The 72,089-nt window shown below is 39.3% G+C and overlaps 1 protein-coding gene across 1 annotated transcript; it reads left to right on the top strand.

Annotated features, from left to right (window-relative positions):
* The first annotated feature begins 7,387 nt into the window (after positions 1-7,387).
* On the top strand, positions 7,388-55,992 carry LOC129781602 (uncharacterized). Its single transcript, XM_055789255.1, has 2 exons — positions 7,388-7,751; positions 55,922-55,992. Exons 1-2 carry the CDS (start codon positions 7,388-7,390, stop codon positions 55,990-55,992), a joined length of 435 nt encoding a protein of 144 aa, XP_055645230.1.
* Positions 55,993-72,089: the final 16,097 nt, after the last annotated feature.

Genomic DNA, 72,089 nt, shown 5'->3' on the forward strand with positions numbered 1-72,089 from the left:
TTGTATCCGTGACACGACCGCTTAGGACGTAGGACTACGCAATGTTTTTTTATTTTTTTAAATTTTAAATTGTTGTTTAAATTGTGGGTAATAATATTCGCGAATACATCGAAATTTCATAAATAATTCTTCAATAAAAAGTTCCGGGGACCCTGAAAAGGTTCAATGGCTTTCGTGGTTTTGTAGAATCATTTCGAGAAGCAAGATTCTTTCTTGCCTTTGCGAGAACAAAACGCCAATTGGTCATATGTCGCAATTTGTTTCTTTATATCAATGTACGCATTGTACTGAGTATTTAACGAGAGGAATCTTCCGTGCATCGCCATTTAACAAGCACCAAATACGCGTCTAACAGAGGTACACAGTTGCAGCGATAAAAATGAAACATCTCGAGAATGACCGTTTATGAAAAATCGTTTCTCAACTCTCGGTCAAAACCGTCAACAAAGCTAGGAGCTTGTTGCATCAGAACAGAGCCGATGCGCACGAGAGCAAATACGAATGGTAACTAAAAGTATTGAAGGTGTGTTATTTACACGTACAGGAAAAGAGCAAGTTCTAATTTTCACGCAACGAAAACAAGCAACACACTCAAAGCCGAGCACTGATGGCTAGATGCGACCTATAATCATTCGCACTCTCTTTTCTTTTTTCGCCTGCTTTGCCATGGGTCGGATGATTGTGTTAATTGCAATGCCAGATGCACCAGATGCAGTAAAATATTCGCTAGCGTTCACAGCTCGAGGGGAAACATAAAACACAAAACGAACAGAATAAGCGAATTTTGTTGTTTTGGACACAGAAAGATTCTGAGGAGGATTCCTCAGAGGAGATGCAATACTTATACGCTAGCGACAGCTTACTTACTATGCAAGGGCGAAGTTTACTTCGCAAACTCCACCCCTCTTCTTTTCTAGTGGTTGCATAAGTTGTCCGTTTCAGACAGCTCTATTTGGCAAAGCACACAAATGGACAGAACAAATGTATGGGGAAATAGGAATGCTTCCAATTTTCATCAATTTAAACCATATACAGACTATGGAATTGTAATGTATAGCATATAAAACAAATCTTAGAAAATTTCCGATTGAAATCGTATGCAAATATATGCATACGTATGCAAATCGTTAAAATCCGTTCGCAGCGAAAATAGCTATTACCGTTAACTTTATTTCATAAAAACGTGACCTGTTTTCTGATTTGGCACCCTTAATGTAAGACGTAGTCCTGCGCCAAAAATAGAAGGTACACTGAAAAATTGGACAAAAACCGCGGATATTTTTTCAATGACCCATTCTATTGCAATTCATCGCTGTGAATCCATAATGCGCTTGTACAGGTGTATGTTTAACATTGAGGATAGACCTGCATCGTGTTCCAATGTTGGATTCGCAAGGTGCGTAGAAATATCGGCATTGCAACTTGCATTTAGCATTTTCATTTTGAAAGCCAAAAGATGTAGTGAATGTGTTCAAAATTGCCGTTGTTCGAATACCTCTCGGCGATTTTCATCAATTCGCTGACATTGAGCATTACTGAACATAAGAAACTTTGTTGAATGTCTAGCTTCAGACACAATATTACGAGAATTGATGCGGTAATACAAAAGCAGGAAAGGAAATAATTACGAATAGCAATACCACAGTCATAAATCATGTGAATGGCGTTTGCTGCGCTTGACAGTGACGACACCGCTGGGCAGAGAAGTGATAGCTTTGGTGTGACATTGTCCTATTGACATATTGTTTTTTCATAAAACAGCTTAGTATTACTCGTAGCCAGAATGAGCTACTGAAAAGAAATGCAGAATCATTTTAAGTCGGTCGGCATACCATCATGCTTTTTTTAGGCTTTCGATTATACGAACCGTCACTCTCAGTATCCCCATCGGCAACGTTAGCTTCAATTAAGAAGCAATATCTCCAAAACTTTCCATACATTGTCTAGATTCCGCAAGCGTAGCACCGAAAACAAGGTCGTTTGAATAAATTGCTAAAATATGACCATCGAACGTCCAAAACGAAGATGTGTAGATCGTATGCGAGTAGCGTACACCCGTTTGGATTTATTTCCCATGGAACCGCCACCACACCGAACCCCCGGGAATTGGCGAATAGAATTCCCATACTCCCTGGCGATCCGAACGATAGTATTTAGCAACTATTTGACCTTAAATACTAACATCCAAATATGCATACGTAATTGCAGAGGCTGAACGCACCAATTCGTACAATTCCCACGCGTTCCAACCTTCTGGCGCTGGTCGCTGGATTTTGCAGTTATTATTTCCCAAATGGCGCGACTGTTTGGCCGAGGCGCAGCAACGATTAAGCATCCCGCTCAGGTACAACGAATAACCGCTCAATCTAGTTTCTTTTCGATGGAAATTAATAAACTATTTCCATCTACTTTGTCGCGCATGCAGTGCCCGTCTCCATGAATACACTTATTCGTGTTTAGGTTTGAAGAAGCACCAACATTAGCGCGTACGAGACCGCCATCGGTTATCGGACGGAGTGGACGCGGAGTGCCATACGCGAAGGCTTGCCAAGACTCATTGATTCCAACCAAGCGGTTATTTTTTTTTGCTGCTTGATCGGAAAATTGGACCCTGTCCACACCGGATCGTTGAAAACGCCCTGGAGGCGCTACTCCACAGCATGGGCTGCATTTAACGAACATTAATAGTGAATGATGGTCTCCATTAGACGTTATTAATTATTCTTTATTGTCGAGTGCTGTTTCTGCATCAGATTTCCGCTGGGTTGTGGGTTCGCCTCGGTGGTGAATGGAGAGAAAGGAACATTGCAATCGCGACTCCCATCGGGGTGACACTATTCGCGTGATGCATTCTGATTGCGCCGAGTGAAACCTATGCGGTCTGATTGATGGCACTGGGCAACGCGGTTCGATCGTGTCAATTACGGCCTCGGGAGTGCAAGGAGGTGGAGGCATTTTTTCTTGGTAATAGATAAACTGCATTTTGATGGATCAGCTGAGAGTCATTATGTAAATTTATAGTTCACTGGAAAAAGTGCCAAGGAATGTGCCACAGTGGTGTGGCGATGAATTAACGACAAATAGCGGAGTCGGCCCGCTATTGTAGTCGATTAGTGTGAATAACTAATCATAAGCGATGTTTACATTAACGGAACGGTCTGCATAATCCGCGCCGCAGTATGACTAGGCGTTGCAACACGTGAACAACGGCGAAAATTACATGGTGTTTGGCTGTCTGATTACCTACTTATTTCAGCGGTTAATGATCCTTGTATAAACACTTGGGTAACCCTTCGATTGTGTTTTCTTCAGTAGGCCACGAACGATTGTGTATTCAATTGGAATTCTGTACCTTTCTGATGAATTCGCTCAATATTTCGACCCGTTGCAGTCCTAGATCGTAGTAATTTATTAGTTTCTTCTAAAAATGTTATATGTTGGCTCTTAAATATTACTCTTCGTCGAACTGCAAAGCTTCACATTATTATGAGTATTGAATGCTTTGTTCATCTGTGACAAATATGGTACTACCTAACGATTTGCAGTGTCAATGTCTGCTTTTATGATATTTGTGAATGATAGTCCACCATTATCAGTATTTCTTCGTTGATATATTGAATATCTGCCTACGCTTATGGTCGTGTCGTTGTCGAAATCTTTAGGAAAACGCTTTGTACATTTCCCATCTGCCATGCAGGGGGATAAAAAATTCAGGTTATCGATCATGCCCATGAACCATATTTGAGGTAACAATGTCGACAAGTCACTCATATTGCAGAATCCGATTGGTTCGAAACACGATCAGACTTCACGGTTCGATCGAAATCGACTTTTGCATCTTTTTATGCAAATATGGAAACCTTACCTTGATGCAAACAAAGGTTAAAATAATTCATAGATATTTGTGGTGCAACTTACTCTCTATCAGATTAGCAGAACTAAAAGTAACTTTAAATAGGTTTGTTTTAATCTGAATGAAAATCGTTATTCTATGTTTTTTTTAATACAGGTCGGACTCGATTATCCGGAGTATTGATTTTTGATGTAGGACTACGTCTTCCATTTCTATACTGGGGTGTAAGTTTACAGTTTCGAAAACGAAAGCGTTATGCCGGAGAACGAGATTTTGAGCGTTAATAGCTCCTAAACAACTGAACGAAATGGTATGATAAACACTTCATTCGGAAGACGAAATATCTACGCATTATGTGCTTGTTACTGTTGGATCCAAAAACTTGTTTCAATAGCCCTAAAATTGCTTTAAAAACAGGCTATTGAAATCACCAATCGGTATATAAGCGAGCGCCGCTCGGAAATCCACTCAGTTATGATTGCGCAACGATTGAGGTACGATCGCTGGAATGGATGGATGTTTCCCTAACACAGACTCCAAAACCACGAAGCCTAGGGAAATCGACATTGCTAAATAGATGGACTTCTAAATCATGAAGCCTGGGGAAATCGGCATTGCAAAAAAAAAATTATAGGAGGTTGTGTCCAAGATACGACCGCATTGTTGACGTAGAACTACGCTGTTATTTTATATAAGTCGCTTGTGTATACCTTCGGATATTATTCTATAATGCTGTGAAATTTTAGAAACAACTGCTTAGTAGAATAATCTCTGAAATGATTTTTTCATTGTAGAATCAGTTGACGATAATTGATTGATGATTCATTCTTGCCCTCGCAAAACAATCGTATGTCGCAATTTATTTCATGTCAATGCATTGAAAATTTACCTCGAAGGCTATTCCGGTGGCCTTTTTCGAAATTGACATAGACTCGGCTACAGTCGATTATATACATGTTGTACAAGTACCATTATTCCATATCTCATAACTACACCAATATATCTTTGGCAGCGCATGTAAACAAGAACAATGACAACACTTGCAAGTATCAAATATCATGCTACATGTTACTTAGTATTGCCTCAAAGGAATCGCACCTCTAGATATCGTTCGCACAAACTAAGCGTAAACCAAGCGCCATACAAGCGTTCACCATAGCATGCATACAGAGCCATACATTGGTGGCTTGAAACTACTAGGAATATAAACATTTCTCATCATTTTGCGCTATTCTCAAAAGGAACACTTCTGTTAATATTACTGGCCTCGAAAAGAGTTGCATTACTTCCTCATGCTCGAGAGAAGCGCAGCTGTCACCCTTAGTGGAGGAAGTTTTGCTACTGGCAAGCAATCCTAATCACATACAAAATTCCAGAACATTTACTTTCTTGAGAACTAAACAAGATAAATAAACTCTTTTTGTTAATAACAACCTCGAAAACAGTAGCAATGCTTCATTATGATCAATATTAGCGCAAATGCAATCCTAATTGAAGGCAGTTTTGTGACTGGCACGCGAACCCAAATAACTTATAACATTCCAGTAAGACATTCAAGATGCTTGGTATTCCCAAATAATTTTTTGGTGCACAACCTTAACGTCTGCTTCGCCATGACGTCAGTTTAATGCATTGATGCATTCTCAAAGGCACCAACGAAGCCCTTATGAAGACGGAAAATAAACAATGTTAACTGCTTGGAAAAAGACTGAATTATGCCACACAGCTTGTACTCTGCTGTAACACCCACCGATGCGAATTCGCTGATGAGTTTGTCAGGAGCGACCGCCTTCACCACCAGCGGGGGGAGCATGATTTTGGTTGCTGCCTGGGTAACGGCGTTTACATTTTCGACCGACGCGCCGAAATCGCCTACTTCGCTGTTGTTCGGTGCGGTGTCACATTCGCGAGAGCTCGGTTCAGTGCGAGCGCTTATCACTGCACCAACACCGCGTGCATCATTAGATGACGCTTACCTCGAAATTTTATTGCCCCTGGCAATGCGTTCGGTTTTTGCAGGCCTCAGCGAGATCCACTGTTTATACTCCAGGCAAGTATTCCCCTTCATTCTTCTTCTTTTCCTTTGTTCACGGAGACTTTATATCCTACGATTTCCCCTCCGTTGGTCGTCAATAAGTTGCTCGTTATTGATAGCTCCGTTCGGGAAAGCACTCAAATGGACAGAACAAATGTATGGGAAAATAGAAACACTTAAAGTTTTCATGAATTTTAACCATTTACTAACCAGGGGATTCTAATGTATGGCATATGAAACAAATCTTACGGAATTTCCGATTCGTTTAGTATGTAAATCGCCAAAATCCGTTCGCGGCAAAAATAGTTATTAACGTTAACTTTATTTCATAAAAACGTGACCTGTTTTCAGATTTGACACCCTTAATGAAAGACGTAGTTCTACGTCAAAAAACTCAATATATAGTGTACGACAGTGTAGTACAGTGTGACGGACAAAACAATAATGCCGCAGTCTAATGAAATCTTCAATCAAGCCTTTTAACCGTCAATTCATGCGACACCTCGTGGCGAGCACGTGTACCACTATGACAAAATGTTACACACACTTCAAGCCACCGGAAACAATCATTTCGATTACGACGCGTCGAAAGCTGCGCAAGCATCAATAACCGCGCGACAAAAAAATAAGACCAATCTTGAATTCGACCGGGTTTTGCTATTTTATTCCTAAAGGGAGTCCTTTTTCGAAGTGTTTTAATAGAATTAGTGATGTTAACAGTCAAAAACGTGTGCTTGATCTTAAATTCCAGATATAATTTGAAACAAAATGGGCCGGAGCTATCACTGCACGGAAATTCAGCGAGCAGTAATCAGACAAATCTCGCGTAACTTTTGAAAAGGTCCTATGTAACATTCACATCAACTCGAGAAAAACGAAGTTAAAGACCGGAACATTGTTTCGCGAATTGTTTCAAAAGGAATCGATTTTTATCACTACTTTTACCACTAGCAGCCAATAATACCTTTGAAAAACCAATCGTAACTGTTGTAATGTGTTTTTAGTTTGAAATTGAAGCCTCCGAGCGAGAAATGTTACATTGGACGTTATGACTGACAGCTTTGTACATTGGACGAATCACGTTGCACAATGAAAATTTGAAAACAACTACTGAACAACGATCCAAACACTTGCACTTCGTGCTAATAGCAGATCTTTATTGTTATCACTCGTAGAATTGCACTAAAAACGGTATCTACACCCGAAAATAACAAAAACTAAAATTGTCCAAAGTGCAATTTCGTGTTGTTTTGATTGCTTTGTTACTACAGACGTATCGAGCGTCAGAGGAAAGTGGCGTCCGAAGTAACAGTTGAGTGCTTAAAATTAGAATCTGTACATTGGACATATTTTGTATCGGTGATAAAAAGGTGAAAAGTATAGATACTTGAACGGTTGTTTTCGCCATGCGTTCAATGATTGAGAGCTAATGGTGTGCATCCATTAACTCGATTTGTTTACATTTTTTACTTAGGACCTTTTCAAAAGTTACGCGAGAAATGTCCAAGCTAGGTAAAACTCAGCGAGAGATTGCAGCCTTTCTTGGTAGATCAAAAACATTTGTTCTCAATGCTCTTCGCGACCCAAAACCTGGTATTCCAACTGGACGTCCCCGGAAAACCACAAATGAGGATGACAGTCATATCAAACGGTTGTCAAATATTGACCCGTTCAAGGCAGCGTCGAAGATCAGGGATGAACTGAGCTTGCCAGTGAGTTCCAGAACAATTCAGAGACGGCTTGTTGAGAAGCAGCAGCTCGTCGGTAGGAGTCCAAGAAAAGTTCCTATGCTCACACGTAAGCATCTCCAAGCTCGACTGAAATTCGCCAAAGAACATCTAGACTGGATTGGACCCGAGAATGGTAAGAAATGGCAGAATATACTATGGTCTGATGAAACAAAAGTGAATTTGATTGGATCCGATGGAAAACGCTGGGTTCGCCGTCCTATGGACTCTGGTTTCAAGCCTCAGTACACAATAAAAACATTCAAACATGGGGGAGGAAATATTATGGTCTGGGGATGTTTTTCGTGGTACGGGGTTGGTCCAATTTTCTGGATAAAATAGATAATGGATCAGTACCTCTATGCTGAGATATTGAGAACTGTAATGCTGCCGCATGCGGAATGGGAAATGCCGCTGGAGTGGCAGTTTATGCAAGATAATGACCCAAAGCATACTGCCCGATCGGTCAAAAAATGGTATGCAGATAACAAAATTAACGTTATGCCGTGGCCGGCACAGTCACCTGATCTCAATCCAATCGAGAACCTATGACAGATCGTTAAGAAGTCTATCAGTCCTGCGAAATCGAAGAATAAGGAAGAATTGTGGGCCAAAATCCAGGAAGCATGGTACGCTATTCCTGTCACCACATGTCGAAGCCTTGTTGAGTCTATGCCGCGGAGAGTACGTGATGTTATCCGGAACAATGGTTATACCACCAAATACTAACGATTGGGGTCAAAAAGAACACTTTGCCAAAGAAAGTGATAGTTGGTTCTATTTTTTTGTCGCTTATTTTTGTTTATCCTTTTGTTTGCTAGAAGAGCAATTTCTTTACAACGTTCTAAACACTTTTAAACTGTATTGTTTCTTTTATGGTCATAATAAACAAGTTTCCCACGATTAAAACCATTGATTTTATTGATTCTATTATGAGTATCGCAGCTTTATATGATTTGATGAGCGTTGGTCTTATTGTTTTGACCGACACTGTTGATTCCGAAACTAAGAAGTTGGGGAAATCGACATTGCAGATACATGCAAGTCGCCCAACCTTTTATACCCCCAACCTTTTTTACATTCCGGAAACACTTTGGCTCGATTATTCAAGACTGAATTGAAGATATCTCTTCATGTCGCCAGCTCACTGAACTTCTTTGATAATTAGACAGAATGTTGATAACTATTTGCTGCGATAACTATTACCATAATACATGAATTGACTTAAATTGGGAATTGGCGCCATATTTTTTTTTTCAAAACCTCATCAATATGGGTATCAAAAGAAAGTTCTCGACTAGTAGAACATAGCATATAATGAAAAATCCAATTCCAAGATGGCCGCGGTCCCCAAATAACTAATTACTTTATAAATGGTTGCAATTGAATTCGTGAATAGTTTTATTCATTCACTAGTTTAATCAATACACACAAAATATAGCTCTGCGCAGCGGTGATATCGTACTCAATAAGGAACATTCATCCATTCTTCGCCGATTGCCCGAAGTAACCAGACGAAGGAAAGTCGCGTCCAAGTTCCGTTATCGGTTACCGCGTGATTGTTGTTTTTTTTTGCCGCTGAAGAGTTCATTTTACTATCTGGATAGTGAGTGAAGTGCCCTGCCTGCAAGTGGATAAAGGCTTTCATCCTCGGAAAGCCAAGCATTGGTTTTTGTTTTGTCGCTGCTTCGCCGACATTGGAGATTTCGCCGAGTCATCGTGCCAACAGTGACAGTGCGGGTAAGCTTTCACCGACGACTGTGTGTAGTGGTGTCGTAGGCACATTCCCACCACCAACGAGCTTTCAGCACGCTCCCGTTCATCTGCACTGGAGTGCGTTCATAGGTGAATAACATTAAATATACTGAGAGAAAATATTTAATAATTATAAGTTTTTTTTTTGTTTTTGTGAATTATTTTATTGTGAAATATTGTTTAAAAAAATACTTAGAATATAAGTGAAAATTTAAAATGGCAGAGAGTGGGGGACCTTCGGATATGGAGGTCTCTGACTCTAGTTCCCTCCTAACGGATAAAAAAAAGTCACTCAAACGTGTTCCAAATACGGAAGATACTTCTTCTGGGGACGAGTCAGCTAACCCTACCAAGCCTCCCTCCAAAAAACTAGCAAATCTCCCATCTGCCCTTAACGATCCCACTCTACCTTCAACCTCGTCTTCTCCCTCTGTTCTTCCCGCTCCTTCTCAACCTTCGCCTTCCCACTCTCAATCCCCGTCCTCGCCTTCCCCCCCTGTTATTCCCACTCCCCGTGTAAAGTTCTATCCAGAAGATGCGCCCGGAACTGGTCCCTGGGTTGTTTTCTTCAGGCCTAAGCCAAATGGAAAGGCGTTGAGAGTCATGCAGATCGCGAAAGATCTGGCAAGGTATACCTCCGTTTCGGAAATTTCGAAGGTTAGACCAAACAAATTGCGAGTTGTCGTGAATGATCGAAAAGACGCAAACAAGATTGTTGTCGATCAGCATTTTACAATTGAGTATCGGGTCTACATACCCTCTCACATAGTCGAAATTGAGGGTGTGATAACCGAAACGGGCTTGACGTGCGAATACATTACGAGTGAAGGTACCGGCCGTTTTAAAAAACTGCCCTCGACGACTGTTAAGATCTTGGGTTGCCGCCAGCTCGGAACAGTCTCCCATGAAGGAGAAGAAAAGAAATTTACGCCGTACAACTCGTTTCGAGTCACCTTCGCTGGTTCAGCTCTCCCTGACTACGTGATGGTAGATAAATTGAGGTTAGCCGTGCGACTTTTTATTCCAAAGCCAATGACTTGTCTAAAGTGCAAGTCAGTTGGTCACACGGCTGCTTATTGTGCCAATAAAGAACGATGTGCCACTTGCGGAGAACAACATGAGGGGAAATCCTGCAGTGCGACTGAGCATAAGTGTCCATATTGCGGGGGATCCCCACACGTGCTCTCAGCTTGTGAAACATACAAGGCTCGCTGGGAGAAACAGAAGCGCTCTTTGAGGGAACGCTCTAAACGCACTTTCGCAGAAATTTTGAAGGGCGCTTCTCCACTGGCTCAAGAACAACAACCAATCAATACACACAATGTCTTCGCTACGTTGCCAGTTGACGAAATGGAAGCGGATACAGCTAACGGGGGCACGCCGTTTATTTCTCAAGGGAATCCCCGGCGCAAAAATGTGACCACTCCCAAAGTTCAAGGACAAGTCCCTCCGGTGATACCCCCTGTTAGCTTGCCCAAAAAATCGAGTGCAGCGGATAAGCAAAATCAGGTCCCTCCTGGCCTCCGTGGTAATAGTTCACCTTCGAACGACCCAGCACTCGAGGGGACATCAAAAACCCCAACTGTCCCTGTTTTTCCGTCAAGTTCAACTTCCCAATCGGGATTTATAAAGTTGTCTGACCTTGTGGATCAAATCTTCACGTGTTTTAATGTTTCCGACTCCATCAGAACCATTGTCACCGCAATGCTTCCAGTACTAAAGACAATTTTGCAGCAATTGATGCAAACATGGCCCCTCCTTGCAATGATTATCTCTCTTGATGTCTAATTTAAATAGAGAGGTCGGAGATATCACTGTTTTACAGTGGAATTGTCGTAGTCTTATCCCTAAATTGGATACATTCAAATTTCTAATTCATAAACTCAATTGTGATGTTTTTGCTCTATCCGAAACCTGGCTCTCTTCTCAAAATGATCTCTCTTTCCACGATTTTAATATAATACGCTTGGACCGTGATGACAGATACGGAGGGGTACTATTGGGGATCAATAAGTGTCACTCATTTTTTAGAATTGACCTTCCACCTATTGGAGGGATCGAAGCTGTTGCTTGTCATGCAAACATCAGAGGCAAAGACCTCTGTATAGTCAGCTTGTATTGGCCTCCGAGAGCTGCGGTTAGCCGCAAGCAACTTGTTGACATGTGCTCACTCCTTCCTGAGCCACGATTAATCTTGGGAGACTTCAACTCTCACGGAACTGCCTGGGGGGAACAGTACGACGACAATCGTTCATCGTTGATATATGACCTTTGTAACAGCTTCAATATGACCGTTTTGAACACTGGGGAAACAACACGTGTACCTAAACCTCCTGCTAAACCAAGTGCTCTTGACCTCTCGCTTTGCTCGAATTCACTATCGTTAGATTGCAAGTGGAATGTAATCCAGGATCCCAACGGTAGTGACCACTTGCCAATCAAAATTTCTATCACCAATGGGTTGAATTCTTCTGAATCAATAAACATGGCATACGACCTCACAAGACACATTGACTGGAAAAAATATGCGGACGCGATTGCTCTAGCCATCAATTCCAGAGATGGTTTGCCTCCATTGGAGGAGTATAACTTCATTTCTCGTTTGATATATGACAGCGCGGTTCGCGCTCAAACGAAACGCATCCCAGGTTCCACTATTCGTCGAAGGCCTCCCAATCCATGGTGGGATGGCCAGTGTTCCAAGCTTTATGGAGATAAATCGAATGCATTTAAAGCTTTTCGGAAACGTGGAACCCCTGAAAATTTTCAGAAGTATTTGGACCTTGAAAATCAATTTAAAAACTTGATCAAAGGGAAAAAACGTGCTTATTGGCGAAATTTCGTGGGAGGTTTATCACGAGAAACGTCAATGAAAAAATTATGGAAAGTGGCTCGAAACATGAGAAATCGCTCTTCATCCAATGAAAGCGAAGAATATTCACATCGATGGATTTTTAATTTTGCACGAAAGGTTTGTCCCGATTCCGCTCCAGTGCAAAGAATTATTCGAGATATACCACAAGATAGGTGCGATCTTGATTCCGAGTTTTCGATGGTAGAATTCTCTCTTGCTCTCCTTTCATGTAACAATTCTGCTCCGGGATCGGATAGAATTAAGTTCAACTTGCTGAAAAATCTCCCTGATGTGGCGAAACATCGCTTGTTGAACTTATTCAATCGGTTTCTGGAGCATAATATTGTTCCAGATGATTGGAGACAAGTACGAGTTATAGCTATTCAAAAACCCGGAAAACCCGCGTCCGACTTCAATTCGTACCGCCCAATAGCAATGCTGTCTTGTATACGGAAATTGTTGGAGAAAATTATCTTGTTTCGCCTTGATCGATGGGTTGAAACGAATGGCCTACTCTCAGATACACAATATGGGTTCCGCAGGGGCAAGGGGACGAATGATTGTCTTGCGTTGCTTTCTTCAGAAATTCAAATGGCTTACGCCGAAAAAAAACAAATGGCTTCAGTATTCTTGGACATAAAGGGGGCCTTTGATTCTGTTTCAATAGAGGTTTTGTCAGACAAATTACAATCTCGGGGTCTGCCGCCTCTATTGAATAATATGTTATATAACTTGCTTTGTGAGAAACATTTGAACTTTTCTCACGGAGATTCGGCAGTAAGTCGGGTCTCTTACATGGGACTCCCCCAGGGCTCATGTTTAAGCCCTCTTTTGTACAACTTCTACGTAAGCGACATTGACAATTGCCTTACACAAAATTGCAGCCTAAGACAACTTGCAGATGATGGAGTGGTGTCTGTCGTAGGATCAAACGAATCCGACCTGCAAGAATCCTTACAAGATACTTTGAACAATTTTTCAACCTGGGCCATTGGGCTAGGGATCGAATTCTCCACGGAGAAAACAGAGATGGTGGTTTTTTCTAGGAAGCATAAACCAGCAAAACCAAAGCTTCAACTTTTGGGTAAACCGATCACTCATGCTATGTCATTCAAGTATCTTGGGGTCTGGTTCGACTCTAAATGTACTTGGGGGGCCCATATTAGGTATCTGAGTAAAAAATGTCAACAAAGAATAAACTTTCTCCGTACAATTACCGGCACCTGGTGGGGAGCCCATCCCGAAGATCTTATAATGTTGTATCGAACAACTATTCTCTCAGTGATGGAGTATGGCAGTTTCTGTTTTCAATCAGCTGCCAAAACACACCTCATTAAACTCGAGCGAATTCAGTATCTTTGTCTCCGTATCGCGTTGGGATGTATGCCCTCAACGCATACCATGAGTCTCGAGGTTTTGGCAGGCCTACTCCCACTAAAAGATCGCTTCAATTTATTATCTCTTCGGTTCCTCATCCGGTGTAAGGTTATGAACCCATTGGTGATCGGAAATTTTGAGCAGCTGATCGAGCTAAATTTTCATTCTGGATTCATGAGCTCATATCATGAATTCGTCTCCATGCAGGTTGATCCTTCTTCGTATATTCCCAACCGTGTTTGTTTTCCTGACTACATCAATTCCTCTGTGCATTTTGATCTGTCCATGAAGCAGGATATCCATGGAACATCAGATTATCTTCGATCGAGGATCGTTCCAACGATCTTCGATGCAAAGTATGGGGATATCAATTGTGATAATATGTACTTTACTGATGGGTCCTCTATGAATGAGTCCACAGGATTTGGAGTGTTCAACGAATTTTTTAGCACCTCACACAGTCTTCAGAATCCTTGCTCAGTGTATATTGCTGAATTGGCAGCGATACACTGGGCGCTGGACAGCGTCGCCTCACGACCTGTTGAACACTATTACATTGTAACGGATAGTCTTAGCTCTGTCGAAGCTATCCGTTCAGTGAGGCCGGAAAAGCACTCGCCGTACTTCCTTGAGAGAATACGAGAAATTTTGAGTGCTTTATCCAGACGCTGTTATGTCATTACCTTTGTCTGGGTCCCTTCACATTGCTCAATTCTGGGTAATGAGAGGGCTGACTCATTAGCAAAGGTAGGTGCAATTGAAGGCGATATTTATCAGCGTCAAATCGCCTTCAATGAATTTTATTCTTTAGTCCGCAAAAATACCATAGTTAACTGGCAACGCAAATGGAACGAAGATGAATTGGGCCGGTGGCTCCACTCGATTATCCCTAAGGTTAGCCTCAAACCATGGTTCAAAAGTCTGGACTTGAGCCGGGACTTTATTCGCACCTTCTCCCGACTCATGTCCAATCACTGTTCGTTAGATGCGCTACTCTTTCGTATTAATCTTGCCGACAACAATCTTTGTGTTTGTGGCCAAGGTTACCACGACATCGAGCACGTTGTTTGGTCGTGCGAGCTGTATCTTGTCGCCAGATCGAATTTAGTAGTCACCCTTCGGGCCCGAGGAAGGCAGCCCAATGTGCCGGTGAGAGACGTGTTGGCTCGGTTAGACCTTGATTACATGTCCCAAATATATGTATTCCTTAAAGCTATCGATCTTCGTGTGTGATTGTCCTTATACCCTTAGTTTTTCCTTTTCCTTTTCCTTTGTGAGAGATCGGATCCCTTCTTAAGAATAAGATGAAATGTAAATACATATTAGATATAAGATAGGTTTAAGAATTGAGTGTGATGAGTGTGATTGAGAGTATGATTGAGAGTGTGAGTGTGATCATTGTCAACATATCCTCATATCCCCTCCTTTTCCTGAAGAAAATATGTCACCCTTCTAAACTCGAGTTGACCGCGAGTAATCGGTTTCCTATATAATTAACATTAGAATTAAGGAAAAATGTATATATACTAGTAACAATACAGTAAGGAGTTCGGCTCCTTTAAACCTATGTAACTGAGCCTGTAAAAATAAACGATTTAAATAAAAAAAAAAAAAGGAACATTCATAGGAACATTCACCCAACCATAGTTTTTTTTTCACTCCGGATAATCGAGTCAAAATATAAAACAAGAAGGGGGTTATATCTGTGATATAACCTCAAGGTAGACGTAGGACTACCGTTGGCTCGGTAATGATTTATTTGAAATTGCATCTGAATCAGTTCTTAATTAATGAATGAATGAATATTTTGAATGATTGCTGTGTGGATGGATGAGTATAAGTATGGAATTGTTATTAACATAAAATTCAAATCTTTCGAACTTGTGGTCCTGAAACAAACCGATGAAATTTGAGTGGCCTTACAAAAGCAACTGAAGATGTTTGATACATGATTAATTTTTGTTTTCGTGAGAATAACACCATATTTTTCATGATCACTCCATGCGCTGAATAGAAACTGAGGGCGCCATTTCATGGTGAAAACGAAATAAAGTCTATATAACCTTGCATAAAAATCATTTCGTTTTTATCGTGATGTGGCAATGATTGTTCCATGCGAAAGTAGAACAGAAACTGGTGCTATTGTATTGAATCACAGGAACATCAAGACGAATGCGGAAATGGGTGCGAATACTCCTCGGCTCGGACGCATTCAAACGCAAACAATTTTTCATGACTGTTCCTTGCGAAAGCAGAACAGAAACTGATGCGAGTAAAAGTACTCACGCCTTGCATGTGCTCGCTATGGTTTCCTAAACACTAATGCAAGCGAGCAAAAGAAATCACAGCTTGCATGTATTCGCCATGACGGTTTCTCCAGGTGCCTAGATTTTACGTCCGTGTTCGGGAACACATTGCGATCACCAATCATCACCAATGAGCTTGTTATGACTTTAATAGCTTGCTTTAAAAACAATTTTTAAGTTATTGAAATGATTTTGTGGACCATTAGTGACAAACATATAACTCGTTGACATTGTATCTTTCGGATGAAGTGATTATTATACCACTCTATTCAGCCGGTAAAGAGGTATTAACGCTCAAAACCTTGCAGTCCAGCGTTACTCTCTCGCTTTCGAAACTTTGAACTTACACCCCGGTACAGAAATGAAAGACGTAGTCCTACGTCAAAAAACAATTTTCTCTCGGTAAACATAATATAATAATGATTTGCATTTATTTAATAAACGGTTTTTTCTAGGTTGACCCGTTTGTATGTTTGTGATTTTGTAACTTTGTAACTTTGTCTTTAGCGCTGTACCACATTAATAGTAATTTAACCCCCTTCCTGTTGACTATTTGATCTGAAATTTGGAACACATCTTTATCTCTGGTGTCATTATAAAACTGCATGATCTTCAAAATTTAAAATGGTGGCCGCTACAAAATGGCGGATTATGTACACATTTTCTTAAAATCCCATCAATATGGGTCTTCCCAAACCCCCATCAATAAGGGTATCGAATGAAAGGGCTTGACCAGTAGAACACAATCATTTATGGAACATGTAAATCAATGATGGCGACCGCTACAAAATGGCGGATTACAAATTTTCTCAGAACCCCATCAATATGTATATCAAATGAAGGAGATTGACTAGTAGAACACAGTTATATATGAAAAATGCAAATCCAAAATGGCCGCCACCACAAAATGGCGCCACATTTTTTTTCAAAACCTCATCAATATGGGTATCAAAAGAAAGTTCTCGACTAGTAGAACATAGCAGATAATGAAAAATCCAATTCCAAGATGGCCGCGGTCCCCAAACTAATGGATGTGACAATTAAAGGGTGTGTCACATCAAATTGCATCACGGAAAAAACGCTGTAGAAATTTAATTTTTAGGAATTATATCTTCAGCTTTCGCTTATAATCAGATAAGAGGTAAAGATCACGTTGGCCATGCTTCACTGTCAATTTTTCGTAAATTTGGAAAAATGTCGTCGAACGAAAAAGAGCGTCGTGAATTAATCCTGCGCACTCATTTGGAGAATCCAGAGTTGTCACATCGGGACATCGGTAAGATGCTGGGAATCGTCCAATCCACGGTCAGCAGAGTACTAAAACGATACTTCGAGAACCTAACCATCGACCGGAAGGTGAAGAACGGCAAAAATGGATGCTCCGTCAGTGAAAAAGATCACAAGCGCGTAGTTAAGCAGTTTAGACGTGATCCGAGAAGTTCGGTCCGGGATGTCGCCAATAAGCTGAATTTGTCAAGTTCATTCGTCCAGCGGACCAAGCAGCGGGAAGGCCTGCGTACATACAAGGTTCAGAAGGCTCCTAACCACGACGAAAGGCAAAACATGGTGGGGAAGACACGAGCCCGGAAGCTGTACACCGAAATGCTGACGAAGCCGCATTGCTTGGTAATGGACGACGAAACCTACGTCAAAGCGGACTTTCGTCAGCTGCCGGGCCTGTTGTTCTTCTCCGCAGAGGACAAATTCAGCGTTCCGGAGGAGATTCGCAAGCAGAAACTATCCAAGTTTGCCAAAAAGTACATGGTGTGGCAAGCGATCTGCTCTTGCGGAAAGCGGAGCGCCCCCTTCGTGATGACCGGCACGGTAAACGGGCAGGTTTACCTTAAGGAGTGCCTACAGAAGCGCTTACTACCACTATTGAAGCAGCACGAGGGCCCGACCATCTTCTGGCCGGATCTCGCTTCGTGCCACTATTCAAAGGACGTGTTGGAGTGGTACGAAGCCAACGGGGTCACCTTCGTGCCAAAGGAAATGAACCCGCCCAACGCGCCGGAGCTTCGCCCAATAGAGAAATATTGGGCGATTATGAAGCAGGCCCTCCGGAAGAACCCAAAAGTTGTCAAATCGGAGGCGGACTTCAAGAGAAAATGGATTTCTGTTCAAAAAAAAAACTACAACCTGACGTTGTACAGAACCTTATGGACGGGGTAAAGAGGAAGGTGCGAGCATACATGTGCTCCCGTGGCCAAGTGGTTAGCGTCATAACTAAAATGCCGGGTGTTCGGGTTCGATTCCCGTTCTGGTCGGGGGAATTTTTCGTCAAAGAAATTTCCTCCGACTTGCACTGTGATCACGCGTATTCTAGAGCTTGCCACTCAGAATGCATTCAAGGCGTGTTATTTGGCATAGAAATCTCAACTAAGTACTAATAAAAATGACGCAAGTAATACTACGTTGAGACGGCGAAGTTCCTCTAGGAACGTTAGTGCCATTGAAGAAGAAATAAGAAGAAGAAGCGAGCATACGGGCTTGGGCTCGAAGTATGAATAAAAAGAAAATGCCAAAACTTGTTTAATAGTTTTTATTTTACTGTCTAAAATTTTCAAAAGGATCGGTCTACTGGGAGAATTTCTACAGCGTTTTTTCCGTGATTCAATTTGATGTGACACACCCTTTACTAACTGCTACTTGTCTAATTATTTTCTAGCTTTTAGAACATTAAACCGTTCAACTTAAAAAGTTTTTACTTAGAACTACGTCTTTCAGGAAGGGTGCCGAATCTGAAAACAGGTCACGTTTTTATGAAATATAGTTAACGTTAATAACTATTTTCACTGTGAACGAATTCTCATGATTTGCATACCAATCGAATCGAATATTCTCTAAAATTTGTTCGATATGCTGTACATTACAATTCGCTAATCTCTAAACGGTTTAAATTCATGAAAACTGGAAGAACTTTCTTTTTTCCCATACATTTGTTCTACAGATTTGTGTGCTAACCCTACTCGTATTTCGAATGCTTCTAACTCGAACATTTCTTAACAGATCGGAAAGATGTTTGCATCAAATTATAGGAAATATTTGTACGCGTCTATCACAGTTAATAAAATGTCATTTTTCATGAGATGAAAAATTGAATAACTGCAAAGCGTTATCTAAACGATCTAACTGCCAAGTTTTGATTGGTCCGATTTACGGTTTCCCCAACATAGACTTCAAAATCGATGCAAGTCGGGGGTATTTTTGTTCCCACCGAGCTGTGTTTCCCTAAAACGGACTTCAAAATCAATGTGCCTGGGTGAATGAGGCAAATACATGCAAGTCGGGGGTATTTTTAATGTTGAGTACTTTGTACTAGCTTGTCGTTGTGCAGACCGGAATATGTTTCCCTAAAACGTTATTTCGTCATTTCAGATACCAGAGGTGAATGAGCTTTCGCGGATCGAGAACTACAGAAACAAGAGATGTGCAATAATTTCAATGAAAAATGTAAAATACAATGATCGTTTGACAATTTTTCTGTTCACATATTTTGGTAGTCCTAGGCATAATACAGGGTGGGCCATTTAAAGTTTAAAAATAATTTTTTTTTAAAATTCCACTTCTTTACTTTGCTATTGCAAAAACAAATCCTTCCACTTTAAATGGCCCACCCTGTATCAAACGTAAAAGGACGTTTATCAAATTTATTTGTAACGAAGAACATAATCTATTACAAAAAATTCGATGCATTCTAAAATAATATTCGAAGTGGTAAACAAGTGAATTGCATAATGTAATTGCGTAGTTCTACGTCGAAAATATGCGGTCGTGTCCAAGATACAACCCTTTACAATGTTTTTTTACTTATTTTATTTTCTAGTTTCAGTTCAACTCATAGAGAAAACTATATAGTCTCTGGGTGTACAGCTGGAAGCAGGATCTATAGCAACAGCCGCCAGGCTTAGCTCAAAAAAGAACAGCAATTCAACGTTGATTCCTATCAAAGTGATCTTTAATGATACAGTTAGTAAGGAAATAAGGTATTTGACAAAAAGAAACAAAAAGGTAAACTTGTATCAACAGAAATTGATTCATCTTTACTGTTGAATGGTAGACCAACTTCTGTTTCCATTAGTGATGAATTGTCTCCGCCTTCTTTTGAACTATTTACTTCGCGAACTTCGTGAATCGCAGGAAGTATTGAACATCAAATATGTCTGGCCTGGCAGATTCGGAACAATTCTAGTAAAGAAAAGAGATGGTGATAGACCTGACGTTATAAAAAACAGAGAAGATCTCAGTAAACTAATGACCCGATATTTGAACATGACTAAGACTCCCTCGCCCAAGAGGAAAAGACACAACAATGCTGTGTAATTTCTTCTTGCCTGTTTTCCTCGTTTTTTTTAATTTAATTTGTGTTTGTTTTTTAATCTATGACTCATACAAATACAAATAACTTTTCCCATGACGACGTGAATGATCTGAACATTAGCTTGAGAAATATTAACGGTAACTTTTTGAGAATTCTTCAATGGAATGTTTGTGGAATAAATGACTTAGAAAAATTCGACCAAATAATTTTATTCATTAATCAGTGTGACGTGTCCATAGATGTCATAGTGATTGGCGAGACATGGCTTAAAGCTGAAATGTGCTCAATTTATAATATAAATGGATACAAATCGTTTTTCTCGTGTCGTGAGGTATCTGCTGGTGGTTTAGCTGTATTCGTTGAAAATTCAATTCGACATAAAATCATTGACAATCAAAATCTAGATGGATTTCATTTCATTCACATTGAACTATCTATCAATAATCAGTTTTTCGATGTTTGAGGTGTTTATCGTCCCCCCTCTTTTGATTTCAACAGATTTTATGACTTCCTGGAAAATAAATTGAATCGTTCTAAATCAAGATTCATTGTAGATTCATTGTTCATTGTAGGTGACGTGAATGTTCCTGTAAATTTGTCTGGTAATAATATTGTAGTTCGTTATAGCAATCTCTTACAGTCGCTAGGTTTTATATGTGGCAACACGTTTACTACGCGCAATGCGAGTAACAATATATTGGACCATGTTGTATGCAGAATCATGGACGTGCCGAACATTCGGAATGATACTATTTTCTTTAGTCTTAGTGATCACTCATTGATTGTATCTTCGTTAAGACTAAACGGTTGCAAAGTCAAAACAAAACTGAAAAAGACCATTGTAGACCACAACAGATTAAACACGCGCTTCTCCAATTTCTTGGAAACAGTGAGTTGTGGGCAAAGCGTTGAATTGTGCTTAACAAATATCTCGTCGACGTACAATGCGTTGTTAAACCAATGCTCCAAAACCATCTCTGTTGAGGTCAACACCAAAGGAAACGCTTGTCCCTGGATGTCATATGATCATTGGAAATTGTTGAAAATTAAAGACAAATACTTGAAAAAGGTTATAAGCCGTCCAAATGATACGTACTTACAAGAAATGCTCAACCATATTTCAAAAAAAGTTCAAGAAGAGAAAAGGCACAGTAAAAGAGCATATTTCCGACAATTATTGAACAATACGAATAATTCAAGAATGTGGAAAACAATCAATTCCATTTTTGGACGCTCCAAGGAAAGAACACAAATTAATCTTATTAATGATGGTATTGAGTATACAAAGGACGACGAAGTGTGTGAAGTTTTAAACGAATATTTTTCAAGCATCGGAACTCAACTATCTCGTGAAATTCCTAAGCGTAATAATGGTAATCCATCGATGTACACTCGTTATGTCCCAAACTCAATTTTTTTATATCCGTCAAATCCAGCTGAGGTGCTAACGATCATACAAGATCTGAACAGCAAAAAAGGTTGCGGATCTGATAATATCCCAGTGAATGTAATAAAAACGAAAGCAGGTGCCTTTTCTAGAATTTGCTCGGAAATATTGCTGTCTACAGGAAGATACCCAAACTGTCTAAAAATAGAGTCGTGCAAATTTTTAAATCCGGCGATTGTACGAATCCTAGCAACTATCGACTGATATCAACCCTATCACTGTTTAATAAAATATTTGAAAAGCTCATTATTGTCAGATTTCTTGATTTTTTGAATAAAAATAACGACTTCTACCAGCTCCAGTACGGATTTCGGCGTGGCAGCAGCACTGTAACTGCCATCACTGAGCTTGTGGATGAGCTGATAGATGGAATCGATCACAAAAAGGTAGTTGGAGCACTATTTCTTGAACTAAAAAAGGCCTTCGATACAATCGATCATAATGTATTACTAAAAAAATTGAATATCTATGGTATTCGAGGAATAGCCAACGACCTCGTGCAAAATTATCTCACCGATAGACACCAATATGTTGCATTGAATAATGCCAGAAGTATCCTGCGTCCAATAAATATAGGAGTACCCCAGGGTAGTAATATCGGGCCTCTGCTGTTTCTTATGTACATTAATGATATAGGTAACCTTCCGTTGATAGGAACAGCTAGACTATTTGCTGACGACACTGCATTATTTTATCCTAAACCGTCGTCTCAAATATTGAAAATGATCTAAATGTTCTTCTTACTTATTTTCAAGACAATCTTTTGTCACATAATCTGTCAAAAACAAAATATATGTTCTTCCACTCACCTAGGAAAAAAATCATCGTTTGTCCCGACCCAAAGGTCGGGGATATTTCAATTGACAAGGTTAACCACTTCAAATATCTTGGAATTCAGCTAGACACGGCACAACAAGTAAATTCTTTGGAGAGAAAAATTTCTTCACTCTGTGGTTTATTAAAGAGAGTATCCCACTTTGTGGCCAAGAAAGCGTTAATCAATTTCTACTTTGCATGTATACACTCACTATTGCAATATGGAATAATAGTATGGGGGCATGCATGTAAAACCAAACTAAAAAAATTACAAGTGGTGCAGAATAGATGTTTGAAAATCATATACAGACTACCAATTCTTCATCCTACTTCGGACTTGTACTCTGACGATTCTCATAGTATACTGCCTCTTATTGGACTGCGCGAATTACAGACTGTAAAATTTATTCACAGCGTTATAAATGACAATAATATCCATAACAATCTTACAATACTTACAGCAAATCACCAACATTCCACACGACAAGCCCAAAATTTAATGCGAAGTCGGGCAACAACCAATGTTGGTCAACAGCGCATTTTGTTTTATAGACCGTCCCGTTTCAATGCTTTGCCACCGGAAATCCGAGCAATAACACGTTCAGATCTTTTTAAAAATAAATTGAAGCTATTCCTAAAATCGATCATAAGAGTTTTCCTAAAGGGTGTGTCACATCAAATTGCATCACGGAAAAAACGCTGTAGAAATTCGCCCAGTAGACCGTTCCTTTTGAAAATCTTAGACAGTAAAATAAAAATTATTAAACAACTTTTGGCATTTTCTTTTTATTCATACTTCGAGCCCAAGCCCGTATGCTCGCACCTTCCTCTTTACCCCGCCCATAAGATTCTGTACAACGTCAGGTTGTAGTTTTTTTTTGAACAGAAATCCATTTTCTCTTGAAGTCCGCTTCCGATTTGACAACTTTTGGGTTCTTCCGGAGGGCCTGCTTCATAATCGCCCAATATTTCTCTATTGGGCGAAGCTCCGGCGCGTTGGGCGGGTTCATTTCCTTTGGCACGAAGGTGACCCCGTTGGCTTCGTACCACTCCAACACGTCCTTTGAATAGTGGCACGAAGCGAGATCCGGCCAGAAGATGGTCGGGCCCTCGTGCTGCTTCAATAGTGGTAGTAAGCGCTTCTGTAGGCACTCCTTAAGGTAAACCTGCCCGTTTACCGTGCCGGTCATCACGAAGGGGGCGCTCCGCTTTCCGCAAGAGCAGATCGCTTGCAACACCATGTACTTTTTGGCAAACTTGGATAGTTTCTGCTTGCGAATCTCCTCCGAAACGCTGAATTTGTCCTCTGCGGAGAAGAACAACAGGCCCGGCAGCTGACGAAAGTCCGCTTTGACGTAGGTTTCGTCGTCCATTACCAGGCAATGCGGCTTCGTCAGCATTTCGGTGTACAGCTTCCGGGCTCGCGTCTTCCCCACCATGTTTTGCCTTTCGTCGCGATTAGGAGCCTTCTGAACCTTGTATGTACGCAGGACCTCCCGCTGCTTGGTCCGCTGGACGAATGAACTTGACAAATTCAGCTTATTGGCGACATCCCGGACCGAACTTCTCGGATCACGTCTAAACTGCTTAACTACGCGCTTGTGATCTTTTTCACTGACGGAGCATCCATTTTTGCCGTTCTTCACCTTCCGGTCGATGGTTAGGTTCTCGAAGTATCGTTTTAGTACTGCTGACCGTGGATTGGACGATTCCCAGCATCTTACCGATGTCCCGATGTGACAACTCCGGATTCTCGAAATGAGTGCGCAGGATTAATTCACGACGCTCTTTTTCGTTCGACGACATTTTTCCAAATTTACGAAAAATTGTCAGTGAAGCATGGCCAACGTGATCTATACACTCTTATCTGATTATAAGCGACAGCTGAAGATATAATTCCTAAAAATTTAATTTCTACAGCGTTTTTTCCGTGATGCAATTTGATGTGACACACCCTTTAGTATAGATTTCGATCAACCACAATAATCCACCTCAGTGTTTAGCTTTCTTATTTTTGTATACTTGCCAGTTTTTTCTCATAATTTTGTACAATCTATGTTTTATATTCAAATTTTTGTTGTTTCTATTTATCTTTTTTACCATGTTATATTCTTATATTACATTGGATCCCTTAAAAGAAATACTATTTTCACTGGGATCCATACATCTTTGCTTTACATGTTATTGTCCGCTCACCTCGTACCTAAATATCTTGTTTTGTGCTGTGGAATTGTAAATTGTCTTAAATTTTTTTTTTCAGCAAAAAATAATTGGTGCTCAACTCTAGGATTCTCGAATAAGAGTTTCTTCGAGATGGGGGTGAGTGGAGGGAAAAAAATATAAAAAAAATATAAAAAAATTATCGGTATCATTAGTATACTTCTCTAAATTAAAACCATTCAAAATTTTTTTTTAAATTTTTATTTCTTACCTAACTTTCTTCGGAATATTTTGATAATATACTGTATTTTATTAGTCAAATCATTTCATTTGATACCGATATTGAGTGGATTGCAAAAAATACATAGTCAAAAATTTTATGGCGGTGAATTTATGTTGTTCATAGTGTAGTGTGTGGTGTATTGTAATACGCAGTTTAATAATGACAGTAGAATTAAATGTATGTTCAGACCAATCGTTCAACAGGAACGAGGTCAATTTTCTATTAATGTGGGACAACCATACATACAAAGAGGGCAAACTGAATGGAACCATTAAAAAGTAATTGTTTATTTTGGAACTGCGGTAATCTTGGATTTGGATTTTTAACTATCTACTATTCTACCAGTCAAGCCTTTTCATTTAATACCCATATTGATGGGGTTGTGTAAAAAATATATATGGCGCCATCTAGTGGTGGCGGCCATTTTGGATTTGCATTTTTCATAAATAACTGTGTTCTACTAGTCAAACCCTTTCATTTGATACCCATATTGATGGGGTTCGGGAAAAATATGTAATCCGCCATTTTGTTGTGGCCGCTATCTTAGTTTGGTATTTTTCATAAATAATTGTATTCTACTAGTCAATCCCTTTCGTTTGATACCTATATTGATGGGTTTGTGAAAAAGATATATACGGCGCCATCTAGTGGTGGCGGCCATTTTGTATTTGCATTTTTCATAAATAACTGTGCTCTACTAGTCAAGCCCTTTCATTAGATACCCATATTGATGAGGTTCTGAGAAAACATGAAATCCGCCATTTTGTAGTGGCCGCCATCTTGGATTTGCATTTTTCATAAATAACTGCATTCTACTAGTCAAGCCCTTTCATTTGCTGCGATCGTACGCAACCCATTGAACAAGGATAACTAGTTCGATGGTACCGTAACACGACATGAAGCTCACGATAGAAACCATATTAAGGTAAATGATGTTGGTTTGTCCAGTCGAAAATATGATCATGGTTTGTCCATTTTTTGAATGCTCTAGTTCAGCGCACCTGTGTCAGACCAGGTATTCAAATGTTTCCAAACATATAAATGAAATAGTCTTTTTCATGATTTGCAGTAGTTTTATAGGACATTTTTATGGGTTCACATATTTTAAAGGTTTATAATGTCCACCATTGGTGTCAAAGCGTCCCTCATTTGAGCTGACTTTAAAACAACCACCACTTGAATATTTGATGCGTATTCAGACCTTTTATGGATTATAACACTTACAAATATTGTTATCATCATGCTTGCACACCATTTGGATCAGATTTATACATCAAAATCATGTAATTAATGCATATCGATGACCTCAATTCTGATCATGGTTTGTTCAATGCGCTGATGTTGGTTTGTCCACATTGTTACTATGGCAGCCGCTTGGAGCGCTGCAGTTTGTTTATGTTGTCCTTCGTGCAAAGCGGAAATAAAGTTCCTCTGTGTTGAGTGATGATCTCCTGTAAAATGCCCAGGACAAGTCAATATTCTGAAGAAAGTCTAAATTATGAATGGATCAATATGATGACAAGTAAACTCAAGCAATGATAAATGCAACATCTACTTCAAAATTCGAATTTCTTCAGTCAAAAAATAGTGATTTCTAAAACCGAACAAACCATGATCATAGGAGGACAAACCATCATCATAATCTCGCTTTGAAGAAAACGTTTTAAAACATGAAAAATTGGATACATTGAACGCCTTATGGTATTATTAACAACTAGAGACTTGGGGCTTTTCAACAAACCCAAACTCGTCCTGATTACATGTGATTTTCATTAAGAAAACTCGATTTGGATACACTAGTTGCGTGAAAACACCCTAAATCGGACAAACCAAAATCCTTTACCCTACGACAAGATCACTCTCCGACAAATCTCAAATTAACAGCCCTCACTGAAGTTCGCCCCCAGGGCCATAGCTTCGATTCCCTCGCTAAAGCTCCATGAAGACATTAGGACAACTTTTATTATGGGCGCACCGAAAATTTGTTATTCAAAATAGGCCACTTCACTTTCGGTTCCACCTGATTGATCCATTCAGTGATCCGCGAGTGAATAATAATAAAAAAAAATGATATCATGATCTGTATCGCTTTCGAACACTTTATCACCATAAATAATCAGCCTAATTAGCTGCGGTCCCACTTCGCCGAACCCTTCGTCTTGGGTTCCAGCCAAGCGCCAACAAAGTGGACTCTCTGATTGACGCGAATTGTTCAGCGCGTTGACAGAGCCGTTGAAACTGTCCGGGGCTATTCAAATCGCTGACAGTCCCACAGATTTAGCTCAGATTTCATCTGCGATCAGGCTTTTGTTTTGTATGTTGGATGCTTGGCATTTTTTGGAACTGTGAAGTGTCTTTCGCTCATAAAAAAGCACTAATGAGCCTCGCATAGCTGGCCAGTTCCGAATGGTTTGAGAGGTTGGAATGGTGAAGATTTTGCTTGTTTGATATGCTATAATATCAGCCCTTATTTATAACGCTACTTAGTGAGACAGGTCTGTTGCCATCTGCAGCTGCGGAGTCCGAAGTCAATGTTAGCCACCGCGAGGAGCGCAAAAACGCTGCAAAATATTCTCCCTCTCCGTGGCTGTGGCACAGCGGGAAAATGAGGAGTGAATATCAAATCGCGCTAATTAATATGTTTAACAGCGATCACAAAACGGAACATGATTAAGTGTGGGACGCACCCGTGTCTATAAACGAGGGTCCGGCAGGTTATCACGAGAAGGCGTCCTCCGAAACGATACCAACAAGACGCGGGCTCTCCGTCTAGACCTAGGGCGCGAGGAGGCGTACCTTGGCGCTAGACTGGACCCTCATCTAGATTTTCGACGCGAGCAATCTGGAAAGCGGGACCGGGTTTCGCAATTAGCTTCAATCCTCACTTTTCATTCTGACGGTCGGGGTGATGATGGACCTTTTTTCGGTGCCACAATTTCTCCGCTCCCGCTAATGTGATTGGTTTGACCTCATTCCTAGCACCATATCTCAGTGCTGGCGGTCCTAATTTGGTCGGCCCGGGAGGGAGAGAGAGGATTAGGCTGGAAATAATTAGCTCTTGTCTAATTCCCGGCGCTGTTTAAGTTCAACTCCGTGCAGCTTCGTGAGCCGGCAGTATGAGTCCCGTGGCTCGTTATGCGTGAGTTGTGTTAAGTCATTAAGAGCCCGTGTGCCGCGATCATCATCACGAATCCGAGGCGGGGCTCGGAAAACAAACCATAAATAATGGCGGGAGAGGCGAGGTATTTTAATGTCTTAATCAAGCACTGAAATCCATCACGTTTCATGAGCGCAAATCAACGCAACGCCACGGTTAGTAAATGGAGAAGAACCGAAGAGCCCGCTGAGAAATGAGACTAATCAAGAATTTGAAAAGGAAATGAGCTGTGCGTGGATTCAGAAATGAAGCGCTCAAACCGAAAGCCCGGCTGGCTGGCTGGTACGACGAAATAATCCGGAATGAAACTTTAACTAATTAGATGCAAACCAGGTAAATAAGCCCGCGCAGATGGGCAATGTAATTCGAGGTTCCTCAGCAGTATGATGCGTACATAGAAGGATAATCGAAATCCCACCATGCCGTGTTCAATTTTACAAAAAAAAAACTTCAAGCGCACTAAAATGGGCTTTTCCCTGCTCCAAATAAACAAATAAACAAATCTGCACATATACACATTTAACCTCAATAGTAAACAATATGATAGTCTTAGCGAACTTCGGAAGCACTGTTAGTGAGAAGTATTCAGAATTGAGAATTTGCGTTAATTATATTCCGGTTAAAATGGGCATAAAACCTGCTCATCATTTGCGTCATACAGTCCAAATTACACTATTTTACCCCTAACAAAGAAACGACATATTCCAACCTAACGGGTGTTAAATAAAAAATGAGAATTTTTTCAATCACATATAATTTTTTTTTTCATCGATTTCAGTATTTTGTATTAATAACATAATGTATTTTCTCCAAAAAAATGTCAGTGAATGTTTGAGTAAGGGCCGTGGTCTGCTGTTCGACGCAACTTTGTCGCGATGCTCTCACAAGAACGTTGTACGGCACTTACGTCCATTTTCCGGATACAACTCCGGATTCTTGTAGTCAGTTGCTTCGTGTCCTTGGCCCTCCAATTGTTTTTGTACACTAGGGCACTGAGTGAGCCAAAGAAATTCTCTATTGGGCGGCACTGGGGCAAGTTTGTTGGGTTACGATCTTTCGGCACGAACGGTATCTGTTTCTCCTCAAGATACGCCAGCGTCTTCTTGGCGTAATGGGAAGACGCCTTGTCCGGCCAGAAGACGTACCAACGAAGACCATCCGCGTGATGCTCGTTCAGGTACGGCAGCAGGATTTTATCGAGGCACTCATCTCGATAGATTTGTTGGTTGATTGCCAGACCGCTCGGCTTAAACCAAGGCTTTGAAATGCCCCGGTCGGAAATGGCGATGTACAACATAACCTTTTTTTTCAAACTTGTGCTTGAACTTGTATTTCACTTCAGGCGGTTTGGATGACTTGTCGCTGGAGTAGTAATTATCATTTCCTGGAATATGCGTTTTGGACAGCGGAAAATAGCTTTCGTCGTCCAGAACGAAAGACGTCCCGCGGTATTTTTTGGTCATCCACCGACACTGTGATTTAACCGTCTCAATCTGCTCCTCCGTGTACTCCGGCGACCTCGTCTTCTTCTTGCAGACGATTCCTTCCATCTTGAGGGTCCGATGGATCAATACGTGAGAGCAGCCATATTTCCGACCGGCGTCACGCAGGCTGGTTGCGTCCTTGTTGTCAAACAGCTTCTTTAACGATGTCTTCCTCTGCTTCGTCATTATCGTCACCGGACGACCACTTCCAACCTTCCGCTCTACGTTCAGGGAACTCAGGATACGATATACCGTACTGACAGGTACATTTTCTTCCTTAAAATGTGCCACCGTGAACTTTTTTCCTTGCTGGAAATGCGTTTCGTAGAACCGTACAACGTTCTTGTGAGAGCATCGCGACAAAGTTGCGTCGAACAGCAGACCACGGCCCTTACTCAAACATTCACTGACATTTTTTTTGAAGAAAATACATTATGTTATTAATAAAAAATACTGAAATCGATGAAAAAAAATAATTTTTTTTATATGTGATTGAAAAAATTCTCATTTTTTATTTAACACCCGTTAATACTAGTATATACAATCACTACACGGAGCCTACATTTATTGAAGTGACACAAGACAAGTGTATTTAAAAAGTTGGAAAATCGACTCATGAAGTGATGATACCTATTAATATTTTGAGCATAACTGAAGTCTCGTGTTGACTAAACTCTAGCAGCAATGACAAGGTAGGTAAGAGACATCTTTTGGCTAGTAAATCCTTATTCTAAGGTACGGGTCCCTTTACTTTGAAGTTTATTGCTATGTCAACTACGAATCAGATCATTCCCGATATCACAATTTAATTCTTTTTATATGTAAAAAGTTGGTAGGTTTGTGTCTTGAGTAGTGCCGAAAATATTCACATTCACGACATTCAATACGGCGAATTTCAACCTACCATGTATTGACAACCTACTGCTCAAGCGATTATCGATAGAGATGAAACAATACTATCAACGAAAACAAGTGGAATGAACATCAACGTGAACATGTTATGAAGTTCATTCTTCATTGCCTCTTCCATTGTTAAATTAGACCTCCGAACAGCGAAGACAGTTGATATGATCATTGTTGTGTTATTAATAGAACAACAGTCCGATTTTTCTTACAGAGCAGAACAGATATATGGATGAATCTTCATCTTCATCCGACCGTAGATCGATCTCCGTCGCTGATGATTGTTGCCTGGACGTAGTTACTCTATAACAACACAACGATGGCCAATTGAATACTCAGAGATTTGAACTCACGATCGATTGCTTACTAAGCGAACGCACAACCAACGAAGACCTCCTATCGCAGTAACTGTTGCGCGTAATATGCAATTTAAAACCCTCAATTTTCCGTTACATTCTTCGTAAAGTGACTTTTCTATATATATATATCGAAGACGCTGTCCTACGTTAAAATTGTCTGGTTTAGAAAGATGGGCACTTTTACAGGGAAAAAGTTTTTCTAACAACAACGTTTTCATGTTTTCTTTGAAAAACATGCACCTGATCCTAATTTTGTTTGAAGTCAAGATAGCGATATAATGTATTCGACAAAGTGTCAGATCTTATTAAAACATGAACTTTTGCGAAAGACGTCAACTTTCTATCTTTTATAGTTTTTGGAATATAAGTCATTTTTGTATGAAGACTCCTGAAAAAAATAATGTTTTGCTCGTAACATGTTTGTGTGTAAACTCTCGCGTTTGACATGTTCTTGACATGTTTCTAAAAAGAAAAAAGTTAGCAGAGCTTGTAAATTGCGTAAATTTATACATAGAAATGTTACGAATTGAACATTAATAGTATTTCAAAAAAAACATGAACAAATTCTTGTTCGTAAAACTTTTTCCATGTGAATGAGCCCATCTTCCGATGTATGAGTGACTTGTTGGAATTTTTTTTTATCTATTTTATTTCAAAATTTTAGAACAATTTTATGTATTTCTATTTAGAAACATGTTCTTGACATGTCAAACATGAGAATCTATATATATATATATATATATATAGCGATATATATATATATATATATATATATATATATATATATATATATATATATATATATATATATATATATATATATATATATATATATCTGTCTGTCTGTCTGTCTGATTCTTATGGACTCGGAAACTACTGAACAGATCAACATGAAAATTGGTATGTAGGGGTTTTTGGGGCCTTTTCGTGTTGTTAGAGACCTCTCCGCACTCTCTAAGGGGGGGCTGCCATACAAATGAAAAACAAATTTCTGCATTACTCGAGAATTATTCAAGCAATTGAAACCAAATTGGGCATATTGAGGTATTAGAGTGCAATAAATGTATTTACGGTGGTTAGATACCCCTCTTCCTTCTCTTATGGGGGGGGGGGGCGGTGTGGCGATGTCGGTGTGCTGCCATACAAATTAAACATAAATTTCTGCATTACACGAGAATTAATCAAGTAAATAAAACCAAATTTGGCATGTGGAGGTTTTAGGGTGCAATAAATGTTTTTACGGTGGTGAGACACTCCACTCGCTCTCTAAGGGTGGGCTGTCATACAAATGAAATACAAATTTCTTCATAACTCGAAAACTAATCAAGCGAATGGAGCCAAATTTGGCATGTGAAGGTTTTACGGGGCACGAAACGTTACTATGGTGAATACACTCATCCCCCCTCTCTAAAGGGGGCTGGCATACAAACGAAACACAAACACTCGAGAACTAATCAAGCACAATTCGGGATGTGACGGTTTTTGGGTATGAGAAATGTTTCTATGATGGTATGACACCCCTCCAAAAATGACAATCGAAAATTTTCGGAAAACTCTGAAGGAAAAAGGGAAAATTCGGAAAATTAAATTCCCATATGTTCTACAATTACATACTGACAAGTGCTGTTAGTAAATTTGATGTTTGCGCTAGCGAAATTGATCTTTGTTCGAAACTGGAATTGGTTTTTAATGAGCGGGACGAAGTTTGTCGGGTCAGCTAGTTTACACATAAAAATGTTACGAGCAAAACATTATTTTTTTCAGGAGTCTTCATTCAAAAATGACTTATATCCCAAAAACTATAAAATATAGAAAGTTAATGCCTTCGTCATATATCAACAAAATCTAAAACTTTGTCGAATACACTATATCGCTATCTTGACTTTAAACAAAACTAGGATTAGTTGTATTTTTGACGTAGGACTACGTCTTACATTAAGGGTGCCAAATCAGAAAACAGGTCACGTTTTTATGAAATAAAGTTAACGTTAATAACTATTTTTGATGCGAACGGATTTTAACGATTTGTATACCAATCGAATCGAAAATTTTCTAAGATTTGTTTGATATGCTATACATTACAATCCCATAGTCTGTATATGGTTTAAATTCATGAAAATTGGAAGCATTCCCATTTCCCCACACATTTGTTCTGTCCATTTGTGTGCTTTCCCGAACAGAGCTGTCAATAACGGGTAACTTATGCAGCCGCTAGAATAGAAACAGCGAAGGGGGATAGCACAAAAAAAATATTTGGGAAGTACACTCCACCCTTGCATAGTGAGTAAACTGTCGCTGGAGTATAAGTATTGTATCTCTTCTGATGAAAGTTCTCAGAATCTTTCTGTGTCTGAAACAACAAAGATCGCTTATACTGTGAACGCTAGCAAATTTTTATCGCTGCAACTGTGTGCATCTGTTAGACGCGTGTTTGATGTTTGGTGAATGGCGATGCATGGAAGATGCCTCTCGTTAAATACTCAATGCAATGCGTGCATTGATATAAAGAAACAAATTGCGACATATGACCAAATAGTGTATTGTTCTCGCAAAGGCAAGAAAGAATCGTTGCTTCTCGAAATGATTCTACAAAACCACGCAAGCCATTACAACTTTTCAGGGTCCCCGGAACTTTTTTACTAAAGATGGAATGGAATTTCGACGCATTCGCAAATAATACCCAAAATGATTAACCAACAAATTAAAAAAAAAAGATTGTGTAGTCCTACGTCCTAAGCGGTCGTGTCTGGGATACAACCCCTCGAATTTTGTTTTCAAAGAAAACATGTAAAAGTTGTTGTTAGAAAAACTTTTTCCCTGTAAAAGTGCCCATCTTCCGATGTATGGACGACTTGTTGAAAATGAAAATGAATTTTAATTTTATAAATAACTTTAATTTCAGCAATTTTTTTTCCAAATAACTTTTGGTATTTTTTGTAAAAATTTTACATTTCATACTTTGACAAGAATTATGTAGGTATCATATTTTTAAATTATTATTTTTTGCAACAAATTAAGAAAAAAAAATTGGCCTTTTCCAAAAAGTAGTCTAATTCTTTTCGATTATTTCAAGTATGCAAAGTTGCTTAAATGACCCATGTCTTTACACTAACAACGTTTCACTACTATCTGAGTTGATGTTGCTAATTCCTAAGACGAGTTGGCATGAAATTCGTCTATGATAACACTGATTATCATAAACGTATATCTACGGTTCGTTACATTGGAAGTCACCTTGACGGCGTTTACCTGCTCTGTGACCAACATCAATCCTGTTTTTTCTCCTTCGAATTTCGCAAAACATCTTCGAAATCATCTCAAAATAAGCGTATTAATTTCTTCGGTAAACTTTCCCCATTTACGCAAACGTCACCAAGCGGTTGTCACTCAAAGTTAGCATCGCGTTGAAAAAATATTTTGACAGTTGCCGTTCTTCCTCGGACCTTTTGGAAAACCCAATATGCTTCCAACGGTGGCAACTACGATAGCTTATGAACCGCTGGCTGCAACCTCCGCCTTTTCGACGCACAGTGTAATCCCATTTCAAAACAACAGATTAGCAATCGATCTGTTTACCTTTTCCAGGCGAGACTCGCTATTCCTATTCCGTACCTGCTCAATGGGGATCAGTTTCTTCGGGGAAAAGGATCTCTCGCTAGGATTGTGTCTTATTATCGTCCTTTGTTCAGCGCATTTTCTCATTCTTCGGTGAATAGACGAAATGATGCGTTGGCTGACGTTTATGATTGGGTGCGCAGATCATAAATAGTTTCGGTTTGGGTTTTTATTTTTCCTCTCTCTCTCTCTCGAGCTTGATTGAGGTTCACTTAACTGGAACAATCGGGAAAAGGATTGCAGAAGAGTGCGCTGTTTTTGTTGATGGACTGCGGGAGTGTTGATTTATAGTGTAGATTTATTCTCCTCGATACTGGGAAAGGATCATTCCTATGCGGTCGATTGACGTCGTTCACTGACGAGTTTTGAGTTAAATTAAAAGCTTGAAATTATACAATGGCACGCCATTGCTGGTTTTAATCGTCCCAGCAGCAGGCGAATTCCAGAGAGACCAGGTAATTCCGAGAAATATGATCCTCGCAGGGGTATCAATATAATTTGTTCGAGCGACGGATACAGAGAATAACGAAAAATAAAACAGGCAAAACTAACGTGTTGAAAACAAAATCTGTATCAAATTTGTAGGTATAAATTTAACGTGAAACGGTTATGCTAGATTTACGAGGCGGAATAAATTAGATCCAAGACCCAATTAAATCGCATTGTGTCATTCGCTTTATTATCAGTGTCTAACATCTGTGGGAGCAGTGTTGTTTCTTCTGGTCACAAACATTTTCTCTAATGGAGCAGGGAAGCAACATGCTAAATTCCCTCATGCTCTTTTGTGTTTATCTCGTCAGTGATCAAAACTATACACATAATTAAGTCATCTTCTACTAATTCCAATCAATTATTAAAACTAAGCGCGCGACCGATGCGGTCGTTGGCGTGATGAGACACAATCCGTTTCCACGATGTTCAAAATCCCAACACTGGCGGTGGCCAGAGATGCTAGTTCTACGGAAATATATTTTTTTACGGAAATACTGAACCAAAAAAAAGTTGATGGTTCTGAGCCTAGGGGCACGGACGGGATCTCGACATAGGACTGTGATTGTGTGTAGTAATTGCACTTGAATTGAGTTTTTGAATTGTTCAAAACCTGTCATTTTTTCTCTTTTGATACATCAAATGGAAGTCCTGACAAAAAACCGATTCCTGTATAAACTTGTATTGTTTAAACGGGTTAGATGAGATGTTAGAATCCGGAATGAAATACTGTTCAAAAATGTACACAAAATACCATTAAAACCATTATTACTCTCTTCTTCTGTTTATTTAATTATTCAGAAGAAGACAAAGAGTCATCTTAGAGTATCATAGTATCGTAGAGTATCATTTTCAAACACAAGTCTAAATAGTTAAGAATTACTATAATATTTTATTTACAAAACTTACTTCTATAAGACCAGGCGATGATCATGCTGCTTTGTGTCATTGTGAACAAACAATGCTTCAATTTATATTCTAGTGTGTAGGTATTGGTGACTACCAAACACTGCATGGTTTTCATATGTGTGTGTGTGCAAGCGCTGAGCGTAAACGAATGTTTTCGTATTTTCAACTGTCAAGTTTCTATAAGACCATTTACATTTTCCTTTGTTTTAGTTGATCAAAACAATTAAATCTGGAAAATGTCGAAGGGAAAAGTCCTCACGGATAGAGAAGAGACAAATCGATGCATTTCACCAAGAAAATGTTGGTATCAGAGAAATATCTCGTCGGATTGGACGATCCAATCAACTAGTGCTCAATTATTTGGCGAATCCTCAAGGATACTGTAAGAAGAAGAGAGTTCCACGTGAATCGAAGCTCTCTGACCGGGATAAGCGGGAAATAGCTAGAACAGGTTCGAATACCTCACAATCGCATGTGCAAATGAAGCAATATTTCAACTACTTAACTGATTGGGTGACAATTCATCAAATTTTGGTAAAAAATCCTCACATAAAGAGGTCTTAAAAGGTTAAAACTCCTCATCTTACACCATCTCACCTCGGAAGACGTCTGAGTTTTTCCAAAGCTCACATGAACCGACAGTGGGACATGGTATGATGTGACAAAAAATGTTTCCAAAAGAATACATTTTGCTATACACCATAACTTCAATGTATAGGTTATCTTCACTGACGAAAACAAGTTCAGTTTGGATGGTCCTGATGGTTTCAACGGGTACTGGTGTGATTTACGGAAGAAGGAACAGTATTTTTCAACCAGGAATTTGGGTGGATGCTCGTGCATGGTTTGGGCGGGGTTCTGCGCAACCGGAAAGCTCAAAATAGCTCTCACATCATTGAAGAACTCAAGGTTGCAATTTCGGAAAAATGGGAAAAAAATCGAGAAATCCGTTCAGCAAAATTTGGTAAATAGTATTTCATCACGAATTTTCAAGGTTATTAGTCGAAATGGCAAGGTTACCAGTTGACATGTAAATCAGCCTATCGTTTTGAATTTTTCATTGATAATACTTATGAATTTTGAAGTGGTCTTATAGAAACTGGACAGCTGAAATTATCATATTTAGGCACAATAAATAAACAAACAACTCTTTTGAACGGAACTGACGTCAAATATACTTTATTCTAAGAAGTCTACAATGTACGAATGTATATTGAATGGCGTTAACGTTCCCATAGATCTTTTGCCGTCTCAACGTATGCATTTACTAGCGTCATTTATTAATACTTAGTTGAGATTTCTTAAGCCAAATAACACGCCTTCAATGTATTCCGAGGGGCAAGCTCTAGAATACGCGTGACCACAGTGCAAGTCGAAAGAAATTTCTTCGACGAAAAATCCCTCGGCCAGAACGGGAATCGAACCCGAACACCCGGCATGATAATGTGAGACGCTAACCACTCGGCCACGGGTGTACATGTATGAATGTATCTTGTTGAAATTATAACTGTTTATGTTGCAACGAAATATAATGAAGGTGGTCTTATAGAAGATGCACAGAGTGTATATGGGCCGCATAATATTAAGATCGCGACTACTCAAGCTATCATAATCTGATATGCGTGAGTATATCCTTTCAAACTTCTAAAATAAGCATTCATTATTTGCATTTTTACATAACCAAACAACATGCCTACACGATAAAAACGTTAATTTAGCGCGAGTTGATCGGGCAACATACAATACAATAACTGCCAAATGCCTATTATCGGTAAATGGAGAATAACTCATTATACGCTTCAATTCACATTGTGAGTTAATGCCCGAATTTAGGCAAAAATATTGCACGTTGCTTCGGGGAGGAAAGCGAGTGGCTAGTGCAATCGAAAGAAAACATACCCATTTTAATCGTCAAATTGTTAACTTTTTTTTTTACAATATTCACAGTCCATTTTTAAAGTAAAAAGACGGGTGGGTAATGTCGGGGACATAACCGGAGTGACGTAGGACTATACAAAGGGGACAGCTTTTGTTAAAGATATATTTTAAATATGTTGTTTTATTTTCTTCTCCTACGTGAACCTGAAAATCTACCTGAAAAATGGATCAGTTTACTGTTTACTCTTTATGAATATGTTGATGGTTCTGAAAAGAACCTTTGGTGTTGTGTTTTTGTTATCACTCGATATTCCCATCTTGTTCGGTTAAACCTTCCTATTTTGCTATTGCGTTTGCCACTCGCCACAGCTTTCACAGTTGGAAAATTTCTTCCCATCTATCTTGTGACATGTTGTTCAGTAAATTACATTTAATGCGACGTGCCGGAGAAACACTTTGCCACTCACTGAAACTAATTGTTGCCTTGATGAGCGCCGAACCGAAGCTGCTCTGTTCTTGATGCGGGTTTTATGATCGTCGTGAGCAGCTTTGCAAGCCAACTCGAGCACTCCGACGGCCGAAACTCTATAATCGCTGTTAGGTATACTGGTGCTCCGGCACCAATCCGTTCGGCCGAGTTACTCTTGCGGAGCAATCAGTGAATGCGACCAACAGGGAACTGGAGACCTGCACGGTTCGAGTGAGACTTTGCCTTTCCCTTAACTTGTCCTCCTTTGTTACGTCCACGATGCCGATGTCGTACAACCACACGGGTTTACGGTTCGAAAGAAAATAAGATATTTTTTTGGGGTCCGCGTGTTTTATACTCTAGCGATACACACTCACAGGATAGAGACAAATCGGCAGACTCAGCCAGAGGGGCGAGTCCAACGAGACGAACGAATGAGCGTTAAAAGGGAGCGATGGCAAAAAAATACATTCATTACGATTTGTTCGCTCGTTGGATTCACATGCAGGCTAAAAAGGGTCCTTTTCAGGATCACAAAATTATCTTCAATCTAAAGAGTTTATTCCTTCCTGTTTAGCGATTTGTTGCCACTCGCCACAGCTTTCACAGTTGGAAAATTTCTTCCCATCGAGCTTTGTGACATGTTGTACAGTAAATTACATTCAATGCGACGTGCCGAAACGCCACTCAGTGTCGCATTGGAGGCGATTTTAACCTGTAATTGAACATTTGCGATGACAGTGGAACAGTGTCGACTTTCAATGTGGGGTCATAATTTGGACCCCGAACTCTATGTTTACAAAAATGTCCAAATAAATATGTCGCATTACAGGTCCGTCCAATTAGCTAAATGTAGAGATAAGTGTAAATTACTGTACTTTCAATCTAGAAGCAATTTAAGAATTGGTGAAAATCAATAAGCTCAGAACAACTGCCAAATTCACATACTCATCATATCATGGCAAACAAATTATGAAAAAATCAATTTGTGTTTTATTATTATTTTGGATAATGTTTTAGAAAGCATTGAACTGTATTTCCTAAACTCTTTTTCGAAGGTTTAATGGCCCTGAAAAGCGCCTTGTTTTATGGAATGGTTCCAATTTAGAAAACTTAGTACTCGTGGTTTTTTGAAAAAAAAACCATTTCGAACGCCCTCGATGCCGCCTTGTTCTGGATTTGCCACCAAAGCAGTTTGTATAAAGAACAAACTTTTTTCTTCTGCTACGTGATGCCGTTTGCGATTGCGTTTGTCACTCGCCACTCGCTGCAACTGCCTGTTGTCTTGATGTCCACCGAACCGAATGTGTTCTGTTCCGAATGCGGGTTTTCTTATCGTCGCGAGCAGCTTTGCCAGCTAACTCGATCATTTCGGCGGCCGAAACTATATAACGCCGGCTAGGTTGACTGGTGCACTAGTACTAACGCGCTCGGCCTAGCTACCCTTGCGGGGAACTCCAGATCAACACGGTTCGAGCGGGATTTTGCCTTTCCCTTCACTTCTCCTCCTTTACCATGTCCAGACATGGCTGCTTGGGTTGGTTTGTTGATGTGTTGTGATGCGAACCGATGTGGTGTACGGTTTGGATGAGAATGATCGTTACGGCAGCGGAGCGGGGATTTTTAAGCTGACTGGCTGGCTCGAGAATTACGCATGTGTGAGACTGCGACCAATGTTTCGTTCATTTTTTTCTTTTTCCTTTCCAATCGTGTTTCATTCTATTTCGCTGCTGCTCTGGTTGCTCGTTTTGGTCGGTACGATTTGAGGAGCACAAAATGGACCAATCAAAAATGGGCACATAGTGCATTTGGACAATGCTTGATATTTCACAATTATTCAATTATTTATCTCAAGAAAAATGAAATGTTATTCGTTATGATAGATGCGTAGATATATTTCCTATCAATTGATGCAAAAACCTTTGCGATCTATTGAGAAATGCTCGAGTTATAAGCGTTCCAAATCTTGCATTTTTTCCTACTTGTTCAGTGCCTAGATTTCCATTTTACCCCCTATATCTTCCGGTTAGACGTAGTCCTACGTCAATATTGGGCGATTATGAAGCAGGCCTTCCGGAAGAACCCAAAAGTTGTCAAATCGGAGGCGGACTTCAGGAGAAAATGGATTTCTGTTCAAAAAAAACTACAACCTGACGTTGTACAGAACCTTATGGACGGGGTAAAGAGGAAGGTGCGAGCATACGGGCTTGGGCTCGAAGTATGAAAAAAAAAAAATGCCAAAAGTTGTTTAATAGTTTTTATTTTACTGTCTAAAATTTTCAAAAGGATCGGTCTACTGGGAGAATTTCTACAGCGTTTTTTCCGTGATGTAATTTGATGTGACACACCCTTTAACAACGCTTGTCGATATGTAATTGTAGGACACATGCGAATTGAATTTTCGAATTTTCCCATTTTCCTTGAGAGTTTTCCGAAAATTTTCAATTGTCATGTTTGGTTGGAATACGTTTGGTTGAAATGTGTGCACTATTTTTATGGGACCCCCCTCTCCTTTCCAGAGGAAGAAGAGGTGTCATACCATTATAGAAACATTTCTCGTACCCTAAAACTTCCACATGCCAAATATGGCTCAAGTTGCTTGATAAGTTCTCGAGTTATGCAGAAATTAGTGTTTCATTTGTATGGGAGCCCCCCTTTAGAGAGGGGGGAGGAGTGTCGAACTACCATAGAAACGTTTATCGATCCCTAAAACCTCTATATGCTATGACCCCCCCCCCCCCTTTTGTCTGGTGGAGAGTCTTATCACCATAGAAATATTTATTGACCCTAAAACCTCAATATGCCTAATTTGGTTTCATTTGCTTGATTACTTTTCGAGTAATGCAGAAATTTGTGTTTCATTTGTATGGCAGCCCCCCTTTAGAGAGGGGGGAGGGGTCTCAAACTATCACGAAAACCTTCTCCGGCCCCAAAAAACCCGTACATACCAATTTTCAAGTTAATCGGTTCAGTAGTTTCCGAGTCCATAAGAATCAGGCAGACAGACAGAAATCCATTATATATATATATATATATATATATATATATATATATATATATATATATATATATATATATATATATATATATATATATATATATATATATATATAGATTCGTTTGGCAATGCCCAATTTACGTAAAAAATTAAGGAATAGCAAGCAGTACAAATGAACGTGTTTTATACCATCGTTTTCTTTGGCACATGAGTGAATAAGTTATAAACATTCGCATAGGAAAATGCTGAGATAAGCAATTGCAAACTATAAAATGGCAAGCGTTATCTGAACGCCTAACTGCCCCATTTTGATTGGCCTAATTTACGGTTTCCCTAACACAGCCGTCAAAACCAAGGTATCTGGGTAAATGTGCATTGCAAATACTCGGAGCACCTTTGGTATAATCTACTCGATATGATGTTTGTTTCACAGTATTATGATACACAATTCAACTTACCAGATTGGATTCGGATCTTGCCGTCTGTTGTTCCTCGGCGGTGGTAATAAGAATCTTTTGACTGTAGAATCCCCAAGATATTTTAGCCACTTAGCCAGATTTTCCTTTGCCAAGTATGACTGAAACTGAATTCGAAGGTTTGTTCACTTGGCGCTTACTTCTGTTGCACTATATTTTCCATCAATAATTTTTCGGCTATATATTGTCATACAGCATTGCGCATACCACGATTTTTGAATTCTTCGTTTCCAGCATTCTAGATGCAGTCAATCGCCTCTACGACACAAATGAGTTTGAGTTTTATATTTTCCTCATCCCACACTGTCTCTACCTTTCCTCGCGTTCTTTTATTTTTTATCTCATCTCAAATGTATTTACAAAGCCATAAGTGAGGATTGCATTGTAAATCACATCATTTTCTTTCACTAAGACTTCCGGTTCGTGGGGAGCGATATTTTCAATCGATTAATTGTCGGCGCTAAAATTCATATCGATTTCTTCCGCCAATCCAGAAATGTCTAGCCGTAATAATCTAAAATAGATTTTTTTTCTGGTTTAATGAGAAAGGTGGAACAAATGTTCACTTTCCGGCATGAATGCCAGGTGCACAGATTGATCTGTGTTGCTCAATTTTTTAAATGTGTCTCAGGCCTAAAATTCATTTATTAATTTCGTTGGGGTTGATGAAATGAAAAGCATGATTTAGATAGAAAATACATATTACACTGATTTTCACTAATTTGAAAATGAATTAATAAAAAATGGGTCGGTTATATATATATATATATATATATATATATATATATATATATATATATATATATATATATATATATATATATATATATATATATATATATATATATATATATATATATATATATATATATATATATATATATATAACCGACCCATTTTTTATTAATTCATTTTCAAATTAGTGAAAATCAGTGTAATATGTATTTTCTATCTAAATCATGCTTTTCATTTCATCAACCCCAACGAAATTAATAAATGAATTTTAGGCCTGAGACACATTTAAAAAATTGAGCAACACAGATCAATCTGTGCACCTGGCATTCATGCCGGAAAGTGAACATTTGTTCCACCTTTCTCATTAAACCAGAAAAAAAATCTATTTTAGATTATTACGGCTAGACATTTCTGGATTGGCGGAAGAAATCGATATGAATTTTAGCGCCGACAATTAATCGATTGAAAATATCGCTCCCCACGAACCGGAAGTCTTAGTGAAAGAAAATGATGTGATTTACAATGCAATCCTCACTTATGGCTTTGTAAATACATTTGAGATGAGATAAAAAATAAAAGAACGCGAGGAAAGGTAGAGACAGTGTGGGATGAGGAAAATATAAAACTCAAACTCATTTGTGTCGTAGAGGCGATTGACTGCATCTAGAATGCTGGAAACGAAGAATTCAAAAATCGTGGTATGCGCAATGCTGTATGACAATATATAGCCGAAAAATTATTGATGGAAAATATAGTGCAACAGAAGTAAGCGCCAAGTGAACAAACCTTCGAATTCAGTTTCAGTCATACTTGGCAAAGGAAAATCTGGCTAAGTGGCTAAAATATCTTGGGGATTCTACAGTCAAAAGATTCTTATTACCACCGCCGAGGAACAACAGACGGCAAGATCCGAATCCAATCTGGTAAGTTGAATTGTGTATCATAATACTGTGAAACAAACATCATATCGAGTAGATTATACCAAAGGTGCTCCGAGTATTTGCAATGCACATTTACCCAGATACCTTGGTTTTGACGGCTGTGTTAGGGAAACCGTAAATTAGGCCAATCAAAATGGGGCAGTTAGGCGTTCAGATAACGCTTGCCATTTTATAGTTTGCAATTGCTTATCTCAGCATTTTCCTATGCGAATGTTTATAACTTATTCACTCATGTGCCAAAGAAAACGATGGTATAAAACACGTTCATTTGTACTGCTTGCTATTCCTTAATTTTTTACGTAAATTGGGCATTGCCAAACGAATCTATATATATATATATATATATATATATATATATATATATATATAAATGGATTTCTGTCTGTCTGCCTGATTCTTATGGACTCGGAAACTACTGAACCGATTAACTTGAAAATTGGTATGTACGGGTTTTTTGGGGCCGGAGAAGGTTTTCGTGATAGTTTGAGACCCCTCCCCCCTCTCTAAAGGGGGGCTGCCATACAAATGAAACACAAATTTCTGCATTACTCGAAAAGTAATCAAGCAAATGAAACCAAATTAGGCATATTGAGGTTTTAGGGTCAATAAATATTTCTATGGTGATAAGACTCTCCACCAGACAAAAGGGGGGGGGGGGTCATAGCATATAGAGGTTTTAGGGATCGATAAACGTTTCTATGGTAGTTCGACACTCCTCCCCCCTCTCTAAAGGGGGGCTCCCATACAAATGAAACACTAATTTCTGCATAACTCGAGAACTTATCAAGCAACTTGAGCCATATTTGGCATGTGGAAGTTTTAGGGTACGAGAAATGTTTCTATAATGGTATGACACCTCTTCTTCCTCTGGAAAGGAGAGGGGGTCCCATAAAAATAGTGCACACATTTCAACCAAACGTATTCCAACCAAAGCATTCTAGATGCAGTCAATCGCCTCTACGACACAAATGAGTTTGAGTTTTATATTTTCCTCATCCCACACTGTCTCTACCTTTCCTCGCGTTCTTTTATTTTTTATCTCATCTCAAATGTATTTACAAAGCCATAAGTGAGGATTGCATTGTAAATCACATCATTTTCTTTCACTAAGACTTCCGGTTCGTGGGGAGCGATATTTTCAATCGATTAATTGTCGGCGCTAAAATTCATATCGATTTCTTCCGCCAATCCAGAAATGTCTAGCCGTAATAATCTAAAATAGATTTTTTTTCTGGTTTAATGAGAAAGGTGGAACAAATGTTCACTTTCCGGCATGAATGCCAGGTGCACAGATTGATCTGTGTTGCTCAATTTTTTAAATGTGTCTCAGGCCTAAAATTCATTTATTAATTTCGTTGGGGTTGATGAAATGAAAAGCATGATTTAGATAGAAAATACATATTACACTGATTTTCACTAATTTGAAAATGAATTAATAAAAAATGGGTCGGTTATATATATATATATATATATATATATATATATATATATATATATATATATATATATATATATATATATATATATATATATATATATATATATATATATATATATATATATATATGATATTTCGTACATGTTATGACAAATTTGTCTAAAAAAGTCACAGGAGGGTTGTGTCTGAGACACGACCGCATAGTTGACATAGGATTACGTTAGGCTATCTGTTGATTTTGGATATGTTTGAAGAATTAAACTCTTTGATACTGATTTAGTGGCCCTGAATTGTTTGTTCACTCCACCAGTGCTTACAACCGAGTGACGATGGCAGAAGGATGGTAATTAGTCGTTAGATGGTGCGAATCAGATAGAAGATGCCAAAGTGGAGTGAGATATGTTGAAAACCGCCCTCTGTGACCCTTGACGAGATGCCTCCTGTGTTATGTATGGATGAAATACAGGAAAAAAAAACTCATCAATGTTATATAAGATAATTATCAAAACCGAACACAATTTGAAATTTTTCTCAGCAGTAAAAACATGTTACTTTAATATAGAGAAAACATATTCGAAATGGAAAAGATAATTTTGTTTTATAATTTTTACTTTCTGAGTGTTTGTGTTTGCGAATTTCAATTGGACTAACAACAACTAATACTATATGTAGAGCATATGGGCAATCATTTTTTCGAATATTTCTTCACTTTTCCAACTTGCCGTATGAACTTTCCTTGTCCAACAAAACAGACAGCTTAAACCGAACGACCCGTTCTCGAGCGGGAACACACCTTGGCTTTTATTTATGAAAATTGAAATAATCCGTTCCATATATCAAGTCATTTCTAACAATAAAAAAAATAAATTGTAACTGTTACCATATACAATTTTACACTTACACTTGTGCTAAATTTTACACAATACACGATCGGTTATTGATATGAAATTTGACAAAGCAACCAACTTTAAAGTTTCAAATTTAAATTCAATTTGCTAGAATTAATCGTATCACTCACCTTACTTGCAATATAAAAATGCCCCCGACTTGCATATATCTTCAATGCCTATTTCCCTCAGACAGCTTGGTTTTGATGTCTCTGTTAGGGAACACATTTCGGTAGGAACAAAAGTTCCCACTACTTTTATGTATTTGCAATGTCGATTTCCCTCGAGCACCTTGGTTTTGATGTCTCTGTTAAGGAACACAATTCGGTGGGAACAAGTACTTATCGGCCTGCCCTCGTATCTGATCAGTACATGTTGATGAAACTTTATCTATCTAAAAGTGTCAGTAGTGTAGTATTATTACTTTTTCCCGAATACTCTGAGATATGATAAGGAAAACAGGTTCGTGGTTTTTCAATTAATTTAATTTGTAAAGGCAATCTGCAATGTTGGTAATCTTAGCAACATGTTTTACCGATATCGCGATCAATCGCATAAAGATGGTGGAAAGACTTACAGTAACTGTATGAGTAAGTGCTGAGTATGTGGAATAATTCGTTGTCGAATCCGAGGAGTTATAATGCTATGAACCAATATTATTTTAATTTTACTACTGATCTGATTGTTTCATTATCTACTTAATGATTAAAATGCAGAAATTTAGGTAATTATAACATTAAAAAAACAGGGAGTGGGTTATATCTATGGTATAACCGCAATGGTGACGTAGGACTATCGTTGATTTTGTGTTGTTGAATCTGAATCCATTCTGAATGAATGAATAAATGAATATTTGGGGGACTTCGAAAATGAGAGCGTTACGTTGGAGGTACAAGGTTTTATGCATCCAATATTGGGTACGAAAATATCCTACTGATGGGGAAGAATAATCTTCAGAAGCTTTCCTGCTAACTACACTTGATTGAAAAATCACAGAACAAAATATATTTGGTCGCAGTGTTATATGGTTAGAAAACATTAAAATAAACTCTTTCGCTTGCATGTTATTTTCAATGCCAAGGGGAACTGGCAAATTATTTTGCAGCAGCGGTATCTTACCGGATTCTTCCCGAAGTCCACCACCAGTGGGTAATGCTAACTCGATAACCACCTGTTAATTGCACTCGATTGAAAAATCACAAAACCAAATGTATTTGGTCGCAGTATTATATGGATAGAAAACGTTAAAATAAACTCTTTCGCTGGAATGTAATTTTAAATTCCAAGAGGAACTGGCAGATTATTTTGCAGCAACGATCACTTCTTTCCGGATTCTTCTCGATAACCAGCAAACGTAAAGAGTGGCGCGCGTGTATATGTGTGGCGGTTGCTCCGATGTCTCATGCGGAACCAATTTTCGATGCTGGTATTCTCTCGGTCGTCTTCTCTTCTTCTGATGGATCGGCTTTTCTGCGCTCCGTCACAGTCCCAAACAAACTGAATGCGTTTCAGGTTAGGTCAGGCCAGGTAATGAATCCCTTGATCCCTCACCATCAAGCTCGTCCAGCTCGTTCAACTCGTTCAGTAACGATGTTGTCTTGTCGATGTCCTCACGAAAAATGAATGCGTTTCATGGATATAATGGTTTTGTATTATAGAGACTTTAAACTTTTCAGTTCATTCGTCTCTAGCCTTGAGAAAGGCCCTTGGAACTCTACTCTAACTCCTGCATTACACCTCCACCCTCATTGCCTTGAGAAAGGCACTCGATCCCTCGCCGTCCAGCTCGTCCAGCAACGATGTTGTCCAATCGGTGTCCACACAAAGAATGGTGCGTTTCACCACCAGAATATCGCTTAAGTATGCTTTTTGTCCGTGACTGAATCGAAAGAAGGTGTGGTTTACGATGGCAATTTGGAAGGCAAACTAGAGGGGAATGAACTCTCTGAGTTTGAAACTTTCGGCGACTGAGCAATAATCGATTGAGAATTATGTTTTTCGCGATGTGAAACATTTTCCGTTGCGCGCGAATCCAATATTGGAAACGAACATATCCTACTGATGGGGAAGAATAATGTTCAGAAGCTTTCCTGCTGATTGCATTTGATTGAAAAATCACAAAACCAAAAGTATTTGGTCGCTGCGTTATATGTTAGAAAACATTAAAATAAACTCTTTCGTATGAATGTATTTTTCAGTTCCCAGGGGAACTGGCAGATTATTTTTCAGCAACGATTGAATCTTTCCGGAATTTTCTCGATGCTGAATGGCACCCAAACGAAGAGTTCCGCGCGTGTATGTGTGTGTGTGGCGGCTGCTCCGATCTCTTCCCGGGGCACCGTTTGTGGCATCACTCTCCTCCTGATGGATTCCCTTCTGGCATAAGGTGCACAAATAGGCTCTTGGTGACACCGTTCTTCCGCACTTTCATGATAAACGAAGAGCTTCACCACAACAGCCACAACATGCTCCAATCGCTGTTCAATTATAACTGAGTGGGTTTACGAGCGGCGCTCGCTTATATACCGATTGGTGATTTCAATAGCCTGTTTTGAAAGTAATTTTAAGGCTATTGAAACAAGTTTTTGGATGAAAAAGTAACAAGTATATAACGCGTAGACATTTTATCTTTCGAATGAAGTGTTTTTTTTTATCATACCATTTCGTTCAGTTGTTTAGGAGCTATTAACGCTCAAAATCTCGGTCTCCGGCGTAACGCTTTCGTTTTCGAAACTTTGATTTTACACCCCGGTATAGAAATGAAAGACGTAGTCCTACGTCAAAACACAATCGCTTTTTTTTGTTCATCACAGTGCAGTGTACAGAAAATAGTAATTATATGAGCAGTGTTTCAATGGTTTCTTATATTCATCTAAGTAATAAGACACTATCGTGACAGGCATGTTTGAACTCTACAAAGAATGTGATTCGAATGAAGATTTAGCTTATAGCACATTATACTGATAATTGTTGATTTTCGAACGACGTATGGAAGCTGTATGGAACTACGTCTGTTAAGCGAACAGTGATATTTCGGAAATTTGTTTTCAAAATTACTCAAATGTTTTCGAACCAAAAAATGTTTGTTTGCATGTTGAGCAAACGTATTACATTGCGTAGAATGCAAAACGGCGAGAAAGTCGATTTTGTGTTCGCGTACGTCTCCTATTCAAACATGGGCAGTGTATACGAAATGCGTATTTCTTCTATGTTATGAAAACAAAAAAAAATGTAAGGGGTTGTATCTAGGACACGACCGCATATTTTCGACGTAGAATTATATTATGTAATCCACTTATTTACCACTTCGAATATTATTTGAGAATGCATCGAAATTTTTGTAATAGATTATATTTTTCGTTACAAATAAATTTGATGAACGTCCTTTAGATTTGATATGATGCCTAGGACTACCAAAATATGTGAACGGAAGAATTGGCATACGATCATTGTATTTTACATTTCCCTCTGAAATTATTGCACATCTCATGTTTACGTAGTTCTGGAACCACGAAAGTTCATTTACCTCTAGTATCTGAAATGACGATTTTCCCAGGCTGCTCATTTTAAAAGTAAGTTTTAGGGAAACATATTCCGGTCTGCACAACGACAAGCGAGTTCAAAAGTACTCAACATCAAAAAATACTCCCGACTTGCATGTATTTGCAAAGCGGATTCCCCCAGGCACATTAATTTTGAAGTCCGTGTTCAAAGTACGTAGAATAAGAAGGTAGTCTACTTCCTGCTTTGTTCAAGTAGTGGTAGGCAAAGAAAAAAAGCAAAAAATAGTTATTAATCATAGATCGAATTCAAATAAATTCAAACATTTTTTAATTTTTTAAATTGTAACACAAGAACTGTCTCGAAATATGTTTCGAAATAATGAAACAGTGGTATACTTAATTATTTTAAAATTGAAAACAGTAAAATTATCGCACCTGTACTATAAAAATAATGCAAAACCGATAAACAAATGTGTGGAGAGGTTATATCGAAGCAGTGTCGTTCTCGTTCCCGATCCAACGAGCGAATGCATGGGATAACTGAAAACATCTCCGATTAGTTTATCTCATTTGAAATTATTCTGTTCCGGCATCGCGCGACGTGGTATTTCAACATTTTTCTGAAGTAAACAAAAATTATTCAGTATGAAATCGATAGAAATTCACATAAAACGTTACTTACAGTGAAAAACAAGTACACTATCATGTTTACCGTCGACTCGACCGGCGATTTTGCCACTTTTTATGATGTTTAGAACTTTTAAAATCGAGAAATATTGAAAAAACTTCAGAACTTCGAACAAATTGAGGATTTTTTATTACTAACTTCGTTGTGTGTGTAATACATGCGCTCTCCGTGTGTATACACAGGAAATATCCCTTACCTTCTATTCTATGTACTTTGGTCCGTGTTAGGGGAAAACAGCTGGGTGGGAACAAAAAAAAACCCAGCTTGCGTGTATATTTGCAAAGCGGATTACCGCAGGTACATCGATTTTGAAGTCCGTGTTGGGGAAACCGTAAATCGGGCCAATCAAAACTTGACAGTTAGAGCGTTTAAATAACGCTTGACACTTTACAGTTATCCAATTGTTCATTTCATGAAAAATAATATTTTATTAATTGTAATAGACGCGTAGAAATATTTCTTATTAATTAATGCGAACATGTCTCCGATCTGTTGAAAAATGTTCGAGTTATAAGCATTCGAAATACGGGTAGGGTTAGCACACAAATCGGCAGAACAAATGCATGGGAAAAAAAAAGAAGTTCTTCCAGTTTTCATGAATTTAAACCGTTTAGAGATTAGCGAATTGTAATGTATAGTATATCAAACAAATCTTACAAAATTTCTGATTCGAGTGGTATGCAAATCATGAGAATTCGTTCACAGTGAAAATAGTTATTAACGTTGACTTTATTTCATAAAAACGTTACCTGTTTTCTAATTTGGCACCCTTCCTGAAAGACGTAGTTCTACGTCAAAAAATGGGTGGGTTATATCTATAATATAACCGCAAGGTTGACGTGGGACTACCGAAGCTTAGCAATCATTTCAGTGAGCAGAAGATATGAAGGCATATCCTTCAATACAATCTTGAATAACCGAGCCAAAGCGTTATGTTCGTACCCGTTCTTGTAATCCGTGTTAGGAAAACACTTTTCGGAGTGCAAATAAAACATGCGGGTGCAGAAGTACCTCCGGCTTGCATGAATCAACAACTTCAACTTCTACTTTTTATACTATAGAGGATTTAAACCTGAAAGTTCATTCGCCTCTAATGGCTGTACGATTTTCCCAGGTCCCTAAGTTTAGGAGACCGTGTTAAGGAAACATATTCTAGTTTGCACAAAGGCAAGCGAGTACAAAAGTACTCGCAGTTTGCATTTATTTGCAAAGCCGATTTTCCCAGACATCTTGGTTTTGAAGTTTGTGTTAGGCAAACACATTCCAGTCGGAACAAAAATGCCCCGACTTGTATGATTTTGCAATGTAAAATTCCTCAGACACCTTAGTTCTGATGTCTGTGTTGGGGAAACAAATTTCAGCCGAACCAAAAATACCCCCGCCATGCATGAATTTGCAATGCCAATTTCCCTACGCTCCATGGATTTGAAGTCTGTGTTAGGGAAACACATTTCAGTCGAAACAAAAATACACCCGAGCTGCATGTATTTGCAATGCCAATTTCCCTACGCTCCATAGATTTGAAGTCTGTGTTAGGGAAACACATATCAGTCGGAACTAAAATACCCCCGACTTTCATGTATTTGCAATGCCGATTTCTCCAAGGCTGCTTGGTTTTGATGGCTGTGTTAGGGAAACCGTAAATCGGGCCAATCAAAACGAATCAGTTAGGGCGTTTAGATAACGCTTAACATTTTACAGTTTTTCAATTGTTTATCTAATGAAAAATAAGATTTTATTAATTGCGATAGAAGCGTAGAAATATTCCCTATCAATTGATGCAAACATCTTTCCGATCCAGTAACAAATGTTCGAGTTATAAGCACTCCGAATCTTTCATTTTTTCCTGCATGTTCTGTGTTTAGTTTTTCATGTTACCCCCCATATACTCCGGTTAGGCGTAGTCCCACGTCAAAATCCGTGGAAATCGGATCAGTTTTTTACAGATTTATACAAACAAAAAATCTGGCATCTCTGCGTGGAATATCACAAAGAAAGCCAACATGCCAACAACGCTCTGTCGCCAGCCAAGGGTTGAATAAACAAAATTTTAAACGACACACACCTCTTCTAATCATTGACAACACATAAACGTCGAATTATAATAGTGCACATAAATTAGGTGGCCGAGGATTTCTTCTTTGTTTCTCCCTGTTTGGGAAGCTGTGGCAACCTAATTCCCCAGGCCACAAACTCGAAGAGAAAAAGAGGCAAAACACTAAAGATCACACCTTCCTGCAGGATGGAACCATAGAGACACCCGAGAACGAGAAGACAGAAATAAATATCGCAACTAACGTCGATGAGGAAATTAATAGTTTTATAATTGAATAAATTATTTCTACTATTTTATGGTCGTTCGATGAGCGTGAGCGGTAACCCGAACTCGGGAGGAGAAATGGGAACACACATTCTAGGGAGCAGCCTGCCGTAGTCTTCGGGGCTTCGTTTGGAGAGTTGGGGGAAGAGAGAGAAATGAAATTAATTGAATGATAGTTGATTAGAATTATAAGAACATTTACAACCCAATATACATTCGTTTATGGGTTTCTGATGGCTCTATTCGCTCGATCGTCATCTCGTCGTTTGCGTTGTCGTTGCCGGGGCGAGTGCAGTACGTGTGAATGTCTCTCTTATGGTCTGGTCTGGGAGCCATGGTAGCCATGCTGATTCACCGCGGGTGAATCCACGGTACGTCGAGATCAGTTCGAGATTCTGCGCGGAGTCGCGAGTCTGATTAGCATAAATTATATCAAATCATGTGAGGCGAAATCGGAATACCTGTGCTAACAACCCAGCGACAACGGTGCAAAGGGGATGGGTGCAACAGCGAGTGCATGTTTGGGAACTAATTTGATGATCGTAAAACGGACAACTTTATTGCCACGGTTGGCTCTGGCCGTGTTCCGTGGATTGATGCATTTATGTGCTTTATAATCTCCTGAAATTGACGCTCTTGCTGGTAAAGCATTGGAGCTGTTGTATTTTATATGGGACAGTTTATGGTATCGGTTGCTATAATTGGTAATTGGAGAACATAAGCTTTTGTCCGATGGAAGCTTTGATTGATAATTCGGACAAGAACAGAACTGTATTTTCCCAGGCTCGTGGTTATTGATATGTATATTAGTTAGATTCTCCGCGTTTAGAAATCTTTCCACACGTTATCGCTCCGGACCAAGGAACCGATTGGTTGACATCATGCTCTCCATCCGATCATTAACGCGCTGAGGAGAGCCTCAATTTGTGTGTGCGTTGAAATTAGCCCATATAAATGTTCAAATCACTAATTCACCGGTCGTAAGCTGGCAAAAAAAAAATGAGAAGAAACACAACCTCAACAGCCAATAACTCTAACATCGTCATCTACTGCGAGCGAGACTCTTTGCTGCCTCTGCTGCTGCTGGATCGTATCTCAGGCTTAGACATTTCAGCGAAACCATCGAAAAAAAGGAGAGCAAACAAGCCATGAGTTAGCCGTAGTGTTGATTATGGAGTCCCGTCAAGAGGCCAGAACAAACCATCGGTAATAAATTTGTAGAAATTCGAACCATAAAACAGCATGTTGAGGCCGGGGATTGGGAATTTGCTTGCGAGTCATTTTTATATAGAAGTCAACGTTGCTGGACTTATTAGTGGACATGTTATTTGTGTGTTTTTCTTTCGCTAGATTTTTTTGGTTCCTACTTCGAAGAAATCTCCAATCGCAAGGACCGGTTGCTGCCGCCAGAGACGTCGAACTTTATTCTAATAGTTTACAACTTAATTAGTGGGTGATTTGCTGGTTACTGTTGCTTGATTTGCAGGTACCCGCAGCAGGTGCCGAATGAGGCGATTTTGGATGATTTTTGGATGATGGATTCGTGTTTATTGCGATGGCGTTGTGAATCCTTGGTAAGATGTATACTTATTACAGTTATTCGATAATGGTCAGAGTTGTAACATTACTTGAAGTTGACTTTCATCTTGAGCTTATGTTTGGGTAGTTTTTACACTTCCTAGTTGCCCTCTGTTTTTGACTGGAAACAGTAAAAGCATTCCCAATAAACAAATTTCGGTGATACAGTCAACTCTCCCTAACTCGATGTTCTGTATCTCGATATTTTCCCTAACTCATGGCACCTTCGATTTTACAAGCATTCTTCTCTCCATAACTCGATACCTCCCTTACTCGATATGTTTTGATTCATTTTTCCATGGATTTTCACCTCCCTAACTCGATTGATTTTCGCGTACATGTTTTTGTGTGTTATTACCTCTGATTTCAATTGCTCTTGAAAGTGAAGACGGAGTGTTCGTGCCATCAAGCTATTTCTTTTCAATTATGGAAAACCACGGAGAACCTTTCAAGCGAACAATCAAAACGCTAACCATTGCGCAAGGTCGAGCAGGTCGAAAAGTATGGACGGAAGGGGTCAGAAGCTGCAAAAGATTCCAGTATTGCACAAAGTACGGTATCAACACTATTCAAGCTAAAGAAAAAATGGAATCGGAAGGGAAAATTGAATCTAGACAAAATGCATAACGGGTGTTAAATAAAAAATGAGAATTTTTTCAATCACATATAAACATTTTTTTTTCTTTTTCATCGATTTCAGTATTTTTTATTAATAACATAACGTATTTTCTTCAAAAAAATGTCAGTGAATGTTTGAGTAAGAGCCGTGGTCTGTTGTTCGACGCAACTTTGTCACGATGCTATCACAAGAATGTTGTACGGTTCTACGAAACGCATTTCCAGCAAAGAAAAAAGTTGACGGTGGCACATTTTAAGGAAGAAAATGTACCTGTCAGTACGGTATATCGTATCCTGGGTTCCATGAACGTAGAGCGGAAGGTCGGAAGTGGTCGTCCGGTGACGATAATGACGAAGCAGAGGAAGACATCGTTAAAGAAGCTGTTTGACAACAAGGACGTAACCAGCCTGCGTGACGCCGGTCGGAAATATGGCTGCTCCCACGTATTGATCCATCGGACCCTCAAGATGGAAGGAATCGTCTGCAGGAAGAAGACGAGGTCGCCGGAGTACACTGAGGAGCAGATTGAGACGATTAAATCACAGTGTCGGCGGATGACCAAAAAATACCGGGGGCGTCTTTCGTTCTGGACGACGAAAGCTATTTTCCGCTGTCCAAAACGCATATTCCAGGAAATGATAATTACTACTCCAGCGACAAGTCATCCACACCGCCTGAAGTGAAATACAAGTTCAAGCACAAGTTTGAAAAAAAGGTTATGTTGTACATCGCCATTTCTGACCGGGGCATTTCAAAGCCTTGGTTTAAGCCGAGCGGTCTGGCTATCAACCCACAAATCTATCGAGGAGAGTGCCTCGATAAAATCCTGCTGCCGTTCCTGAACGAGCATCACGCGGATGGGAAGTACGTCTTCTGGCCGGACAAGGCGTCTTCCCATAACGCCAAGAAGACGCTGGCGTATCTTGAGGAGAAAAAGATACCGTTCGTGCTGAAAGATCGTAACCCAACAAACTTGCCCCAGTGCCGCCCAATAGAGGATTTCTTTGGCTCACTCAGTGCCCTAGTGTAAAAAAACAATTGGAGGGCCAAGGACACGAAGCAACTGACTACAAGAATCCGGAAAATGGACGTAAGTGCCGTACAACGTTCTTGTGAGAGCATCGCGACAAAACGGATAATGCAATTTGATGAAAAATTTTCCAATGGAAATAGAAAGGTATTATTTCTGGAATTATGTGTAAGTAGTAGTAAAATAACTTTTATTTACATTAACAAATGTTCTATAAATTTGGTTATACATATCAATTGATTTACCCTAAACGGCTCTTCATCTTTGGAAATCACAGTATTATAATATTCAAAGTTTGTTGTTTTCAACTGGTTGTACAAAATTATACTTTGAAGGCAAGTAAAGGATTAGATGAATTTGATAACCTAACTAATTGAAAAATTTGACAACCTACCTAATTGAAAGAATTTGATAGCCTAACCTAGTGAACAAGATCGCGTACAATCAAATGAACGGATCGCAGACAAGCAACTCTGAACCTCTCTAGAACTACCGTTCTCCGTTCCTCCAGGGTCGGTACACCAGCCAGGCGGTGGACCTCAGAGTTTCGAGTCCGAGGTGGACTATTCAAAGTCATCCTGAGGATCTTGTTTGGGATCCTCTGCAGTTTGAGATGGTGGCTGTTAGCACAACTCTCCCAAATAGGCATACCGTACTCGATGACAGGCAAGATAATTTGTTTATAGACAGCAAGCTTATTTTTCAAGGATAAGGTGGATCTCCTATGTATGAGTGGATATAATGAGCTAATTAGGATAATGCATTTAGTGCTCGTTTTGTCAATATGCTCCCTGAAAAGAAGCTTGCTGTCTAGTGTGAGGCCAAGGTACACTGCCTCTTTAGTCCATTCCACCACTGAGCCATTCAATCGTATTGAGTTATTCTCAGACGGAACATGTCTGGGAGACCTAGAATGAGGGAAAATGATGACCTGGGTTTTCGCTGCATTGATACGGATCTTCCAGCTGCTAAAGTACTCAGACAGGACATTCAAGCCTCTCTGGAGTTTGGCAGTGAGAGGTCCGATAACTCTTCCGTTATATACTATGGATGTGTCATCCGCGAACAGCGACAATATTCCTCCATCAGAGAGAGTTGGAATGTCAGATGTAAATAGGTTGAATAAAATGGGTCCAAGAATACTTCCTTGTGGTATACCCGAGCTAATGTAAAAAGCATCGGAGTTGGAGCCGTTGAGAGAGACTCGGAATATCCTGTCTAGTAGATAGCTCTGAATGATTTTCACGAGAAAAATTGGAAGACCGTATCGTTGCAGCTTATAGACCAAGTCATCATGCCAGACATTATCGAACGCTTTTTCCACGTCCATCAATGCCATGGCTGATGTTTTAGAGACAGACTTGTTCCGTCTTAGAATGTTGGTGACTCGGATCAGCTGATGAATAGTCGATCGACCATTCATAAAACCGAACTGCTCATCGATCAAAATGTTATTTCCTTCGGCAGATATCAAAAGACGTTGGTATATTGCTTTTTCAAACAGCTTTGATAACCCCGAAAGAAGGCTGATAGGTCTGTAACTAGAAGGGGACGTGGGATCCTTTCCAGGTTTCCGAATGGAGATGACTTTGGCTGACTTCCAACACGAGGGGAAATAGCCAAGTCGGAGACATTGGTTGAAGATCAATGCCAGACGATTGAAAAAACTGGGACTCAAATGTTTGAGCTCCAGATTCAAACGTTCGGGATCGTTTGGAGGATGGTCGAACTTTCACCAATAGCCGCCTCACGCGGGCTGATCATGTGTTGTCCCAGATTATGAGAGTTAACAAAATGTTGACCTATTTCAGCAGCCTTCTCTGTGGGGGTTATCAGTAGAATGTTTGAATCAGTCGGGAGATGCAGTGGAATCAGTGGTGGAATGGGTTTAGGCTTGTTTTTCAAGACTTTTGTGATCTTCCAGAACGGCTTAGCACAATCTGGGAGAGAGCGGATTAAATTATTGAAATTTTCATTGCGAAGATCCACCATCCTGGCTTGGATAATTTTTGTAAAGCGGTTGCAATGTGTTTTTAAGTTGGGTTGACCAGTACGCTGGTACTGCCGCCTAATAGCATTACGGAGACAAATGAGGTATTTGGTATTTCTATCAAGGTTCAGAATATTACTCACTTGTCTGGATGATGGAATATTGTTCTCCCTTGAGCGGGAAATCATCTCGTTAATACGATGAATACACTGGTCGATGTCATCAGTTGTCTCCGGCTGGGCTTCGTAATCGATGGACTCCTCAACGCATTGCCGAAACCGCACCCAATCAGCATGATGGTAGTTGCGTCTGGATACTTGGAACCTATGGACAGTGGAGCCAACCTCAGCCACGACCGGATTCGATATGTTTGCCATGTTGGTGAGGAAAAATCGATGGTTGAATGAGCACTGGATCGGCTCAACCGGGTGGGAGAGTCCGGGCTCAAGATGGTGAACTGCGCCGCCTGCAGATCCTCAGCGAGCACAGTTCCGTTCTGGTTACGCCGACTGTTGTCCCAGGCTTGGTGATTGGCATTCAGGTCGCCGGTAATAATGAAGTTTTCCCTCTTGCGAGTGAGCTTCACGATGTCACGTTTCAAGGCTGCTGTCGAGCCATCTCTAACATTCGTTTGCCGCGGACAATAGGCCACGATAATGGTGATTGGGCCAACAGAAGTGGAATCTTCCACCCCTAAAGCTTCAATGGTCCTCAGTTGAAAACATGGTAGTAACTTACAGCGAATATTCCTTCTCAAAATAACAGCCACTCCTCCACCCTTAGAGTCCGTTCGATCAAGCCTAAGGAGCCGGAAATCAGGAAGGTACATGTTGACTTCGGGCTTTAGATGAGTCTCTGTGACGATGGCGATGTCGATGTTCTGCTCGTTGAGAAAACCAATGAACTCCATGCTCTTGCTCTTGAGCGAGCAAGCGTTCCAATTTGCTATTCGGAGGTTTTCACGGTTCATATTTGTCGATGAGAGCAACGGCCCCTTGAAGCTGTTCAGATCGTGTTTTGCAGTTTCGCAAGATATTTATTACCTCCGCCAACAGAGTGACGAGTTCTTGAGAGGTGAACGAGGAATCGTCAGTCTCTCTTGACACAACTGGAGTGGAACGATTTTGAGTCCTGGGGCGACGAGGATGATGCGACGGTTTCTCCATATGTTTGTCTCTGGCGCACCGAGGGATTGGAAACCCACCCTATCAGTTGATGTTGCTGCAGCAGGGGCTGCCATTCGATTGTTGAGTGGGAGTGGTTGAAGCACTGGAATCGGGCGACGCTGAACGATGGCAGGGAAATTTTGCTGATTGTTTTCCGGCACTCGTCTGCGACCTGGCTGATTACCGATTGAAGCTCGCTTTCTGATTTCTATATATTTAGCACGCTTAGGGCAAGCCCTACTGGTGGGCAGGTGACCAGCTCCGCAGTTGGCACATACTGGGTCAGCATCCTCCATTAAACCGCACGCATCAGCGGCGTGCGTAGCTCCACATTTGATACACCGGTTTGCCATGTGGCAGTTTCTAGTGCCGTGTCCGAACAACAAACAATTGTTACATTGCGTGACGTACCGGTCGGTAGCGCTCCCACTTCACGGCTAAGTGGAAAAGGGCGTGGATGTTTTCCAAATCCTTGAGACACGTGGAATTTTTCATCAAGATTACTAGATACAGCTGGTCTCGATATTTACGTTTCTGGTCATGCCGCTTCATTTTATGGATGATCTCTGGCTTCAGCCCTTTTTCCTTGAGCTCCTTCAACAGCGTGTCTACGTCCATGTTTGGAAGGCCGCGCAAAACCACTTTGAGAGGCGTTTCCACCGCAGCGTAGTGGTTCAATGCCGGAACCATTATTTTGAACCCTTCTGTGCACAGACGGGTTGTACATTTAAGCCCTCGTTTCACGAAATAATCGATGCTTTCCGAAGGTTCTCCGGGAAACCTTTCACGTAGAAAGGAGGCACTTTCTCCTTCTTTGCAACTGGCGGCTCAGCGCCATTTTCCAGCACAGCATACCGATTGTTTGCTAAAAGCCTTTTTGCCGACGGATCAGCAGCGACGGTCGACGGATCGACGTTCATAACCGACCGGGAGCGCTTCCCGGAATTGTTTACACTCGCGCCATCACGCGAATCACCCATGGCTGGGTCTAACAGAGCGTCACTTGCCAACGCGCATAAAGAAAACTTGAACGAACACGATCAAAAAACAAACTCGAGCGAGAGAAAAAGTCCTACTGTGGTGTTGCCACTTCGGCTATCGAACGATGAATGAATTATGTGTAATGGTAGTGTATCATACTTATATCTATTTCATCTCAAAGGTGGTCATGTTCGTTGATAACTATACGGCGCACCCAAAATCTCTCCGACCAAAGCTCAAATCGATAAGTATACAATTTTTCCACAAATCTTTACTTCCGTAGCTCAGCAGCTGGACTTCGACATAATCAAGAACCTGAATCAGTACTTGCGCCATCTTCGATTAATTAGTTCGATTAGTTGAACGAAGATTGCAAGAAATGTGGGATATTTGTCCTTTTCAACCTTCATGTTATTATTATTATTTTAATGTCGTCAATCAAAATTGTAGACCAATACATTCTTAATACTACTTAAAACTACTTACTTAAAACTAAAAAAAAGAGAGCTGGCTGGATAATTTATCCGTTTAATTCAAAAGACGATTTTAACAACAATTTTTTTATTTATTTATTTATTCCGTCAAACCAGCGTAGACTAAATATGCTGCCCAAATATTACAGTGAAACTTAACTATATCTTATTCTATTCAAATAGTCTTTGAGCATTGACCGTGACATGGTTACATCAATTATTTCACTGTGTTCGTTACAGAGGCTCATCATACTATTAATAGGACTATATTTGGCATAATTCGTTCTTCGGTAATCTATGTAGAAAATGTTAGGGTTTGACAGGTGCCTAATCGGTGCGTAAAAATTTAGGTTTCCTAATATGTCTTCTGAGTCCACTTGTTGTGATATGATGTCAATAATAAATACAGGGTTTTCCAACTTTAAATTCCGAAAGTAAATTGAAATAAAACACACTTAGAATTCAAATTTCGATGAAACTTTTGTTTCAAATTAAAGTTTGGTTTATGACATTATGTGTGAAATACAACATCATTCAAATGTCCACTTAGGGCTTCCTCGCACACCTTGATCCGGAACAGGTAATTTTCGATGACTTTTCGGCACATATGGGGCGGTATCTCGGTCATAACTTCACGAATGTTGTCTTTCAAATGTTCAAGAGTTTGCGGAGAGTTGGCGTAGGCACGGTCTTTCGCATAATCCCACAAAAAAAAGTCTAGCGGGTTCAAATCGCATGATCTGGACGGCCAATTGGCATCACCAAAACGCGAAATGCGAAAATTATCATCCCTCAAATTTCGTTCGCAATATGGCCATGTTCGGTCGTGTTGTGTGGCACGTGGCGCCGTCCTGCTGAAACCACATGTCATCCGTATCCATATCTTCAATATGTGGCAAAAAAAATCAGTTAACGCGGCCATAGCGCTCACCATTCACAGTTACAGTCTCGCCATCCTCATTTTCAAAGAAATACGGTCCGATGACTCCACCAGACCATAATGCGCACCAAACAGTGACTTTTGGCGGATGCAATGGCCTCTCAGCAATCACGTGTGGATTTTCTTAGCCCCATATACGGAAATTTTGGGTGTTCACATAGCCACCGAGCTCGAAATGTGCCTCATCGCTGAAGAAAATTTGATGCGAAAATTCAGCTTTTTGCTGCTGTTGTTCGTTCACCCAATCGAGGTATGCCCGACACATTCCATGGTCACCACGCTCTAATTTTTGTACCAGTTGGACTTTATATGGATGTAGGTGCAAGTCCAAATGCAAAATTCGCCACAATGATGTGTTTGACAAGCCCAATTGCTGAGCACGCCGTGGAATTGAAACATTCGGGTCATCCTCCACACTGGCAACAACAGCAGCAATATTTTCGGCCGAACGCACTTTACGATGATGCACAGGTTTCACAATATCCGCTACGGATCCAGTTTGTTCGAATTTACGCACTACATTAGCGATTGTGTGCTCTGTAGGCCGTCCATGACGACCAAAATTCGTCCGTAATGCTCGAAAAACATTTGCCGGTTTTTCATCATTTTATAGTATAATTTAACAAAACTAACACGTTGTGCGATGCTAAAACGATCCATATTGTAAAATGGCAGACATTCAACTAACGATATGACGCTTTGGTTGACAGCTATGTCAAACGGTTGTCAGCGCAGGGCTGTATACTTTCGGAAGCCCGAAATGGAAATCCCTGTAAGTTCGCGCTAGTGTAAGCGGTGGATGCAATTTCTATAAATCTCATCATATTTCATCACGTGAATATATCACTAGTCTATACCCACCGTAAGAGAAACGTCAGTTGTATTTTGTTTTGTTTATCCTCGAGTTGTGTCGATGCACCCAGAAATTGGATTACTAAAAAAGCTTCCAAATCTTTTGTAATACAAACAGTAGAATGTACATATTTTCTGTAAATATTGCCAATCGTTTGTAAAATGAATGTCAGATGCAATACATATCCCTACCAACGATTGATTCATTTTACTTCGCGGTATTAGTAACTTTTACGATTGTCATTACTGGCAACCGCGAGGAAAATGTAAATATAACTTTATTAGCCTAATTACTGAGATGTTATATGAGTTGCACGGCATAACTTTCCGATATTGATTTGTTCACAGAATAAGATCGTATTAACTTAGATTCGGGACAGGTAAGTAGTATTCGTGAAAATCAATTCAATTTATGTTCTTTAATTAATATTGATACATATTGGATAGCAACGATTTGTGATCGTCTGCTGCGGGAGAATGCGAAGACATTACTTCAATAATAAGGAATCTGGGTACTTCGATACACAAAAACGAGCCCTATCGAGTCCTAGTTCTACCGTTATGCTGTTGGATTTGATCAAGAACAACTTCATAAACGATTTGCAGACGATTGTGATCGGTGGTTTGGATGTTTTCCGGATTTGGCACGACGCAGGTTCCGTATCCTCTGACGCTGCGCGTCATGTCAATGTTGCAACAGGGCATAGAGCTGGCCCCACTTAATGCCGCCTGCCGTTTCGTCAGCTTCGTGATATCTTCCGAATGTGTTTGGCTGAGAAGTAATTACACGCTGGTCCTGAGAGAGAATAATGGTGAGAATTGAATAGTCTGTCGTAGCTATTTATAGTGATAATTGTGTATTTTGTCCTAATTTGTAGCCATGTATCAGACCCAATCGACGTAGGATCAGATGTCGATAGTTTCAATAAATGAATAAAGATGCATATAAAATCTCAATCAATCCATAACAATATATGCATAAAGGTTGGGTTAACATAACATGTTTAGGGTATATGTTAAACGAACGTTGAACGTTGAAGAAAGCAGAAGGGGAATTATTTGCTTGTAGCGTGAAAGAGACAGATTGATCACGAGCGAGCTTCGCTACTAGCGTATTGTGTATTGTTTACAAACAAAACACAGTAGACTTCCAAGATGGCTGAAGAGTCGTTTTAGCAAGTTGGCCCACCTTAGGATATACTTCTAGGCGCCTTGTATGGTACTAGGTTTCGTAACTAAAGGCTGATTTAGACGATGCCAGTCAGCGCTCTAGTTGAGGTATCCAGTGAACAGAGAACAGACACTCTGTCCAAGTTACTTGTACCAGTATCGAACAAGTAATTGGCCTCTAACTTGAACAGAGTGTCTGTTCTCTATTCACTGGATACTTCAACTGGAGTGCTGACTGGCATCGTCTAAATCAGCCTTTAGTTGGTTAGGGGAGCGGGATATGAAAAGTACGGAAGAAAGCAGAAAGGGAATTATTTATTTGAAGCGTGAAAGAGACAGACTGATCACGAGCGAGCTTGGGCATAAGCGTATTGTGTTTTGTTTACAAACAAAACACATTAGACTTCCAAGATGGCTGAAGAGTGGTTTTAGCAAGTTGGCCCACCTTAGGATATACTTCTACGCGACTTGGAGTAAACCAGAATAACATCGGTGGATGAACTCGGTGTATTGATAATGAATTCTACCAAATGTTTAGAGTAGAGGTGTGCAATCCAGCTCACCATGGTGAACAGCTCAGATCAGCTCAGCTCATCTAAGAGAGCTGCTCTTTATGAACAGCTCTTCAGCTCAGTTGTCAGTATCGACGTCTGTTGGCGACTGTCAATTTGGGTCCCAAACTCGATAGTGTAATCTTTATCAGGTTAGAAGACACGAATCCAGTTTAAAAATGTTCAAATTTAAATGAATTTTATCACACCGTGTTATTAAATTGCTTAAAACACTTATTCCTGACTCTTATTTAACCATTTGTCTACACATTTCCGACATTTTTACTGAGACGTTTCATTATAATATAAAATTGTCCTCAAAAGGAATTTTCTTATGAGATTTTTTCACCACGTACAAACAAAGTGTTTTTCATTGAAAAAGAATACTAATTTAATACACAGATGTTAATTTTCATTCATAATTTTAATTTTAAAAACGTGTTCATTCTGCCTGAAAGTCAATTATTATTTTTGGCGCCCCTAAACTGGTAAACAAAGCTCAATGTCGTCTACACGAATATAGCAGTTGAAAAGACAAGGAACAAATGAAACTGAACTGATGTCATAACACGGAGAGCGAGAGGCGGTCAGTTCATTTGAATCTTACAGCTCACGCACTCTCTGCAATTCTACAGCTCTTTTCTCTCTTGCATCATTATCAAAGTGAGCTGAAGAGCTGTTTCATTTTTTTGCGAGCTGTTCCGTGTCAACTCACTTCAAAGAGTTGATTCTTCGGAGCAGCTCATGAGCGGATGGCACATCTCTAGTTTTGAGCCCCCGCAGACTGCAGACTGATTTGTCGGCCGATAGTTTAATCGGCTTCTTAATCAGTACGGAGAGGTATGCGTGTGCGCACATTACGCCGATTCAGTTGGGTCGGTTTTTGCACCAGAAGGCCGACCCGATTCAACTGTTGGTTGACAGATAGTCTATAGTATGCGGGGGTTCTTACAGTGGCGTCTAATCCGGAATAAGGGGGTCTGATTCTCGAATACACTTCACGGTGGAAACGAAATAAACGGCACGTCATTGAACTACGTTTTACGAGTTAGTGAAGTGTCGAAGATAATGATGAGTTTTTAGGCAGAATGAGCTCTTTTCAAATGAAAAATCATGAATGAAAATTAACTTCTTCGTATCAATCTGGTATTCAATGTGAGTGGAAACTTTGTTTTCTTCATGTGATATAATAATCTCATACAAAAATTTCATCTGAAGATAATTTGATATTGTAATGATAAGTTTAGTGGGAAACTAATCTCGTATCCAGATGTCTACACCGTACCGTTGTCATCGCGAATACGTTTCATTCCGTTTCCACCGTGAAGTGTATTCGTAGTGTATTCGAGAATCAGGCCCAGGTTGTGTATAAGGTTTTCACGTGTAGTGTATTCGGTAATAAGGCCCGATGGTTTTGGCAATTTTCCTTACAGGGGTAGTGGGGGCAAATTGGTCATGGGGGGCAATGCGGTCACCTGCTTGTTTGGTAGTATAACTATTGACTATAGATTCCGTATTGATAGTCACCTTATGTTTGAAGAATTTGATGACTTTTGAGTCACCCTGTACTTCAGTAGAGCTGTCGCATGTCAAAATACAAATAAAAACAGAAATTACTCTTCCATAGCAATTCGTAGTTCTGTGCGCATGGTATCTGAGAAATTTCTCGTAAAATTTACTTTATTCAATCTGATATATTGGACAAATAATCAATTTGGGCGACTGTATTTTAGGGGAGGTGAACAGATATTTTGTTTAATCTCAGCGATTAATTAGCATAGAATTATTTTGATGCTTGGGGGCAAAGTGGTCATAGGTGAATAACAAATTACAATGTTCTGTAAAGCTGATATACCTTATCACATTCCGCTCTTGAAGGAGATCCTTTTGTGGCTTTGACGCTGGATAAATATGCTACTCCAACTAAACCAAGCCTCATTGTGCGGAACGTTATGTGTTTCTTACTACATTTTTGTTTGCAAGAGAAAATTTAAATTGAGACTCTAGGTGAACAGGCCAAGCTTATTTCATACATGTACCTACTATATCAAATATGATTTGAACAAATTTGGACAAAAAAAAATCTATCCCATTTAGCTTGATATGTTCGGATCACCACTTTACCCCCACTAGGTGACACCTTTACCTCCAAGCAAAAAAAGTTCGTTTTTTTCTAATGATGAATAGTGTACTATTTTGAATTTTTATAGTAAAAGCCGTTTGCTATCTTGAAGAACAATGAGTTGAACTATAATATTCTTCGAGAAACGGGAATTGAATCGGTTTGTGGACGGAGAAAATGGGCATATTCCTTAGGGTGACCACTATGCCCCCACTTCCCCTACTTTGTGATCCCTATACCCGATCATGTCGTGTTTTCTATTTTATTTCATCGCGGGGCAATTCAAGAAACACTTACTGTTTCCAGAATTTGCGCGCAAATATTCAAGACAAAAACAAACTGTTGTAAAAGATTCCAGAATAAACCACTGGTTGCGTCGTAGCGGACATAACAGCGTATCAATTCTGAATTGACAGTGCTTTATATCGGCAAAAATGCTGTTTTTAAGCCTCAGTGATCTCAAATTTAGACACCAAAAAAACAGATAGTTATCTTATTTTGTCGCTTATGTGGATAATGTACCTTAAAACATGGCAAACGAAAATTCTACGACAAAATGACACCGAAAAAGGATGACGGGTTCAAATTGGCTCTTACCTTCTTGGGTCCAAATTGGCGGACTATGAAAAATATAAGCAAACTGACCTCAGTATAATCGAAATATGATTCCCAGACTGTAATCACGCATACTTCTTTCAACCACGAAACTAAAGGTGATGAAAAATACACAAAAAGGTCGCAGTTCCGATGCATTAAAACAGACCCTCGCGCAGTCGGTAGATCCAAATAGTCGATATTCCCGGAATTGTCACGTACCGTTTAATCTATCTCACGGTGAAAACTATATGCTACTCCATTCACAAAACCGCACTTAACCATTCAACTTACGGAGAGAATAATAAATTAATTTCTATTGAATTACTACTGATTAGGATCAGACGTATGACAACCAGCCGTTTGACTCGTAATTTTTCCTGTTCCCCTGGACCTCTCGTTCGTACGGGGTCTGTTCTGTATGATAATAGGTAGCGACACGTCATGCATAGTGAATGCCACTCAACAGCAATAATATTCCAAAACAGCCTGCTATCAGTTCACATCTTTCGGGTTGTAGGCGCAGTAGTAGCAATTGCTCACATAAAGTCAAATCAGCCACGGAGGAGGAGGAGCAGGAGGTGGAAAAAAATAGGAGCAGACCCCCGAAAACTCCTCCGCAGCGACGGATGCCCGCATTTTAAATGAAGTTTTAAATTAAAACCGTCTCAGCTTTTCAAAGAAGTCATTTGAATTTTAAACTAGCCAAAAAAAAACTCGTCATTTGTAATGATATGCTTGCAGCCTTCCACCACTCGCAGAGAGGTTATACGACATTACAAAGTGACAAACAATAAAATCTTTTATATGCTTGTTTAGTCAATGGAAGGTGTATACACAATAACAATTAAGATCATTGCTGGCAGATAATGAAGCATAGAAGGCGAACCAGAGCCGGGCCGAGCAGGAACGCGCCTTCCCCATATTTCGCCGCGACCGCGGATAGATTAGTTAATATTTTTCAGTACGTGAAAGCTAGTGACCCGCGGGACGGGATTTGTATAATAATTCTTTTTTTTCTATCTTTTTATTTTCTCGGAAAATACACTCACCAGGCGATGTCTACGCATTGCTGCTGCTGCTGCTGTTGTTTTGGGCTGGTTTACATTTAAGGTTCAGTGAAGAAACGAAAATGAAGATCTCGAGCGCTATAAATTAGAAAATGTGGCTTGTGCTTGCATTTAAACAAGTTTATTTGAATAAGTACAGAATTTTAATTCGACACCGCTTGTAGTTGTTGCTGCTACTGGTAGCGTGCTGCGGATGGGTGCAATAAAAATGTAGCTAATTAAATGCTTGCATTTGATGTCCGCTGAAAACGATGACAGAAAGAAATATTGATGTAAAACGATGTTGATGCTTTGTGACTAGCTGATCTAATCCATGCAGTTCTTCTTCTTCATCTTATTTTGTTTCTTCGATGGCACTAACGTTCCTAGAGGAACTTCACCGTCTCAAAGAGATAATATGCCTCATTTTTATTACTACTTAGAGGATTTTTTTTCGCCAAATAGCACGCCTTGGATGTATGCTGAGCGGCATGCTTTAGAATAACGCCTAATCCCAGTGCAACATGAATGAAAGGGCCTGGCTGGATAAGGGAGTGAAAAGTGCCCCCAAACCAAATCGCCAGCTGTATGGCAAATATTGTATAGGATATTAAATAAGAAATTTTGACGGTTTATTTGAACCCCTATGTGGTTTAACATAGGATCTATAGTGAAAAATGTACATTTTCGTTTATTTCACGCCATCCTCAAAAGCTTCGACATAAAAATTAAAAAAAAAAAAACTGAATGTGCATCTTACTACGGTGTATCAAGAAAAATTATCAAAAAAAATTTCATCAAAAATTATAGTACTAAAATATTGAAATTTTGAAAATTTTTTTTTTGGGATTTGAAGATTCAATACTACTCTAATTCATATTTAAATGTGTTCCTACGGCTTTTCTAGATTTTTGTGATTTTTTTCAGATTTTTCCAGTGTTGCGCGGCACAAAAAAAAATTTTTTTTTATAATTCCAAACAGTCTGGCTAGGTAAGGGAGTGCAAAGTCCCCCAAACCAAATCACCATGAAAAAAAGTTAAAATACGCAGTACAAAATAATTTTATATATTTTCTGGTATTTCGAAATTTTGAAAAAAAATTTAACTTTGAGACTCACTTCTGCTCTAATTTTTATTTAAATGCGTTCGTATGTGTTTTTTTTCTGCATGTGACGTATTTTTTCCTGAATTTTTAAGAGCATTGCGCGACACAAAAATATTTTTCTTCATCGTCTGCATTATTATTTCTATTTTCGTGAAATCGATTATTTTATTGTATTAGTGGTTTTCAATTGTAGGATTAAAATAAAAACAAAAAATTACAACAATTCGGATTTTTTTAAGTGTTCTTCTCATCAATCCGAATGATCTTTCCACAAGGACTTTATTTTTTCTCACAGAGCTCTATCGTACTGCTGACTCCTATGAATTTGGTAAACTATCTAAATCCAATGTAAAGATAATCTCATATATTTTGAGATACCAGAAAAACAATTGAACAGCGCAATACTCTAAATACACCGACAAAATTTAGACATATGAAAAACAAAATTTAAAAAATAATGGGTCTCTAAATTCAAAATAAATTAAAAATGCCCAAAGGCCAAATAAAAACATTTTTTTTTCGCGCAATCCTCTTAATAATTCAAGAAAAAAATCCGCTACATGTGGAAAAAAACAACACCTACGAACGCATTTTAATAAAAATTAGAGTAAAATAGGGTCTCATAGTATTTTTTTTTCAAAATTTCGAAATGCCTGAAAATATAAATATTTTTTTTTGTTCGCGAACAACACTATAAAAATTCTGAAAAAAAATCACATATACCTAAAATAGACGTAGGAATAAATTTGAATACAAAATAGAGTAATACTGAATCTTAAAATTAAAAAAAAAATAAAATTTAATTTAAAATGAAAATAAAAATTAATTTAATTTTTTTTAGTGTTTGATTGTCTGATGAAAAAATTGTTTGAAAATATTGATCGATTCACCTGAGTAAGATGTACTTTCAGTATTTCTTTCATATTTTTGTCTCAAAGCTATTGATAATGGCGTGAAAAAACGAAAAGGTGCATTTTTCACCATAGATCCTATGGTGTACCATATAAGGACTCAAATATATGGTACTACTGCCAAAATGTTTTATTTAGTACCCTATACAATATTTTCCATACAGCTGGTGATTTGGTTTGGGGGACTTTTTACTCACCCAGCCAGATTCTTTGGGAAAATAAAAAAAATATTTTTTGTACCGCGCAACACTGAAAAAAATCTGAGAAAAATCACACATATCTAGAAAAGCCGTAGAAACACATTTAAATATGAATTAGAGTAGTACTGAGTCTCTAAATCCCAAAAACAAATTTCAAAATTTCAATTTTTTTTTAGTACTAAAATTTTTGATGAAATTTTTTTTTGATAATTTTTCTTGATACACCGTAATAAAATGCACATTCAGTATTTTTTTCAAATTTTTACATCGAAGCTTTTGAGGATGGCGTGAAATAAACGAAAATGTACGTTTTTCACTATAGATCCTATGTTAAACCACATAGAGGTACAAATAAACCGTCAAATTTTCTTATTTAATATCCTATACGATATTTGCCACACAGCTGGAAATTTGTTTTGGGGAACTTTTTACTCCCTTACACGGCCAAAACAAGAATCAAAGAAGGCATAATATAATTATTCCGTAAATATTCCGTAAATTCTGTAAAGACTGCTTATTCTGTTTAGAAAGACACAATTCTATCTCCCATACTATAATTGTATAAACAGAGAAATATGGGGAAATGTACTTATCGATAATTTGGATAGGTGTGATTATAAACTTTACATACACACTTTGAAGTGGGATTTTAAGAAAAAAGTGAAAGATTGAGTCATATATGTCTGCAGCCAATTTTTAACGAAAATGTGTCCGTCAATTGCAATCATAGCTTTTGAATGTACCGAAGGGCTGGAAAGCCAGGAATTCTTTCCTGTAAGGACATGCATGCCCCAATACTTACTTAAAAGTTCATGAGTAACTAAAATGTGGGATTTAATGATATTGAAGATAAGAAAATGAAAGCAAAACAAAGTAGCGCTATAAAAGCGATTAAGAATCATAGGGGAGGAATTAACAACTTCCGAATATAAAATAAAGGAAATGAAAGATTAAAGAAGGGAATATTCCCCAATGAATTATAGGGAAAAATATATTAAGCAAGAATGATGAAAATTAACATATTGCACTAAGAATTATTTTTATTGAAACTGTAAAAGCTCAATAATGATACTCGATAAGATTTATTGGGATGTTTCAAGGAGAAATGACCATTTAATTTTCCATTTTAGAATTGCGGAATTACAGAGTTGGGAGATTAGACCAAGAGAGACACGAATGTATGAAAAAAAATCATTAAAGATTTTATGAGTTAAAATTAATAAACAAAAATCAAGTACATTTATCTTATTATTACATTATTTTGTAATCTGCTTGCAACAATCTTTTCAAGATTATTACAAGCTCTGTAAGTAAGGGGGGATTAAGCGCAGAAGGGGCATCTTCCAGAACACTTTAGGTATGTTTACATATGCCTTAGTAAATTGTAGTCTTTTTTTTCGTATTCACCTTTGAGATGAAAGACTTTTAACGGGCTACAGGACCTCTCATATTGTCCATTTATGCTATTTTCCGGGCAGTGTCTGCACTATGGTGTTGGCTACTTCGGTAGTCAATTTAGGAATGTTTGTTTTAGGATTCATTCGCAATGTTCATACAATTACCCGTTCATCATCAGAAGCCAGGATCCGTTTGTGTTCTCAACCCGGGAGATTTCCCATGGTTTTTTTTTGTATTTCCACTTGTTTACGGTTTTTTTTTTTACTGTAGAGTGGGTCTCAAATCCCATATCATCAGATATGCCAAAACAATGGACCTCAAGGTGTTCCACATCATGGTGGCGAGAGTTTCGGGAATCTTGAGGAAGATTGAAGATGAAGGACCACTATCTGTCTTACTATTTTACACCGCACATTGTATGGACTTGTGAAAATGCAATAAAGGATAGAATTTAAAAAAAAATACAAAACGTGTTTCTATTTAGTCCAAATACTTATGACGCTCTTTGAAAAAAATTACTCTTGAGTCGTAATGGACAGTTGAGTGGCGAAAAAACATCATCTACAGCACCGAGGGCATTTTGAAAATTTCATTTGATTTGGAAAGGGTCGATAATTTTATTGCATTTTTTTCTAAGTGAAACATTCACTTACTTGTGTCAAGCAATGAACCCGGAGTGTTTGTCGAATCGCCCACCTGAATGTCTAAGTGCTCTTTCGCACAACAACGCGGCTGCTGCACTGCTGATTACTCACCACTATTTAGCATAAAATCAAAATAATCGCTAATTAAGCAACCGCCACTCTCGATAGTCATTCCGGGCCGAGTCGCACCGGAATTGGCATACATGATTTTGGGGCATAATTCGCTCGAAGGCGAAGAAAAAAGTCCGCAAAAGGTTATCATGAGCAGCCAATCTCCGGACAGGCATCTTTCTCTTCGGGTCCGGAGCTGCACAACAATTCATAAGCAATCCCTGTCATCAGCCGGACCCAGTCACAGTCCCGCCGGGTTTCGCCGCCGCTAACCGGTCGTCATTTTTGCCTGATGAACACTTAAACACAGGGAAATAACAAAATAACAACATGGGTCAAAATTACGGGGAAAACGCGTAAAATCTCACGTGCTGGCGAAAATAAAGGAGCTTTCGTCAACGTAATAAGATATATGTCGCTTC

This window comes from Toxorhynchites rutilus, chromosome 1, assembly GCF_029784135.1.
Source record: "Toxorhynchites rutilus septentrionalis strain SRP chromosome 1, ASM2978413v1, whole genome shotgun sequence".
NCBI classification, from domain to species: domain Eukaryota; kingdom Metazoa; phylum Arthropoda; class Insecta; order Diptera; family Culicidae; genus Toxorhynchites; species Toxorhynchites rutilus.

What these genes read in the sequence shown, in the direction of transcription:
- LOC129781602 (XM_055789255.1), top strand. Translation starts at nt 7,388, where the DNA reads ATGTCCAAGCTAGGTAAAACTCAGCGAGAGATTGCAGCCTTTCTTGGT. An exon ending in CTGGATTGGACCCGAGAATG is followed by an intron (nt 7,752 to 55,921) that starts GTAAGAAATGGC and finishes CCGTTCCTCCAG; the next exon opens with GGTCGGTACACCAGCCAGGC.